Raw genomic sequence first — 58,824 nt, forward strand, 5'->3', positions numbered from 1 at the left:
ATGTGTACATGATGACCAAGTTGCCATTAATGAGAATCTGATGTTAGGGATACATCTGTCACCTCTTTATTTATCGTGGAACTATCTCCTTTTTTTTTTTTTTTTCGTCATCAGTCTACTGACTGGTTTGACGCGGCCCGCCACGAATTCCTTTCCTGTGCTAACCTCTTCATCTCAGAGTAGTACTTGCAACCTACTTCCTCAATTATTTGCTTGACGTATTCCAATCTCTGTCTTCCTCTACAGTTTTTGCCCTCTACAGCTCCCTCTAGTACCATGGAAGTCATTCCCTCATGTCTTAGCAGATGTCCTATCATCCTGTCCCTTCTCGTTATCAGTGTTTTCCACATATTCCTTTCCTCTCCGATTCTGCGTAGAACCTCCTCATTCCTTACCTTATCAGTCCACCTAATTTTCAACATTCGTCTATAGCGCCACATCTCAAATGCTTCGATTCTCTTCTGTTCCGGTTTTTCCACAGTCCATGTTTCACTACGATGCAATGCTGTACTCCAGACGTACATCCTCAGAAATTTCTTCCTCAAATTAAGACCGGTATTTGATATTAGTAGACTTCTCTTGGCCAGAAATGCCTTTTTTGCCATAGCGAGTCTGCTTTTGATGTCCTCCTTGCTCCGTCCGTCATTGGTTATTTTACTGCCTAGGTAGCAGAATTCTTTAACTTCATTGACTTCGTGACCATCGATCCTGATGTTAAGTTTCTCGCTGTTCTCATTTCTACTACTTCTCATTACCTTCGTCTTTCTCCGATTTACTCTCAAACCATACTGTGTACTCATTAGACTGTTCATTCCGTTCAGTAGATCATTAATTCTTCTTCACTTTCACTCAGGATAGCAATGTCATCAGCGAATCGTATCATTGATATCCTTTCACCTTGTATTTTAATTCCACTCCTGAACCTTTCTTTTATTTCCATCATTGCTTCCTCGATGTACAGATTGAAGAGTAGGGGCGAAAGGTTACAGCCTTGTCTTACACCCTTCTTAATACGAGCACTTCGTTCTTGATCGTCCACTCTTATTATTCCCTCTTGGTTGTTGTACATATTGTATATGACCCGTCTCTCCCTATAGCTTATCCCTACTTTTTTCAGAATCTCGACCAGCTTGCACCATTTTATACTGTCGAACGCTTTTTCCAGGTCGACAGATCCTATGAACGTGTCTTGATTTTTCTTTAGCCTTGCTTCCATTATTAGCCGTAACGTCAGAATTGCCTCTCTCGTCCCTTTACTTTTCCTAAAGCCAAACAGATCGTCACCTAGCGCATTCTCAATTTTCTTTTCCATTCTTCTGTATATTATTCTTGTAAGCAGCTTCGATGCATGAGCTGTTAAGCTGATTGAGCGATAATTCTCGCACTTGTCAGCTCTTTCCGTCTTCGGAATTGTGTGGATGATGCTTTTCCGAAAGTCAGATCGTATGTCGCCAGACTCATATATTCTACACACCAACGTGAATAGTCGTTTTGTTGCCACTTCCCCCAATGATTTTAGAAATTATGATGGAATGTTATCTATCTCTTCTGCCTTATTTGACCGTAAGTCCTCCAAAGCTCTTTTAAATTCTGATTCTAATACTGGATCCCCTATCTCTTATAAATCGACTCCTGTTTCTTCTTCTATCACATCAGACAAATCTTCACCCTCATAGAGGCTTTCAATGTATTCTTTCCACCTATCTGCTCTCTCCTCTGCATTTGACAGTGGAATTCCCGTTGCACTCTTAATGTTACCACCGTTGCTTTTAATGTCTCCAAAGGTTGTTTTGACTTTCCTGTATGCTGAGTCTGTCCTTCCGACAATCATATCTTTTCGATGTCTACACATTTTTCCTGCAGCCATTTCGTATTAGCTTCCCTGCACTTCCTATTTATTTCATTCCTCAGCGACTTATATTTCTGTATTTGTGAGTTTCCCGGAACATGTTTGTACTTCCTCCTTTCATCAATCAACTGAAGTATTTCTTCTGTTACCCATGGTTTCTTCGCAGCTACCTTCTTTGTACCTATGTTTTCCTTCCCAACTTCTGTGATGGCCCTTTTTGGAGATGTCCATTCCTCTTCAACTGTACTGCCTACTGCGCTATTCCTTATTGCTGTATCTATAGCGTTAGAGAACTTCAAACGTATATCGTCAGTCCTTAGTACTTCCGTATCCCACTTCTTTGCGTATTGATTCTTCCTGACTAATGTCTTGAACTTCAGCCTACTCTTCATCACTACCATATTGTGATCTGAGTCTACATCTGCTCCTGCGTACGCCTTACAATCCAGTATCTGATTTCGGAATCTCTGTCTGACCATGATGTAATCTAATTGAAATCTTCCCGTATCTCCCGGTCTTTTCCAAGTATACCTCCTCCTCTTATGATTCTTGAATAGGGTATTCGCTATTACTAGCTGAAACTTGTTACAGAACTCAATTAGTCTTTCTCCTCTTTCATTCCTTGTCCCAAGCCCATACTCTCCGGTAACCTTTTCTTCTACTCCTTCCCCTACAACTGCATTCCAGTCGCCCATGACTATTAGATTTTCGTCCCCCTTTACATACTGCATTACCCTTTCAATATCCTCATACACTTTCTCGATCTGTTCATCTTCAGCTTGCGACGTCGGCATGTATACCTGAACTATCATTGTCGGTGTTGGTCTGCTGTCGATTCTGATTAGAACAACCCGGTCACTGAACTGTTCACACCCTCTGCCCTACCTTCCTATTCATAACGAATCCTACACCTGTTATACCATTTTCTGCTGCTGTTGATATTACCCGATACTCATCTGACCAGAAACCCTTGTCTTCCTTCCACTTCACTTCACTGATCCCTACTATATCTAGATTGAGCCTTTGCATTTCCCTTTTCAGATTTTCTAGTTTCCCTACCATCTTCAAGCTTCTGACATTCCACGCCCCTACTCGTAGAACGTTATCCTTTCGTTGATTATTCAATCTTTTTCTCATGGTAACCTCCCCCTTGGCAGTTCCCTCCCGGAGATCGGAATGGGGGACTATTCCGGAACCTTTTGCCAATGGAGAGATCATCATGACACTTCTTCAATTACAGGCCACATGTCCTGTGGATACACGTTACGTGTCTTTAATGCAGTGATTTCCATTGCCTTCTGCATCCTCATATCGTTGATCATTGCTGATTCTTCCGCTTTTAGCGGCAATTTCCCACCCCTAGGACAAAAGAGTGCCCTGAACCTCTATCCGCTCCTCCGCCCTCTTTGACAAGGCCGTGGCAGAATGAGGCTGACTTCTTATGCCGGAAGTCTTCGGCCGCCAATGCCGTCTATTTATCGAAATTTAGGCAGTGGCGGGGATCGAACCCGGCACCGAAGACGTTTTGATTATGAATCAAAGACGCTACCCCTAGACCCCGGTTACCATGTTTTAAATGCAATAATTCATTTCTCTTCGAGCGTTTTTCACCATTGTTTACAGCCAGAGTCTTCATAAGTTGGAATACGCCCTGGTTGGAGACTGAATTAGATACCAAGTCCAGACTCCATATTTCAATACGCAGTCAGACCAACTGTAACCTGGATCTAGATCATGGGTAGTAAAGAGGAAGAAAACCAGAGCGATATGGGATACTTGCAACATGGAACCGAAAGAGACGATGTAAAAATCCTATGAACAGTTTTCACTATGTTGTCGAGGCAGCTCAGAAATAAGTATCAGACGACCAGTCTGGAGCGTTACTTTTCAACCAGCTGACCATCTACGTACACAGTACAAGATTTATTAGACGATGAGCACGTTTGTTTGAGAAAAGAAGCCAGAAATTTAGATACGACACGTTCCTTTGGTAACGGAATGTCGAACAAACAAAGCTCCCAAGATCAAATCATCTTTATAATAATTTCGATAGAAATGTCTGACATAAAGGAGAAGGGTTTTAAATGCAGAATAAATCTGTTTCTCCTAAACATTTACTGTGTTATAGAGTAATTCCTAAAAAAAAAAAAATATGTGGCCAGTTGCAGACCTGTTAATGCCCGGTATGCAGTCATATAAATACTTTTTTATTTTCTGAGATATTGTTTGTTCGAATGACACGTTTCGTGCCATAACGTTTATCCTGGATATGATTTATGGAACTAAATAAAATCAAAAGTAAACATAAAAACCTTCTAGATTTTTAAATCGATTATAGTGTTGACATTTAACGCTTGCATACTTGCATCCATCATTCCGCCAGTTACACGTGTTATTAATGTACCAGCATTTCACATTTGAAATGGCTTTTCTCTCTCTGAATTCCAGATATTTCATTCCTCCAAGTTAATAATTGTTTTCCGTCAATGTGGTACTTATCAGCAGATCACGACGTCCTGTGTTCACGATGCTTGTCGTTTGATGAAAATTGTTGTCTAAATTGAGATGCTGGGTGACGATGGTGGACGCTTTCGCTAATCTTTATTCCTGAGATGATCCAGTCTGGTTGCAATTTGCAGTGTATGGTAAATGAAGAAAACTTCACAAGCCAAAATCTCCCCAAAAGCATTCCATTAGATGATCAGTTTCGACAGAGCTATGCTATCATCATGGAACCTCATGCTTTTGAATTTTTACAATATATCACAAAATCCGATGCTGACAGCATAGCTCTGTCGAAACCGGTCATCCAATAAGGTGCTTCTTTAGCAATTTCGGCTTGAGAATCATTCTTCAGTTACCAGCTTTACTTATTCTATAGCGTGCTATAATCATATCGAGAGCTATATGTCGTCGCAACTTCAGCAACATGTACGTATCGAAATGATTTATGGCATTTTTGGCTGGAATACCCCATATAGGGTATTCAACCGGCTGGTGCAATTCCTTCTGTCTGACACCAGTTCGACGACTTTGCGTCTGTGATGAAGATGCTATGAACTGATTAGGACAACACAAAGACTGAGCCACCAAGCGAAGAAAATCTCCATCCCGCAACCCGGCTGGGAATCGAACCCATGTCTCGGCTATTCAGATGCAGCGACACTAACAGTTGTACCACGAACTGTGGACATGAATGTGTTGATGCACTCAAAAAGAGCAAAAAACGCATACCTGTAAGAAGTAAATGTTATAGACAAATCTACAAAGACGCAGAGGACTACAAAGTCTACAAATGAATTTTATTTGGTATATGGTTACTGTGAAATACGGATTATTGAGAGCATTTATTGATTGTAATAGGGGTTCCAATGAAAAAAAAATGGCTCTGAGCACCATGGGACTTAACATCTGAGGTCATCAGTCCCCTAGAACTGAGAACTACTTATACCTAACCAACCTAAGGACATCATACACATCCATGCCCGAGGCAGGATTCGAGCCAGCGACCGTAGCGGTCTCGCGGTTCCAAACTGAAGCGCCTAGAACCGCTTGGCCACAACGGCCGTCTGTTCCAATGAACCCAGTGATGATTTAATATTTACGTGTTACAGTATGTGTTATTTCTGTTAATACAGAAAGGGGTTGGTCCATCACTTCGTAGAGTTCTTCGGTAAGTTCAGTAAACACAACAGATACACATAATGGAGACTTTATTTATGAGCAATAAATTCTTCTTCGTTATTTACAGCAGCCTCTAATGCTCGAGTAATTTTTAGATTCCTCGACTATAGAAAACACGTGGTTTTGGGGCGCGAAGATTTTGTCTCGACATGCTCTCTACCGAATAACCTTGAACGAATAGAGAGCAGAAAAGCTGATAATAAGGGGGCGCAAGATCACATGAATAAAGTGGGTGCGGCATGACTTACCAACCGAGCTCCTACACAGTGTTTTTTGTCAGTCTAGCAGGATAGGGGGGAAGTTATCGTTAATCAACATCGCTTCACGCAAACTGTCTGGTCATTATTCTTGGATTACGTGTGCAGGACGTTGACAGTAAATGTCAGTAGAGATGGTTACACCGTCAGGAAGCAATTCGATGTACATCACATCGTCGCTGTTCCACGAGATGCGTAATTGTGGATCTTCCATTCTTCGAACGGGAAGTTTCACTTTGTTTGGATTGAACCATTCTTTCCCTTTGTTAGCATAAGGACACCATTTCTCGTCGTCAGTATCAATACGGGATTGGAATGGTAATTGTTGTCCACAGGCCAATTGATGACTAGCAAGCAGAGATGCATACATGGCCACACGGCGATTTTTATGCTGTTGACTCTGAGCATGCAGTAACCATGCGCCCAGTTTTTGTGTCTTCCCCATTGCATGTAAATGTCGCACGATGGTGCAATGAACACCGTTCATCACATCTGCCAGTTCTCGAGAACACTTCCGTGGGTCGTTGTGGATTGATGCATTTAAACTATCATAATGAAACCCCGTAGCTCTTCCTGAACGTGGAGAGCCATTAACGTCAAAATGATCGTGCTTAAATCGATGAAGCTGTTTTCTGTCCGTGCTCACAGAAGAATGTATTGGAAATGTTCTGATATCTCCACATGGCACTCCATTCTCTACCGTCCACTCCACTCGCTACCTCCAAATGACAAAATGACAGTAATTAAAGGCAAACAGCAAGAGTGAACTACACGTGAAATATGACAATCGAAAAATAAACCCATAGCAACAGTAATACCAAATTGCAAAACAAAACCGCTATGAGCTTACTCCTTTCATGTACGGGACGAACGACTCTCATCACAGTTACGTAACCACGTTGTTACTGTTTACGCCATGTAAATTATTAACTGAAATTTGGATCTGGGTACCAGCTACGATGCGTACATTTGGTTCTGTGACTACGGAGATATGGGAAAACTTACATCCACCTCACTTTTACTGTAAAATATGTTGGAATTGTAAACGTGAGTAGCTGCTTCTTATTCATGTTAGCAGTTCTACATGTTGGCTTAATAATACTACGATTCACTAGTACTACAAAGGTTGATTTCTTCAAGAAATATATTTTAATTTTTCTACACTCCTGGAAATTGAAATAAGAACACCGTGAATTCATTGTCCCAGGAAGGGGAAACTTTATTGACACATTCCTGGGGTCAGATACATCACATGATCACACTGACAGAACCACAGGCACATAGACACAGGCAACAGAGCATGCACAATGTCGGCACTAGTACAGTGTATATCCACCTTTCGCAGCAATGCAGGCTGCTATTCTCCCATGGAGACAATCGTAGAGATGCTGGATGTAGTCCTGTGGAACGGCTTGCCATGCCATTTCCACCTGGCGCCTCAGTTGGACCAGCGTTCGTGCTGGACGTGCAGACCGCGTGAGACGACGCTTCATCCAGTCCCAAACATGCTCAATGGGGGACAGATCCGGAGATCTTGCTGGCCAGGGTAGTTGACTTACTCCTTCTAGAGCACGTTGGGTGGCACGGGATACATGCGGACGTGCATTGTCCTGTTGGAACAGCAAGTTCCCTTGCCGGTCTAGGAATGGTAGAACGATGGGTTCGATGACGGTTTGGATGTACCGTACACTATTCAGTGTCCCCTCGACGATCACCAGTGGTGTACGGCCAGTGTAGGAGATCGCTCCCCACACCATGATGCCGGGTGTTGGCCCTGTGTGCCTCGGTCGTATGCAGTCCTGATTGTGGCGCTCACCTGCACGGCGCCAAACACGCATACGACCATCATTGGCACCAAGGCAGAAGCGACTCTCATCGCTGAAGACGACCCGTCTCCATTCGTCCCTCCATTCACGCCTGTCGCGACACCACTGGAGGCGGGCTGCACGATGTTGGGGCGTGAGCGGAAGACGGCCTAACGGTGTGCGGGACCGTAGCCCAGCTTCATGGAGACGGTTGCGAATGGTCCTCGCCGATACCCCAGGAGCAACAGTGTCCCTAATTTGCTGGGAAGTGGCGGTGCGGTCCCCTACGGCATTGCGTAGGATCCTACGGTCTTGGCGTGCATCCGTGCGTCGCTGCGGTCCGGTCCCAGGTCGACGGGCACGTGCACCTTCCGCCGACCACTGGCAACAACATCGATGTACTGTGGAGACCTCACGCCCCACGTGTTGAGCAATTCGGCGGTACGTCCACCCGGCCTCCCGCATGCCCACTATACGCCCTCGCTCAAAGTCCGTCAACTGCACATACGGTTCACGTCCACGCTGTCGCGGCATGCTACCAGTGTTAAAGACTGCGATGGAGCTCCGTATGCCACGGCAAACTGGCTGACACTGACGGCGGCGGTGCACAAATGCTGCGCAGCTAGCGCCATTTGACGGCCAACACCGCGGTTCCTGGTGTGTCCGCTGTGCCGTGCGTGTGATCATTGCTTGTACAGCCCTCTCGCAGTGTCCGGAGCAAGTATGGTGGGTCTGACACACCGGTGTCAATGTGTTCTTTTTTCCATTTCCAGGAGTGTATTCGAGTAGAATGTGATGGTATTCATAGTGTGCTTGTGCTGAAGTGAGGATTACTCGTATTGTGTGAGTGCAAACCAGATTTGCGTGCAGAAAAAATTTGATTAATAATGTTGAATTCTGAAGTTCTGCGCTGTTCCTCAGCGATTGTGATAAGTGAATTTTCTTGACGACGGGTTTTCAACATAATTACCTACAATCGGCATCTTTGCTTTAATTATCCGAAGATTTTTATCGTTTCCTATGAGTTTAAACGCCTCACATGCACCCTGACAGAATTATGTCGACAACAGAGAAGAAGACGAAGCAACACCTCAGAGCATTTCCAAGGGACCAGGTTTACGTGCGTTCTTACGAAACCACATTCATGATAAACTGACATTAAGAAAAATCAGTTTAGACATTCGTTATAAAGAGGCTCTGCTAAAGCGTGGCAATAAATAAGTTACTACCACATAATAACAGCCCTCGACGAATGAATGTGGATGTTCCATTGGCCATCTCCTTGTTAAACTTCCTGGTAGACCAAAACTGCATGCCGGGCTGAGAGTCGAACGTTGGAACTTTGCCTTTCGTGAGCAAGTGTTCCATCACTGAGCTAACCAAGCGCGGCTCACGACTGCCCCCTCACAGCTTCAATTCTGCCACTACCTCACCCCACAGAAGCTCTTCTGCACATTTCCTTAGGCTCTTGCAGAATGTGTACAGAGATCTGGTGAGTAAAAAAAAAGCACGGTGAGTCGTTGTGCGAAGCGTCTGGCATGGTCGCAACAAGGTCGCGCGAAGCTGTCCGATCTCCCAAGTGCCGGCCGGCTGCACATAGTCAGGACTCTTCCATTGTTGGAACGTGCGGATACGCTCATTCGACGTAATCGACGGATCGCAATCAGGAACTTCGCTGCACAACGGACGTCTCTGTTACTAATAATGACACACTCGTCCACCAGTTGTCGTACTCAACTCATTAAACTGTGTTCATAAAGAGCAACGAAGGACCATCTGTGCAGAATTACTAACGCATTACGATGCTGATAGTGAAAAATTTTGTCAAATATCGTCACAAGCGATGATACATGGGTTCATCACTTCGAAACGGAAACAAACCTGCAGTCCATGGAGAGGCGCACGCCACTTCTCCTCCGAATAAAAAGCTCAAACCGCACATTCAGCCAGTAAAGTCATGGCGACGGACTTGAGGGACACTGAAGGGGTTGCTCTGTTTGATATCCTCCCTCATGGTGCAACTATCAGCTCGCCAGTGTTTTGTGCTGCCTTCAAGAAACTGAAGAAACAACGTCAGCGTGAACTTCGTCGAAATGCAAATGAACTCGTTCTCCTTGACATATAACACCTCACACGAGGCTGAATACCCGAGAGGGGCCCACAAAACTTCAGTGAACAGTTCTTTTTCATCCACCCCCTGTATCTCGGATCTTCCGACTACAATCTGTTTGGCCTAACGAAGGATGCACTCCGTGAAAAACAGTGCGTGGACGATGGAGAGGCCATTACAGGTGCAAGGAGTTGCATCCGACGCCGACTTGTAGACCGGTACCGTGCGGGTTTAGAGACCCATCCAGTGAGATGGCATAAGATCGTCGCACTAAAGGGAGATAATACTCAAAAATAGTTTTGGAGCTAGAAGAGTGGAGAATAATATGGTGTATTGGAATGCCTAATGAAACCGAACTACTTTCAGAAAAAGAATGTGTTGCACTACTTACAGAACGTCCCTCGTATATCTGAATTTCATCCACTTCAACTGTCTGGTCCATGTACTACCACGTACCAACAGAGAAGTGTGCGGCGGCTGCGCAGAGGTAAGTAAAATAATTTCACACACGAACAGCGGCTGCGCAGAGGTAAGTAAAATAATTTCACACACGAACAGCGTTTCTCAAAACCTCGAAGCGTTTCTCGCTCTACGGGAAACTGTTCCCGAATGTAGCAGTGGGGGGGGGAGGGGGGGATACCCGGGGTGAAGCTATAGTTTTTATTATGAACAGTTCCACGCAATGAAACCTACGGTGGATTCATTTGCGAACGAATCTTCACGTCGGTACGAGATCACAAAATGGGTTTACTCAGCATAAATTCAAAAACGCTGTGGCTTGCATTCCTAGCAACTTCAGCTTCCTTGCAAGCAGCATTAAATAGTCAGAATCTATCGGGTTGGCTCTGCAGAAACAGGTATTGTTGACAACTACAAATGGAAGGTGACGGGCTTTGGAGGCGACACTGGGCAGGAGATAGTGAACGCGTTTGACGCTATACTGGTAAGAAATCCTGGCTATTTGTCTTTTGCTGTAAAATTCACTAGACACCTTCCTAAGACCCAATCTGCATTTCTTCCAAACTGTGTAGGCGTAGACCAGATGTCGATTGAAATCTAGGAACTAGTATCCAAACCAATTGCGAGGTGTATACAATTAAAGTACAGCTACTCACAAAGCTCCAGTGTGGACCGTAATTATGCTCTGGCAGTCAAACTTGGTAGCCATTCTAATGCGTTAATTCTGAACCGAATTATGCTGGAAAAATTTATTTAGTTTCATTTTTGGCTACCAGGTGTCAATCTGGCGCTGTGAATGCAGCACGGCTTCTTCATGGACAGTTCTCCATGCAAGATATTACACACTCGCTGAGGAGAGATGCCTTCAGCCTCCGCAATCCCACGAAATTGTATTCGGCTGCCTTGTGTTATCATGTCGTGGAATTTGCCAATTGTTTCCTTTGTGGCAGATTCAATTGAACGTCTGTTACGTGCTTCGCCTTCTGGACTTGTCCGACCACGTTTAAATTCATTGACTAAAAGTAATGGCACAGAGTCTGTGTGACCTTCATCCAATTCTGTTTTGGTTTGTGTGGCAGTTCACCCCTTCAAAAGAAAATGTTTAATAACGGTATGAAAATCAGTTTCCTCTATTGCCAGTCGGAGTCGACACGCTAATCAATTCAGACAGCTCTCAACAATGAACTGACGCTGTACATTGTTAAAATTCTTTATAAGATCCTCAGAATAACCAAGCTTGCCTAATATGAGGACGCAACAAAAGCGTTCCATTCTTTCGTGGAAATACAACAACCTTATCAAATCACCCTGGTATGAGCAACATAGATTTCGGCAAGATGCTGTACAGCACTAGCGCCACACCACCTAGTGACCAAAATAGGAACTAACTTCTTCCCCGTTTAAATTGGTTCCGCATTAAGGCATCAGCATAACGACCAAGTTTCGCTGCCATACCACAGTTAAAGCCCACACTGAACTCAGTAAATAGCTGCACTTCAATTACAAATATCCAGTACTAAATAAATTAATAAGCACGGAACTGATACCCCATTGCACGGAAAACAGATGAAGCAACTAAAATGGCTTTCAAAATTTAAATGAAAAGGGTGTCATTAATATACGCGACTTGGGGTGGCTATCATTTAACAAAGGCACTTTTCGTTGCGGCGAGATGATAATATAGTATTTTCTTGATGCTTACCTACGTAGGGAGTAATGAGTAACGAAACAAACTGAGAGAAATCATAGCTCGTACGGGAAGATATATGTGTTCGTTTTCTGCATACGCTGTTCGAGAGTGGAACGGCAGTGAAATAATGTGAAAGTGGTTGGATGGACACACTGCCAGTCACTTACTCTACAAACCAACCAACTTCAGTGTGAATTTTGGAGTAGTGATGCAGTTTACTGTGCGTTCTTTATTTGCTGCAAGGAAACAAGGAGTACGAGTCTGATTACCAGAAAGTCATGCTGGAGGTTTTGTTTACTTTACCTGTCCAAAGGTAGCTCTGTTGTATCATATATACATTGTCCCATGACAGAATGTGCTACGAATCAACGACAGAAAAAAAAAAATGGTTCAAATGGCTCTGAGCAGTATGGGACTTAACATCTGAGGTCATCAGTCCCCTAGAACTTAGAACTACTGAAACCTAACTAACCTAAGGACATCACAGACATCCATGTCCGAGGCAGGATTCGCACCTGCGACCGTAGCATTCGCGCGGTTCCGGACTCAAGCGCCTAGAACTGCTCGGCCACCGCGGCAGGCAGTCAACGACAGACCCATTCATTACTCAGTGCTATTCAGGGGGCATAAACCACAATACGATGGCGCAGTAGTGTTAAATAATTTCCTGGTGGCTGGATTGGAAGGGGATGTCCTATTCCATAGCCTGCATACTTCAGCTGAGTACTCCGACACCATGTCCATTCCTAAAGTTATTCACTGGAGCATCTCCTATGTCCAGTTAAATTTTTGCACGCTCTAACGGAGCGAGAGGAGAAGGAAAATACGGTGAAGGGAACATCTCTACAGAAATATTTCACCTACTGTAATTTGCGCAGTCAACGTCCTGCTATACGTGGAAAGATGATTCTCCTGCTGAAAAAAAAATACGTTATTTCTCACCGGTGAAAATTGGAATAGGTACATCGTTGTTCACTGTGCTTCGAAAGGAAATGAAGGATAAGGCAATTTAGTAATGTCAGTGGGGATGGACACTTGTGTAAGTGAATGTGGCCGGAAGTAATTTTACTATATTAGCACAATACAAATAATAAAAACAAAGTAATGTGAACCTTTTTAATGTACTTGTGTTTCTGATATGTTTAAGTGCATATTAATAGAATGTAGAAGGCTATCGTGTAATTCAGAATTTTATTTCAACAAAAATAACTTTTATGTCAAATATTTCATAAAACATTTTCATCGTATTACATTTTTCTTACAAATTTCACTCATTTTCATATCATAAATATGTACATTATTTGTTTGTTTGGATTACGTAAAAGTTTGGGCTCTACCTACGAATACACTGTTAGAGAACACGCGAAGTAGCAGTGTTGTAGAATGGCCAGAGTGGCTTGTACGGGAAGCTGTGTGATGGGATCTGCAGTAACGTGGCGAGCTTGGAGTCGGGAATGTTTACTCCGACTGTAGCTAGCGGGCAGCGAGTGACGTACGCTGAGTCAGAGGAATGCTGTTGACAGCGTTATAGCGGCTGGTTCGACGGCGCCCTTGGTGACGGATACCACGTTTCACCTCAGCAGTTCAGTTGGTGGCAGGGCTAGTGCGAATTCCACATGGCCCTTGGAGGCTGGCAGGAACTGCTGGCGCCACGCCTGAACCCGGGAGCATCGTAGAGTGGCTGGGGTGCAAGGAGATGGTTACCAGCGTGTGGCCTCGCCTTGGCGGATACAGTTCGAAGCTCGATTGCACCAGGTCTGGCTGACGGCTCGTAGATCAGCGGCTGCCTGGCTGCTGACGCAGCTCGTTGAGTCAGCAGTGACGTAGCTGCACATTCGACCGATGTCCGTCGCGAGGACTCTACCGGTCGAATGCACGGCGTTGTAGGAATGTTGCTCAATCCGGCATGGTGTCGCCAGGAGGAAACGCTGCACTGTGTTGCAGCATGTAGCGAACTAGTTGACTGCAGAGGGCACCATGTTGCATACTGGACTGATGCGACGCCACCGGAACTGCAGCAACTATTTGCAGAATTACGTGGATGGCTGCCCCTCATTCTCCTTAACCGGTTGTGAAAGTCCGCCTGAAACTTAATGGGTGGTAAAAATCATACACGAAAGCATGCATGTTAATAGCCTTTTCTTAGTATGTAATAAAACTATAATAAAGTCACGACATACTGTAGGTAAAATTAGTCCTAAAAGTTATTTCATGGTATTGATCAGTTAATAAAAACAGAAAAAAGATTAGGCACTGTGCAAAACAAGCACATGTTGGGATTCAGTTCTACAAAATTCATGTCAGGAGTGCGGAAATAAAAACTTGAGTCTCAGTTTACATATATTGTATTGCTTGACAGTTAGTAAGGAACAGAGACAGTGCCGATCAGGATTAATCGCGGTAGTGATAGACGATATGACACGCTGTACATACGTAATACAGTTGCAGTGATGTATTTATAACGAAAAACGGATCAATTAGACCATGTGGAGTAGCAGAATGGAAGACATAAATAGCATTCGTTTCTGATACAGGTCATACTGCCAACATAAAGGTCAATGTCTGACTGTCAATAGGGACATTTCCTCCTTCGAGCCGGCCGGGGTGGCCTAGCGGTTCTAGGCGCTACAGTCCGGAACCGCGGGACCGCTACGGTCGCAGGTTCGAATCATGCCTCGGCCATGGATGTGTGTGATGTCCTTAGGTTAGTTAGGTTTAAGTAGTTCTAAGTTCTAGGGGACTGATGACCTTAGAAGTTAAGTCCCATAGTGCTCAGAGCCATTTGAACCTCCTTCGACACTAAATCACATTTTACCTCTGTTAATCATGCTGGCTACCAAACTGTAGAGGAGTCCTTGGGGGATACTGCTCCACTCCTCGCTCAAGACGGTGTTCAGTTGTTGCACGGCTCTGGGCGAGTGTGTTCATTGAGAAACACGTCTGCCAAGAACATCTCAGGCATGGCCTACAGGGTAAGTACACAGGACACTCCACACGTTCAGTATCTTCACCTCCTGGTGCGTCCGACACCTCAGTGATCCTGTGTAAACGGTCATTGTTGTCCATAAACAGAAATCCGGCACCTACTGCATCCATAAACAGAAGGACGTGATCCATAATAATCTCCCTGCAATTCCGCTGTCCTGAAACAGTACTTCGCGCAACGATGTGCAGCGATGTTCGGTCATTGTGTATAATGCCTGTCTACACCATAGCAACTGGCTCATTACCGATGACTTAACAATCTGTGTTGTGCAAAGTGTTCCCTCGTCGCTCCACACTAACTGGTGGCCTGAATCACTAGCCATGGTGAAGCGGGATTCTTTGTAGAATATCTCTCTGGTCCCCGACCGACATGCTCCTTACATCAACGAAATCTTTCTCGACGATGACGAGGATCGAATGGGATGCATTTAACAGGCTTTTGTGCATGCAAACCAGCCTTATGTAAGCGCCAAGAAATGGTTCTGGCAGAGACACGTGCACCGTTAACGGTTGCAAGCTCTGTAGTGATCTGCCTTGGATTGAAATGTCTGTTCCAAAAAAATGGCTCTGAGCACTATGGGACATAAGATCTGATTTCGTCAGTCCCCTAGAACTCAGAACTACTTAAACCTAACTAACCTAAGGACATCACACACATCCATGCCCGAGGCCGGATTCAAACCCACGACCGTAGCGGTCGCGTGGTTCCAGACTGTCTGTTTCATTTCGCCATTAGGACTACGTATCGATCCTGTTGTGGTGTGGTGGTTCGTCCGTTTACGACAACCAGCATGTTTTGGCACAGCATTTCCACCTTCAGCGGCCTTATTTAATCTCGAGATGACACACCCATTACTGTGGCCACTGAAGTAACACTTTGACCGGCTTCGACGGCCCTACTCCTCGTCTACGATCGTAAGCATTCAAATGATGCCTTCCAGACATGTTGCCGTACCAAACTGCATGTCGCACTAATCGCTTCCACAACAACTTTCGTCAAATACCGTACTGCATGAACTGTCGAATGTGTACGTGCTCAGGGTTCTGTGCAGTTAACACGTCCCGACCCCTGTATTTCCTTAGCAAGTGTCATTTGTTCCTTAGCAATTGTTAAGCAGTGTGAAAGTGAAATGGACACATATCCAAAATTTTGTATCTATGATTCAAGTCGTCGTGGCAGATTTAATCACTGGCTAATAATGGATGAACCAGTTACTCACAGATACTTTAAGATAAGCTGCCCAACAATTTTGACAAGAGTATGGACAACACACAATAAGTTACAATCTTTCCACACTCATGTCTGTTATGGTTTTCCATAAGAGTACCTACCAGATCTATGTGTATGACTGTCTCTTAATTCCGAAGGAAAACCAGCCTAGATGGCGGACCTGTTATGACAATGGAGTCATATTCGACAAATATCTGCCCCATTCTTCTATAGTGAGCCCGTGTGTCGTTTTTGAAGGACTCGCCTTCGAGTGAACATCAAGCCGTAGTCTTCCTTCCTCTCTTGCATATTGGTGGAAGCACCGGTCTGGATCCGGTGGGATCATAGGTGAGGGGCAGCAGACTGCTTTGAGGTGAGGGTGGCACGAATCACTCGAAACTGGTTTGATTCATAATGTCATAACAGATGATTTATTTTCTGGATATTGTTCTCTTGCTTTAACTGACCTGCTTCGTCGGTAAGAATTTTCGTCGCGGAGAATGAACACGCTTCTCTCACCTCCACTAGAAAAAACGGTGACTAATGGCGAGTTTTAGTCATAGTGAACATCTAACAGTCCTTATAACATAATTTGCTAGCGTAGCTTCAGGTATTATAGTGAAACAAGTGAAAAATATGTCACAAAAACAGAGTACTGTTCCGAGCTGTACTTGTCTGGCAAATTTTGTCCTACTCGACCTCTCCTACTGTGTCCTTATTATCAAGTTTTATTTTTGCACCGTGTGTTCTGCAGGGTAAACAAACAATGTAAGCTGTTATTCTCTCTCAATTACGGAAAAACGAAATTTCAGTATAGGCTCATCTTGTTCATGCTAGTGAAACTACAGGATATAGGGCCTAGAGTTTTAAGAATGGTTGTTTTGAAGATACAGTAAGGCAGAAGGAATAGATAACATCAATACGGAATATCTAAAGTCGAAGGTTCTAGTAACAACGAAACGATTATTCAAATTATTTTTTACAACGTATGAAGATATATAACTTTCCGAAGAATATAATTCCCAAAATGGCGAAGGTAGCAAGGGTCCATTAATGTGAGAGCTGTTGCAGAATCAGCTTCACAGCTCATGCTTCTAAGTTGATGGCAAAAATTACATAAAAAACAATTCCAACAAGCCTAAAACAGGATGCTGGATTTGAATGCCACACCTCACGAAATATATATATGACAAGTAAGTCTGGGATCATACTTGTGTACCAGCGTTCCATCTTCAGAAGTAAACAGTATGTTCCAAATAACATTTGCTGCTCGTTGCACGTCTTTTACTTATCTTTTCGTTAATATCTATACATTTGCATCTAAGTAGGAAACCATGCGAACCATGCGAACCATGCGAACAAACTGAAAACAGAATTTCTGACAGACATACGACAAGCACTGGGAAATTCTGAGTCTTTAAATAAGGCTTATTGTTGATAACTGTTGGCTCATGTCGCATGAGAAACAGCGTAAACATTCTTGTATTAAGCACCAGCAACGGTTAAGTCATAACGTCTCATTTGCGCACCGTCAACGAAACGTGTGTGGTGTAAAACATCATATGTGGTCATATTATGTATGCTACACAATGTTATCAAGAATATCACCAATGTGATGAAAAACCTGAACAACGTATCACCACATCATAATTAGGTTGCATGGTATGAATTACCCAGTCATATTGGGTCAGTTATAGGCTGATATTCAGAAAAAAACAAAACACCTTGAACGACTTCATATAGGATGTTCATATTCACACGGCGTTCAAATTAATACATTCTGCAGAAATGATTAGCATTTGAACCATGTTGGCCCCGGATTCAAGGTCAACGTCGATATCGAGGCACAACACCACCTACCAGTATAATGTGCCTGCGGCTCTCGTTGTCACTATAGATCAAAGGTAATGGATGAGAGTAATTTCAGCAGACGTACAGCATGCCTGGTGGGCGTATTCGCGAACCGTACCATCAGATCAATAAGTTTGGGAGAGGGCGCATTATTACCATGACAGAATGTAATGCATCCACCAAGAAAGTTGCTGCTCGTGTGGGACGAATGTTTCGGAAGTGCAACGGGTGTGTTCGGAATGGTTTACGGAAGACCGTACGACACGACGATGCGGGTCAAGTCACACCCCCTAGACCACACCCCGAGAAGATCGACATTACATCCGAATTGCATTCCAGCTCAGACCTGTGTCCTGCTCAGCTCTGGCCCAACAGTGAAATATTGGAACACATCGTACACTATGAGGGGTGACTGTCCGTCGCCGTTTATTACGGCATCGGTTACGTGCGCGTCGTCTACTTCTCCGCCTAACTTTGACGAATGTGCAGAAAGAATGGTGTTTGGAACGACGTGACTGGGGCCACGAATGGCATTAACTAGTATTTTCAGACCAATCCAGGTCGCGTTTATTTGAAAATGATGGCCGAATTTTGGTTCGCCGCAGTCAGAGAAACGTCATCACATTGATTGCATTCGCACGAGATACAGGACTATTACAAATGATTGAAGCGATTTCATAAATTCACTGTAGCTCCATTCATTGACATATGGTCACGACACACTACAGATACGTAGAAAAACTCATAAAGTTTTGTTCGGCTGAAGCCGCACTTCAGGTTTCTGCCGACAGAGCGCTCGAGAGCGCAGTGAGACAAAATGGCGACAGGAGCCGAGAAAGCGTATGTCGTGCTTGAAATGCACTCACATCAGTCAGTCATAACAGTGCAACGACACTTCAGGACGAAGTTCAACAAAGATCCACCAACTGCTAAATCCATTCGGCGATGGTATGCGCAGTTTAAAGCTTCTGGATGCCTCACGGTTTAAAGTTTACGGCCCCTTTTTCTTCTGCGAATAAAAAGTTACAGGACACGTGTATCTGGACATGCTGGAAAATTGGCGCATGCCACAACTGGAGACCGACAGCGCCGACTTCATCTTTCAACAGGATGGTGCTCCACCGCACTTCCATCATGATGTTCGCCATTTCTTAAACAGGAGATTGGAAAACCGATGGATCGGTCGTGGTGGAGATCATGATCAGCAATTCATGTCATGGCCTCCACGCTCTCCCGACTTAACCCCTTGCGATTTCTTTCTGTGGGGTTATGTGATAGATTCAGTGTTTAAACCTCCTCTACCAAGAAACGTGCCAGAACTGCGAGCTCGCATCAACGATGCTATCGAACTCATTGATGGGGACATGCTGCGCCGAGTGTGGGAGGAACTTGATTATCGGCTTGATGTCTGCCGAATCACTAAAGGGGCACATATCGAACATTTGTGAATGCCTAAAAAAACTTTTTGAGTTTTTGTATGTGTGTGCAAAGCATTGTGAAAATATCTCAAATAATAAAGTTATTGTAGAGCTGTGAAATCGCTTCAATCATTTGTAATAACCCTGTATACAGCGTCAACTCAAGGCCTTATGGCGTGGGGTACTATTGGGTACAACCACAAGTCACAACTGTCGCGTGTCCAGAGCACTGTGACTGGTGTGACGTACGTGAATGACATCCAGCGACCTCCAGACACAATCTTTCTGCACAACAACACAGTCGCCATTTTTAAGCAAGACCACGCACGACGACATGTTGCTGCACGAAGATGTTCCTTCTAGTTCTCACAGTATGTCAGTGTTTCGCCCTGGCCCTCAGATCACCAGACTCGTCGCCAGTCGAAAATGTGTGGGATATGGTGAAACGATGGGCGTGACCCAGTGCCAACCACTACAGATGAACTCTGGAACCAGATGAGTGCAATACGGATGGCTATACCATAGGGCGCCATTCGTGCCTTATATGCGTCGATGCCGTTGCTCATGGAATAAGTTATCAGGGTCCATGGTGGACCTTGTGCCTTCTAGGCACATACAGAACCACAGTGACTGCAATTCTAATCATTTCTGCATAAAAAAGTGATATACATGTCATGTGAAAGTGAACGTCCCATCTCTAGTCATTCAAGGTACTGTATTTTTTCTGAACATGAGCGTATTTGAAACTTCCTGGCAGATTAAAACTGTGTGCCCGACCGAGACTCGATCTCGGGAACTTTGCCTTTCGCGGGCAAGTGCTCTACCATCTGAGCTACCGAAGCACGACTCACGCCCGGTACTCACAGCTTTACTTCTGCCAGTATCTCGTCTCCTGCCATCCAAACTTTACAGAAGCTCTCCTGCGAATCTTGCAGAACTAGCACTCCTGAAAGAAAGGATACTGCGGAGACATGGCTTGGCCACAGCCTGGGGGATGTTTCCAGAATGAGGTTTTCACTCTGCAGCGGAGTGTGCGCTGATATGAAACTTCCTGGCAGATTAAAACTGTGTGCCCGACCGAGACTCGAACTCTGGATCTTTGCCTTTCGCGGGCAAGTGCTCTGCCATCTGAGCTACCGAAGCACGACTCACGCCCGGTACTCACAGCTTTACTTCTGCCAGTATCTCGTCTCCTGCCTTCCAAACTTTACAGAAGCTCTCCTGCGAACCTTGCAGAGCTAGCACTCCTGAAAGAAAGGATACTGCGGAGACATGGCTTGGCCACAGCCTGGGGGATGTTTCCAGAATGAGATTTTCACTCTGCAGCGGAGTGTGCGTTGGTATGAATATTTCTCTCCCTCTTAATGAAGGTTAAGGTACAGGCAACTACTGTTATCTGTAAAACAGATTTCTAGCTACAACTGATGAAGGTTCAAGAAATCCCCTTAAAGAAACTGCGTACATTACTTCTGTCCGTATTATTGCACGTAATGCACTGAAGAGCCAAACTAGTACACCTGCCTAATATTATGTAAGGCGCCTGCGAGGACGCATAAGTGCCGCAACACGAAGTAGCATGGACTTGACTAATGTCTGAAGTAGTGCGGCGGGGAGGGGGGGAGCACTGAAAACATAAATCCTGCGGGACCGTTCATAAATCCGTAAGAGTGCGAAAGAATGGAGACCTCTTCTGATCAGCATGTTGCAAGGCATCCCAGATATGTTCAATAATGTTCATATCTGGGGAGTCTGGTGGCCAGCGGAACTGTTTAAACTCAGAAGAGTGCTCCTGGTTCCACTCTGTAGCAATTCTGGACGTGTGGGGTGTCGCATTGTCCTGCTGGAATTTCCCACGTCCCTCGGAATGCACAATGGACATTAATGGATGCAGGTGATAAGACAGAATACACGTCCAACTGCTCGATTCAATTTGAACCAGACTCGTCCGAACAGGCAACAGGTTTCCAGTCATCAACAGTTCAACGTTGGTGCTGACGGGCCGAGGCAAGGCGTAAAGCGTTGTGTCGTGCAGTCATCAAGGGTACATGAGAGGGCTTTCGGCTCGGAATGCCCATATCGATGATATTTCATTGAATGGTTTACACGCTTACACTTGTTGATGACCCAGCACTGAAATCTGCAGCAATTTTCGGAAGGGTTGCACTTTTGTGACGTTGAATGATTCTCTTCAATCGTCGTTGGCCCCGTTCTTGGAGGGTCTTTTTCCGGCCGCAGCAATGTCGGAGATTTGATGTTTACCGGATTCCTGATTTTCACGCTGCACTCGTGAAAAACCCATACGGGAAAATCCTCACTTCATCGCCACTTCGAAGATGGTGTCTCCCATCGCTCGTGCGCCGACTATAATGCCACGTTCAAACTCACTTAAATCTTGATAACCTACTATTGTAGCTTCAATAACCAATCTAACAACTGCGCCAGATACTTGTCTTGTACAGGCGTTGCCGACAGCAGCGCTGTATTCTGCCTGTTTACATATCTCTGCATTTAAATACGCATACCTATACCAGTTTCTTTGTCGCTACAGTATTCCTTACAAAATGGTATTGATAGAGAAAATCGAATAAGTTCAAAAATGGGTGATATGTTTTGTGTTATAATGAAATAGAAGAGGAACTGGCATAAATATTATGGCCAAGTTGCCATAGCAGTGATTAAAATCATTATTACTTCCTGGGAATTATTTTCACGAAATTTCAGTCAGCAACATTCTCCTCCAAATAACAATATACGTACGAGCTCTGATGTATCCAGACACTTAATAGTGGTCATTGTTATAGGTTGCGCCCACCCTTCACCTTTATGACGACTTGAGATCTGCCGGGGACACTTTCAGTGCTGTGTCCGAGTGTCTGTGGAATAACGAGAGCCCATTATTCCATAAGAGCCGAAACCAAAGAAGGCAGTGATGTTGGACGCTGAAATCTGGACCGAAGCACGACTTTCTGATTCATCCGGAAGGTGTTCCAATGACTCCTGACTCGGGGCTGGCCAGTCCATTTCTGAAAACTTGTGCGCAAACCATTTTTCATATTGCTTCTTTATAATATGCAGCATTTTTTTGCTGGTAAAAACAACTGTTACGTCCTCGAACCGTCCCTCTAATGCACGCAATACTAAACGCGAGTGCAATGTGTTCATATTCTTCCGCAACCAGCGTTTTCGTATGCGTAAAACTCCAACAACGATAAACGTAACACTACCTCCCTCGCAATTCCCTGTGGCAGTGCAAACGACGACATGTAACGTCCCCCAGGCTTCGCAAAACGCAAACACTTCCATCGGATTGCTACTGGCTAGAGCGCTCCAAATCACTCGTTTCTAGTCAAACTGCCCCGTGGCGTCGCTATTTACACCAGCTGAAGAGTCCGTTGGTACTGATTACAGAACTGTCCATTTTAAGCAGAGCTGCTCTACCACTGAAGTCAGTTACTTGTAACTCTCAACTCACACCTTCCTAGCTCGACTGCTGAAACAACTTAGGAATTGAAAAGCGTTTTCTTCTGTTAATTCAATGCGACTCTTACAGCAGACTTCCTCAGTGCTCGACGGTCCCTGTCCGCCAACACGTGAGGTCAGCCTGATCCCGTATTACCTGCAAATTGTTCACAATCACACTACCAACAGTCCACTTAGGCAGCTTTAGAGGGGTTGAAATGTCCCTGACGGATTTGTAACTCAGATCACATCCAGCCACTAGTCCACAATCTAAGTAATCGAGCTCTCCTCATTGACCCATTCTGCAGTTACTGTTTATGTACTGAGAATACGATACTGCACTCCTTTTGTAATGGCGGGCCTGCCTCCCACGACACTTACTGCGCAACCGCGCATTATATAGCAGTGTTCCGCTAGTTTTCATCAGGTAGTGTATTTTTTTGCCTTTGACTTTATATTGTGGAGTGACCACTGTGTCAAAATTAGAGAAATAGTGTCTTAAACACAAGTATACAAGTTTCCATTACTTCCATGAATTATTACAGTCTCAAACAATATACATATAGTTTGGAAGTGAACTTTGCTCCCTCAGTCAAGCACTTATTGATCAGTCATGTACACTACTGGCCATTAAAATTGCTACACCAATAAGAAATTTAGATAATAAACGGGTATTCATTGGACAAATATATTATACTAGAACTGACATGAGATTGCATTTTCACGCAATTTGGGTGCATAGATCCTGAGAAATCAGTGCTCAGAACAACCACCTCTGGCCGTCATAACAACCTTGATACGCCTGGGCAAACAGAACTTGGATGGCGTGTACTGGTACAGCTGTGCATGCGGCTTCAACGCGATACCACAGTCCATCGAGAGCAGTGACTGGCGTATTGTGACAAGCCAGTTGCTCGGCCACCATTAACCAGACGTTTTCAGTTGGTGAGGGATCTGGAGAATGTGCTGGCCAGGGCAGCAGTCGAACATTTTCTGTATCCAGAAAGGCCCGTACAGGAACTGCAACATGCTGTCGTGCAATATCCTGCTGAAATGTAGGGTTTCGCAGGGATCGAATGAAGGATAGAGCCACGGGTCGTAACACATCTGAAATGTAACGTCTGCTGTTCAAAGTGCCGTCAATGCCAACAAGAGGTGACCGAGACGTGTAACCAATGGCACCCCATCCCATCATGCCGGGTGATACGCCAGTATGGCGATGACGAATACGCGCTTCCAATGTGCATTCACCGGGATGTCGCCAACCCCCGGATGCGACCATCATGATGCTGTAAACAGAACCTGGATTCATCCGAACAAATGACGATTTGCCATTCGTGCACCCAGGTTCGTCGTTGAGTACACCATCGCAGGCGCTCCTGTCTGTGATGCAGCGTCAAGGGTAACCGCAGCCATGGTCTCCGAGCTGATAGTCCATGCTGCTGCAAACGTCGTCGAACTGTTCGTGCAGATGGCTGTTGTCTTGCAAACGTCCCCTTCTGTTGGCTCAGGTTTCGAGACGGGGCTGCACGATCCGTTACAGCCATGCGGATACGATGCCTGTCATCTCGACTGCTAGTGATACGAGGCCACTAGGATCCAGCACGACGTTCCGTATTACCCTCCTGAACCCACCGATTCCATATTCTGCTAACAGTCATTGGATCTCGACCAACGCGAGCAGCAATGTCGCGATACGATAAACCGCAATCGCGATAGGCTACAATCCGACCTTTATCAAAGTCAGAAACGAGGCGTCACAACGACGTTTCACCAGGCAACGCCGGTCACCTGCTGTTTGTGTATGGGAAATCGGTTGGAAACTTTCCTCATGTCAGCACGTTGTGGGTGTCGCCACCGGCGCCAACTTTGTGTGAATGCTCTGAAAATCTTATCATTTGCAAATCACAATATCTTCTTCCTGTCGGTTAAATTTCGCGTCTGTAGCACGTCATCTTCGTGGTGTTGGAATTTTAATGGCCAGTAGTGCAGTAACAGACTTTCTGGCAATCATTAGTTTACTCTGGCTGATAATAAATGACGCAACATGATGTACTGTTGAAGTAATTACCGTTCTAAATTTTCCCATCTACTTATAATCTACAATCTCATTAGAAAGGTAAGAGCTTTAGGTGTCTATTTCTTTCAGAAATAGTTGTTGTAATTACCCATTCATGTAACCAAAGACACTCAGTTGCACTGAGAATCTCCATACGAGCGTGTTTTGTTCGCCAGTAGATCGTAGAGCGGAGTCCGGAGTGTGAAGACCACAAGTACAATCAAACACAACCTGTAAAGAGACAAATTATTGACACTGTTAACTGACAACATATTAGTCTTGCTTCCTTATACCACACTGAAGGATAGCAATACTATAAACATCACTATCATCTAGTTGCGAGGAATAAAAATTACACTTTAAGACAAAAAAAGACGACTCACCACAAAGGAATTATTCAAATGCGATGGATGTCGATAGATATGATGTACATATACAGACAAGTAAATAGGGAAATGATTCCAGTTTCAGAAGAATTGGATGATCTATTCAAGAGAGAGATCTTGACACTTTGAGAGAGTTAATTAAGTCATTTGCACGTTGGTCCACCTCTGGCCCTTACCCAAGCAGCTATTTGGCTCAGCTTTGCTTGATATAGTTGGCTGTACGGCCCTTCCCATAATGCTCCAAACATTCTCAATTGGGGAGAAATCCGGTGACCTTATTGCTCGAGATGGGGGTTTGTCAAGCACGAAGATAAGCAGTAGACACACTCGCTGTGTGTGGGCGGGCTCTGTTGTGCCGAAACGTAAGCCCAGGACGACTTTCCATGAAAAACAAGGAAACAGGGCGTAGAATACTGTCGTCGTATCGCTGTGCTGTCAGGGAGCCGCGGATGACAACCAAAGGGGTCCAGCTACGAAACGAAATGGGACTCCATCATTCCTGGTTGTCGGGTCGTTTAACGGGCGAGTTAGGTTGGTATCCCACAGCTGTCCAGGGTGACTCCAACCAAGTTTTCGCTGATCACGTGTCTGAGATCCCATTAGCTGAAATAGAATTGTCTTCAGTAATGAGTCCCTCTTCGAACTGAAGCCTGATGACTAGCGAAGTGCCTGGAGACGCTCAGGGAGAGGTGAGATACCAACCTGATTGTCGCCCGCCCTAGGGCCAGATAACCTGGAGTGATGGTTTGGAGTGGCATTTCATTACATGGCGTGAACCCTTTGGTTATCAACCAGTGTACCCGGAGCCTCGACCATACGCTGTGCCCCGTTTTGTTGCCCTTCATAGCAAACCACCCTCGGTCTGCATTTCAGTAAGACAATGCCGGCCCACACACGGAGAGAGTTTCTACTGCTGGTCTTCGCGCTTGCGAAACCCTGCCTCGGCCAGAAAGTTCGCCGCATCTCTCCCCAGTTGAGAGCATTTGGAGCATTATGGACAGGGCCGTCAAACCAGCTCGAGTGTTCGACTGTCTAACCCCCCCAAGTGGACAAAATTTGGTACGCTAATTCTCAGGACGACATCCAACAATTCTGTCGATCAGTGCCAAGTCGAATAACTGCTTACACAAAGGCCACAAGTGGAGCTCTCTCTTGAAATAATCATTCAACTTTTCTGAAACGTTTATCAGTTGTATGTCTGTACATGTATACCACGTCTATCGATTTCAGAGCCATTCGGAGAATTCTTTTGTGGTACATCGTGATCTTTCTTTTGCGTGTGTGTGTGTGTGTGTGTGTGTGTGTGTGTGTGTGTGTGTGTGTGTGTGTCGGAACGAGACACGAACCCAGGCGTCTGCTCCTCTCGGACACTGCACTATTAATATAGCTATTCGTACACTAAACTCCTCAGTTTCAAACTCTTCCGTCCACAGTTTTCATGTTCCGCAGGAGAGTGCACAATTGCTAACCCACTGACCCTAAAAGGTGTGCTTCCTGGACTCGATTTCGATTCGACGTATAATTAAAGCTAATTAAAAATATTTATAGCAGCAGACACTACCTTAAAGAGTAGAAAAATGTCGTCTCATTACTTACGTACTTAATACTCAGGTGATCGCGACGAATCGTCCACCGTCCATCGATGTCTCGGAGTCCTCAGCAGCGAGCACCCTTTGTGCTGTTTCCACTGCCTGTAGCGTTCAGAATCTTCATTTTTCATTTTCTTCTGGAGTGATGTGTTGGCTCCCTCTGTGTTGATTGCCTGTCTGTACCTTTAAAAACCCTCAATATTTACCATCTTCTGTTGTTGAATAATAAAGTTTGTACATTTAAAACATCGGTAGCCACAGCAAAGTGAACAGCTTTTTTATTCATTGGAGCGATATAGACGTCCTCTTCATGTAAATGGCTGCGGCGAAGAAATTCATCCTTTATACCTAATGAGGAAAAGGGACACACTTTTCGTCGAAAGGTTACGTTAACAGCAGTCTTTGGATTCCACCCAGAGCTTTTCTTTTCCTCAAAACTGGCAGTTTCTTGCCGAAGAATGCTGAGACCATTACTTAGATATGTAAGGTAAATCCTTTCTAGGCATCTTTTCAGGTCTGCAGCTTGTGGGTGTGTCTGTAACTGTGGTCATGCTATGCTTGTGATACTGCTTGATGATTCAATTATACGCTTCACTTGTCAAAACAATTCTAGCCGCACTACAAGATAACGCTTTCAGAGGCTTCTGTTCATATTCTTAAGTGAGCAAATATACCGTGGTAGTCTAAACCTCTTACGTGAAAGCTGCCCTTCCGTACCGTATAATTAACTCTGTTCGTACACCTAACATCTGTAGTGTATCTTTACATCCTGATTAAGCCGATACAGAAGCAGATATCCTCAATTAATTTTTGAGAATGTACATCGAGAGGACAACACTGAATGCAAGTAATCATACACTTTACGAGAACCCGAAAAGAAGATAATCGAAGAGTTTAAAATGTAATGTTCTAGATGCAGGTTGAAACTTAAGGGAATTGGTAAGAGAAGAACATGGAGGTTATCTACAGAGTTGGCGAGGAAAGGAATATTACTGTGGAAAACCCTGTGCACAAGACGGGACAGGTAGACAGACATATGTTAAGGTAGAACTAACTTGCTAAGCACCAGAGGGAGCCGAAAAGTGCCGAAATCTAGGAGGAATCATCAGAATATGCGCAACAAGTAATCGAGGACAGTGGGTGTTAAATTCTACTGCGAGTTGAAGAGAAGAGATTTCTATCGTTCTGCAATCCCCTAACGTATCTGGAACGTGTGCAAACGGAGGCAACAAGATGTAATTGTAAATACTTAGTCGTAACAGATAAGTTATTTCAATGCTTCCACTATACATCAGTACGAACTTACAACAAAATCACATAGTTGGGAACGTCTGTTTAGTATCAGCCCTAATGTTGGCATCCGTATCCCACACGTAATACCCAGGCTGCGTTACGATATTTAAGACTTTATTACAAAGAGGAAGCAAATCTTCGCAACTGACAAGGAACCCAGCGACAAGTTGCTAGAGAGAAATATTGCTGTCGAGAAGAGGGGATAAACATAGAATGTTTATCAGCGACAAATTTAAATTCAGTACAACTGATTCGAAAAGTTCAGATCAATTATCAAGGATCCAATTCATCAACAAGTACAGAATTACGACTTACCTTTGACATGCTGTTTCCAGTTGCGAACCACATCACTTGTCAGTACAGGAGCCATTGCACTGTATCAGATAAATAGATATGAATATATTTAAGCCTTTACCCGTGTAAAGTGTCGTACAAAATGGAGTTGTTTCTTCTGGGCCGACGGGCTTCAGTTTTCTATATCGTCCGAAGAAGAAAGGTACTATAGCTGATCATAGAGAAAGAAGTGACTATGAAGTCTTTAGTTGAAGAAATTCTCGTAGGACTCAGTTCTTTTACAGAAAGAAGCAATTTAAACTCGTTCAGGGCAAAGGACCTTAGCAAGCAGAGGCAAGCTCCGTTATAAACAAGTATTACTTCAAGCAACTACCCAACATATTTCCACCATTAACGATCAATGAACACAAGAGACAAATCGATGCATCATTATACGCTATGACAACCCGAGGCCGTGAGGTGAAACATTACCAGAATCTGATTCACTGACGTCTCGTGAGTTTCTATATGCTGTGCTATTTAAGGAACACTCTTCGGAGTATTGGCGATCGTTCCTTGTGTTGGTCGGCAACAGCATCCTGCCGTTATTGTATAAGAGTTTGCCGGTGATTTTCGAAGAAGATGACAGTTTCGTGGCCACTAGAGTTTTGCTTAACGCTACCATATTTTCTGCTTCGGGAGACGTACGAGATAACCTACCCTGAACCTCTCAGCTTACACTTCACTAGCTTTCGTAATGACGCACGAGATTCCAGAAAGAAACCAATAAAAACGTTGCCCTACCATTTCTGATAAAGGCGGTAATGTGAAAGAACTATGTCCACATGTTTGACATGCAAAGACCAGCGATAAAGAAAGGAACTGGTAGCCGGTTTAACACGTATTCAATGAAATAGCTCACTCTACGGCACCAAAGCAGGCAAAGTTGATTAATTACGAGGGTCGCGTTCAATTTGCTCTGACATTATACAAGAAGGTAATTATACGATCTGGCATAGCAGACTACGCGAAGAGGCAGCCTGCTGCGTCATCCTATGCCAGGTTACGTCATTTCCATGTGGTACTGGGGGACATGGGTTCAGCACACGGCTGTCCCACCCGTTGTGAGACTTGCAGGGATTGCAGCCGCTACTCTTCACTGAAGAACCTCCTCAGTTGGATTGAGGAGAGAGCATGCTCAGACCCTCGCAATGAGCAACATATAGGTCAAAGCTGGCCGTTCAATTACCGACACTGAAGTCACAATATAGAGGACGAATTAGGAAGAAGAGGTTTGATGTAAGCAACGCTACACTTCTCAAATTAAAATTTAATGTTTTCTGGAGTCAGAGAACCTACACGATTCATAGAATACTTTATTCACGACAGCTCACGTTATTATTGAATTACTGTGCTGCAACAAAATGACGCATGGAAAATCCACTTTACACGTGTCTTTGAGGAGCTGTGTCTTTAATACGTAATTCAAAGACCTAGTTTCCTCTGAACGAGGTGTACAAAACTGGACAGGAGACGTGCGATGATCGGCTCATCTGTTACAAGCAGCGTAAGATTACATAGTACAAGGGTAACCAAGCTATCAGGAATTATCTCCACGGTGGAGGGCCTAGGAAACTAAATCTGCAGACCAGAGTCCCAGGTGTACTTTTAATGCTTCACGTCGCTACTTCTCGCCACTGTGTCATGAACACCGGAGAGGTATGAACCACCCCAGCACGGCACAACAGACCACGTTAACGAAGGTAGATCTTGAAGTGTTTATGGTAGACTATATACTCAACACAGACAAAACACGTCGCAGCCAGAGAGGAGATATTTTGGCCAAGATTTGGTGACTGCAAAAAACACTGCAGTTAGTACCTATTATAGGCTTCCATCAAAGATGCTCACCTATCCTCAAATTACGACGTCAATGGCAGGCTAGAGCCTTTACAGCTTTACTGCTTTCAGTGCTCGTGAATCGTGTATCAGAAGTTAACTCCGCCTTCAGCTCAAAATATGCCACCGTTCACTCAGAGTCCGCCGCTTCGGCACTATTGGTGCTAATCTTTGAGGACCGAACGTTGGTACACACTGCAGACGCCGCCAAATACGACGAACTTCCGACAGCTATAGTGTGCAATCTTCGCAACTGCCAAGGAACCCAGTGACAAGTTGCTAGAGATATCGAGAATTTTGTCGAGCAGAGGGAATAAACATACAACGTTTAACTCCGACAAATGAAAGATGAATACAAATGATTAGTACTTCACTATTCTTTTTCCTTCATAACACAATTTACAGTTCCATTCAATGAGCAAGAGCTGAGTTCACCAACAGCCACTCATTTATCGCTTCATCGGACATACTGTGTCCTGTGAACGAGCGTCAAGCGCATCACTAGTTATTACAAGAATGACTGTGCCGTACCAAGTAGACATGAATAGATTTAAGCCTGGCACCGAGTCCAGTGTGGGACAAAACGCATTTTTTTTTTCCTCTGGGCCGAAGCGTGTCACGTTTCTGTATCGTCGGTAGATGAAATCGAGTATTACCAACCGTCTACTGAAATGGGCCTACCAAGTCATTAATTGTAGCAGTTCATTATAGGACCAGCCATTTCTACGAAGAGAAGCAATTTTAATTCATTTAGAAGACAACGCCTTAGTAGACAGACGAAAGTTCCATAATAAACAAACGATTTATCACGCAAATGTAGGTAACGATCAGTGATTATAAGTGACAAAGGCGAAAAGGAAGTAAATATAAATCACACACCACTAAATGGTCTGACATGACAAGGCCATGGGTGAGACAACACCAGAACCGGACGCCGTGAGCTATTATGAGTTTTTATGTGTCGTGATGTTAATTTTATTCGGACTACTGGTAACCGTAACCTAATGTGGGACAGCAACTACAAGTACTGCCGTTATAATGTAAGGATTTATTGGTGGGCTTTGGAGAGTATAACATTTTCACGGCCGTTACAATTAAGATTAGCGCTACCATATTTTCTGCCCCTATTGATATCCAAAATAACGTAACTTGGGCCTTTCAGACGGCATTCCTCCAGCTCTAAGAATGTCGTACGAGATTCCAGAGCCGGCCGGTGTGGCCGTGCGGTTCTAGGCGCTTCAGTCTGGAACCCTGACCGCTACGGTCGCAGGTTCGAATCCTGCCTCGGGCGTGGATGTGTGTGATGTCCTTAGGTTAGTTAGGTTTAAGTAGTTCTAAGTTCTAGGGGACTGATGACCACAGATGTTAAGCCCCATAGTGCTCAGAGCCATTTGAACCTTTTTTTTTTTTTTTGAGATTCCAGAATGAACTCACCAACAAAACAGTCTCACTAATCCTGACAGAGCTAATACTATGAAAAAGGAAATATCCTGCTGTTCGACACTCAAAATCCACCAACCTAGAAAGACTTTGGTTGCTCACTAAGCATGTATCTAAAAAAGCAGCACCATCTGCGGCGCACAAGCTAGTGGAGCTGCTTTTAATTTGCATTGATATTATACAAGAAAAGTAACTATGCGATTTGGCGTAGGGCACTACGCAATGAGAATAGGCCGACCTGCCATTCTCTGGCATAAGACGTCATTTCTATGTGGTATGGAGGGACATGAATCAGGACACCGCTGCCCCGGCCGATGTCAGATTCCCAAAAGTTTGAGCTACCGGGTCCTCAGTCAAATAGCTCCTCAGCTGGCTTCAGGGATTGCACGTGGCCCGTTCTAGTCTTCTCACAGACACAAAATCACTGATAGTACAACGAACCGAGCCCAGGGCCTCCTGAGGCAGGTCATGCAGTCACAAGCTGGCCATTAAGATCGGACGCTTACAACAAAGAAGGCTAAACAGGTACAAAATATGCACTGTAAGCAACGCCATACTTCTCACACTAGCATTTAGTGTCTCCATTCTAGATTCAGACAATCTGTATGATTTTGTACCTTGATGGAATCCTTCGGCTACCAAAGGGCGCCTCAGCGCTGATTTAATGTACTGTACCAAGACGGCGAACGACAAACCACCAAGTAGGTTTCACGGTCGAGCAGGGTATCAAACACATAATTCAAAAGCACGCAATGATTAAAAAATGGACTTTCTCACTCAGTTATTGCAGGCGCTGTAGGATGGTTTAACACAAGAGTAACCCAGCATTCAGAAAATGTCTCCACGGAGGTACTAGGAAACAAAATTTGCGGACGCCAGTACTATGTACACATTTAGCGTTTCGCGTCGCTGCTGCCCTCCCCGATTCACGAACGCCAAAAGCGAAGCGTTTTTCCCATAATGGCACAACAGAACAACTTAACGATGGTGGATCTCGAAGTATTAACGGGGGACTATGTACTGAAGATATGCACACGTTGTAGACGAAAAAGAGAAGAAATGCTGCAAGCGGAGAACTAGGTAACACCGGAAGCACCACGAGGCTCTTCGCAGATGATTGTGTTGTACACACAGAACTCGTGAAGCTATAAAATGTGAGGAGACCTTCAGATGACTGACGCTTTAGTGGCAATTGACTCTCACCATAAACAAATGTAACTTATTGCAAATTCATGGACATGAAGATCGTTGTTATATGATTTCACGTTTGTAGAACAATCACTGGAAGTACTTGCTTTCATAAAATATCTAGACGTAGATCTGAAGTGGAATGATGACATAAAATTAATCGTGGGCAAGGCAGATGCAAGGCCGAGATTCATTAGAAGGCTCCTCGGGAAATGTAGTTCATCAACAAAGTAAGTAGCTTACAGAACTCTGGTTTGACCTACACTTGAATATTACTCGTCATTATGGGATCCATACCATAGAGGACTGATAGAGAATTAGAGAAGATCCAAAGAAGAGCAGCACTCTTCGTTACAGGTTCATTTAGCAAGCGCGAAAGCGTCACAGAGATATCAGCGATCTCCGGGGGCAGAAGCTGTAACGAAGGCGTTCTGTGTCACACTATGGTTTATTGTTTAGATTTCAAGAGTGTGCGTTGCTGGAAGTCTGAAAATAAATTGCTTCCTCCTACGTATATCTTGCGACAAGACCATGAGGAAAAATTTAAAGAGATTCGAGCTCACACTGTGTCTTATCGGCATCGTTCTTCCTACGAAATAATCGCGGCTGGAACAGGAAACGGGGCAAGTGACAGTGGTACAGAAAGTATCCCTCGCCACACACCGCAAGGCGGCTTGCGGAGTATAGACGCAGATGCAGAAGGTTTTGTGAGCACAGAAATGTCCAAAGGCTGCAGCTACTACCTATTACAAGCTGCCATCAAGATTATTCATTTGCGCCAGAGCTGTTGATTTCGGTGCCTTTTGTGTCTTCAGAGCTCATGAAGCAAATAGCATAGCTCATTTCACCTGCAATTTAGAGTCTTGTCCTTCAGAGTTTACAAATGCTACAAATGGCTCTAAGCACTAAGGGACTTAACATTTGAGGTCATCAGTCCCCTAGACTTAGAACTACTTAAACCTAACTAACCTAAGGACGTCGCACACATCCATGCCCGAGGCAGGATTGGATCTTGCGACCGTAACAGCCGCGTGGTTCCGGACTGAAGCGCCTAGAACCGCTCGACGTCAACGGCCAGCTTCAGAGTTTACAACTTCTGCACAAATGGTGCTGGTATTCGAGGACTTAATTTGCATAGAAATGCTGCAAAAGACTGAAAACACATGGGCCTGTAGTATGTGTGATATTCGCCTAGATTAAGGACTTACAAAGAAACGTTACGACTCCAAGAAACAACTGACATACATATGTCGTTTGTGTCTCACGTTGGTATATTACCATCACCATGGATAACACTGATCTCTGTAAAACAGAATATAATTTAGTCGTCTAGATAAATGACAGTGTTGCGCCACGTTTAGTAGCAAATCCCCATTCCCAATGACACCACCTACAGATCCATGTTGTTCCAATATCTGTTCCTCTTATACATTGGTACTAGGAGCATCCTTCGACAGAGCAGAGAACTGAATAGGTCAGGGACTGACTGGCGCAAGAATAGCCCCTCGACTCACAAAGAGGAGAAAGGAATTAAGATTGGACTTTAACTCTCTGTCCACGACCACGTGATTAAAGGCAGAGCGCAAGATTCAGAGTGTGTTCTAAGTTCCCCCTCACCGACATGGTACTTGGAGATGGAACATGAAACTCAGATTGGACAAGAATGGGTAAGAAATAGGTCGTGTCCATTGTAAGCAACCTTCAAGAGATTCCCCTCAATTTATTTGGGGATATAATGGAAAAAGTAAATCTCGAAGGTCAAATGAAATTTGAGCCCCTCCTTTGCCAAAATGAAAGTGCTGTTCCTTATACATTGCTTCCCCTCATTCCAGAGATTTTTAGTAATTTACCCAACGCGCTGATGACAAAAACAAATGTATCATAATGTGATGATACTTCTTGAATGAAGACCCATATCAGCTTCTTACGTCAAGCAGAGATATTCTCATAGCTACAAGCAGGGAAATTACTCGTCTCGCAAACGAAGACTATAGCCAAGTACAGCACCATTCTTCACTGTTACGTCACTTTCTAATCATAAATAACCATCACCCATCAACAAAAGATACTGCAGCACCGAAACGGGCTCACTTTGAAGAAGAAAATGAATCTGCTTTTCCCAACTGTGTATTGCAACATATTCGATGGGTAATTATTTAATAACACCTGACTCCCGACTATCATCTAATTGCTCCGTAAAGGAAATATCCAGAACCGATTATGTGAGAACTATCTTCAGTAGTATTCTCGACTGGAAAACATTTCAACGCCGTTGAAACAGTAATTCATGTTCCTCTGAAAATCAGTGCTTCTCATCGATTTCTAGTATTTCATTGATTGCTTCTATAAGTCTATACACATTGCTCTATCATAGCACATGATTTTATTTGCAATGCTCCTCGATAAAAAGTACCCCTGTATCGATTTACTGGTCGAATAGCCCAATGAAGTAATCAGACATTTCTCTCTTCTCACTGTCGAAAGTAAGCAACTAAAGTACTTCGCTTACTTCATATTGTATCTACCTACATAGTACGAAAGTAAAGTAACAAAAGCACGAACGACTCGAAACGATCTGTTTTCAATAGAAAACAACAATTAGAAATTTCCAATTGTTCATCCTGCGTAAACTCATCTCAGTGATCATTTCACAGCAACACAAACTAATATGACTGTATTCTTTCAATAAAAGTCCTGCAGAACTACACACACATATATCTGTATACAAAATTTGAGTTTCCCAACGACTAATACGTGCGAGCATAAACAAGCATTTTTTACGCTACATCCTGTACGTATTAGCCGGACGTACTGCATATGTCTTTAGTGGTAGCAGAGTCTATCTTTATAGTTTGGCAGAGGCAGTTCACCAAAATAACACATTCTGTTTGGGTTCAGTTTATGCTGTTCACATCTTTCCCATTATCGATTTCAAACACGATCTTGATTTCGAAGATAGCCTTAGTCAATCCAAAATAAGTTTTCCTTCCGTAACTGAAGGAGTTTCGCAAAACGTACTGTGTGTCACAGGCACTGTTGACTTATTCTGTCATTTTAAACAGGGTGTGTTGACGTTTTTACAAATATCATAAAACTGAATTTTGTGAATGAACTCATCAGTTTTTCATATTTTCCTTCGGCTACTCTATGACGGTCGAACATTATACACAACTGAAAATCGATTCTGACAAACTACTGTGCATTTTTACATGGCTACTCTATCACGTAGATTTTACAATGTACGGGGATCATTGTTCCTATAATGGTGCGCAAAACATTTACATTCGTGGTAATACTCGTACCAGTTCATTGGATGGGGAAACTGTGACATTTTCCTAATAAATAGAGTCTGAAGTCATCATGTTAACCCTGTAATTCGTTTATATTAAACTTCGAAATCACTAAAATACGTAATGAAACGGGCAGCATTCACAATCATCAGTGTTACTTAACCCTACGTCTACACCTACACAGTACAGAAGCTCAACCACAAATACTACTGTTCAAATCTAAAAATGTGACAGAAAATGAGCCACAAGTATCTTCTCTAATGGATGTTGTGTATGGCGACTAGAAATGTAAAGCACTTTGACGGAAATTGAAATGCAGGAAGTCTCACATATCACAATCATGAGATCTATCTCATCTAATACATTGACACACCAGTTGACAGACACGCCATATTCTGTCAGATTAAATGCCACGTTCCACTGCGCTGCACAGCAGACCTCTTTATGTTTCATCGTATCGTAGTAAGTCATACCCAAATCTGTTCAAATCACGTAATGATTGGGCGAAGTTGCTGTTTGATTGTGTCTTCACGTACGGGACAGTTGTTAATGAATCACTTCATTTGACAAATATACAGCTAGCCCCTATGGGCTTTCTGAAACTGCGTCAAAGACATATTTCATCATAATTACTAGTTCTTTTGTTATGTATTTCACAGATGCAATTACAACACATGAAACGAATGTGATCGACAACTGCTCTTGTTACAGTTATGAACGATTCCCCTGTGATGAGCTCACACGTTTATTAAGGCTTCGCCATCATCACCATCATATCAGTATCAATTACTTAATCAGTCAGTACCATCCTGTAATGAATAAAAGTCTTCTCCAGACTTGTGTACTCTTTCAAATGTTCAGCTTTCTCCACAGCCGTATTTTCTGTACGTTTCCTGACAAAATAGGAAATTAAGTTTTGAATTGGCCGTTTAGCTATCAAAATGATTACCGTGCCATCACTGACCTCCTGTTTATTTATTTCTGAATCCAACGACTCATCTTTCCAATTATACATCGTTTTTGGCTCGCTATTAATTACTGCCATACACGCAAACGCAACAGTTTATACGAAAATCGGTAGTCATACCGACAACGTCCGTTGATACGTACTCTTCCAGTTTAATTCAAAAAAATAATATTGTGTTTTAGACGATGTTTTCCAGGTCATAATATCAGCTTGCCTCGTTCCTTTTTCACTTATGTGTATTTCTGTCCACGTAATGTAATGTAACTGAAGGTTTAGCCATATAGTTTCGTAGTAAGTTAACACATATTTGTTCCATGGCCTATTCGTCCAGTGCAGATTGTACAAAAATTGAATGAACTGCTTTGTGAGCCTTAAAAAATTCTGAAGCCGGTGACGAGTAACTACTTACGGTTATCATTTCCGTGTTACGCTCCTGTACTCTGCCTGCGAGCCACTCAACTCTACCTGCGACGACTGATGTTCCTCTTTTATGTGGGGATGCTTGCTCGCAGTATTCACGTGCTGGCGGCACCCACGCACACATCTAAAGAACAAAAGAACAGCGTTTCCGGCTGGTACCATATGTGCACGTGCCGTATTTGATGTAGTGGTGCCAATATCCTGGACGACACCGAGGTCATGCAACTAAGGAAATATTTGAACAGGCGCTTACTTAATTTGTCGCATTTTCTGTCTCTGACTCTCTCTGCCTCTCTCTGAATCCATTTGCACTAATATAGATGTATTCTCTGTACATCGATTTGACATCTTGCACAGCGTAACACGCTGAGAATTAGACTTCAGTGCAGGAGTATGAGGGATACCCGGCCCAGTCCACATTACGAAGCAGCGAACGACCTTCTCACGAACTCCCGATCTCGTAAAGCTGTCCATCACATTCCTAACTATATTACAGTAGCAAGACAAAATGCATCACATCCATAGTGATCTCAAACCATCGTTAGCTGCGAATCTTTAGAGGACGAAAAAAGCTACTCTCATATTTTATCTCCACTTTTAACTTCTGAGTTTAGTCATTTAGTATTTCATATGAACAAGACATAATGGCTCCATTAGTTTAATCAGTGCGTATTATTTATTTTTCGTCAAAACTCGTCAGATAATTGAAAAAAAAGTTTCAAATAAACAAATGATTCGCTTATAAATATTGAATGAATAGCGTCTCAGTCGAACAAGCATTCTACTTCCTCTACAACTTCCAAACACCTATTTGGCTGTACGACATGTGTTCTATGATGTCTGCGTACCGAGCGAGTGATTTCGCAAAACGCGTGGTCCTTTAATATACTACAAGTTCTAGGTCTGTTAGCTACAGCATATCTCACGCAACAACATCGCATCGCCAAAGTTATCTGATTCCATGTGATTTATTTATTACAAAATATTTTCGAGGAATCTGCTGACGCCTAAGGAAAAAGTTCTGCTCTGTTCCTGGGCTGCGATACTTGGGAAACTGCTGTGTATTTGCTGTAGCTCATCTCTCTGTTTTGTTATTTTGTTTCATCGTTATGGTAACAAGGAGGTATTATTGTTGTTTCTCATTACAGTGCGTTTGCCTGTTGATGAAGAACGTCAGATGAATAAATTTCAGGTGTAACACCGTGTTCTGGAAACCGACCCGAAGGTTATGGGGGAATATAAGAAACTTAAAATTTACCGTTGTTCTGATGACGCCACACAAATTGAATCAATTTTTTCATTCGGAAAGCTGTTCAAAGCGCTGTACCATAGCACTACATTCAAAGTAACATATGTTTGTTTATTCAGTTACTTATTTAGCCTTGTGATCATATGCAATGGAATGTAAAAGATAATATTGTACGTGACTTAAATCTAGTAGTTACAAAGGAAAGTAACCATACTGGAGCCTACATATCACAAATTACTAACTACGTAATTGTAGTTCATCTATTCACTTACAAAAAAGAAGTCATGGTACTGTAAATATATCTTTCAAATGTAGTTGTATAAATTTAAATCATCTGGAAACTTGTTGAAAAGTTTTATTCTCATGCAGCATGGAATAATGTTAAAGTTTCTCTTTTGGATTCTGTAGGTCCCCGGAACTTTTGGGGAAGTTACCCAGAATACGAGGCCATGTTTCAGACATGCATTAAGAAACGTCTGCCAGAGTAAATATTCCTTAGCGACTGCTCGTTTGCGCACCCTTTTTAGAAGCCTTCAAAGATAACACCCAAATCTATACAGTCAACCAAAAATAAGTTCTGAAGTCACTTATTAAATACGTTTATCCCATTTTAGATGTGTTCGTATCGAAATACCAAGAAATTTTGTTGCCTCATTATTCACAAAGAGTTGAATGTTGTTGGCGATATCAGGTAATGCAGAATGTTATTCTGGCAGTTATGTAAATTTTTTAATACTGGTTACCAATTGTTTCTTACGAACTGATTTGCTGTTGACATTTTACTGATCTGATTTGTAGTACAGTATAGTACATTTTGGATACTTTCAATTTTCGTTGTTCTACAAATAAATTTTTGTCGTCAGCCAATGTAAACCAACGTGCACTTCTGTCGTGAAACAGAGGAGAGAGTGTCGCAGATATGATACACAAGTGGACGGCCAATCACTAAAATAAAGGTTTTTATCGTTGCGGCGAGATCTTTTCAAGAAATATCAATCTCCAAGTTTCTACTCCGAATGCTTGAATACTTTGTTGACACCCATCGGTAGAGGGAAAAGTGATCATTGTAATACATTGAGAGAAATCAGACTTCACGCAGGAACATTCTCGTGCCCGTTTTCGCAGTGCTCTGTTATAGAGAGGAACAGGAGGGAAATACAGTGAAGGTGGTTGGATGAACCCCTTGATAGGCACTTAAGCGTGGATTGCAGAGTATTCATGCTCATGGAGATGTAGGCATCGGCCTTTATAGTTCTGGAAGAAAAGAGTTCTACGATGAGAGGAGACCAGAATATATACATTTGCATATTGCATGTGTATGTACATGTTTTGCTCATTTTCAACGGTTATTGCATATTTTAACTAAAAACTAGTGACGATGCATATTTTCGCTGTATGTTTACAACATTTTAAAAAGTAGCCGGGCGAGCTCTAGCTCAATTTCGTTTTGATGTCTTACAGAGTAACCGCGACCTACAAGAGCGTACGATCGCTAACCGAGAGAGTACTTGCAAGCGAAAACCGATTACTGAACAGGACCAGGCAGACAGAGTCAATGCGTCCCTGCTTAATCTCTTCCCCTGTCACACCGCACGCGTCGGTAACAAATTATGCACGTTGTTAGTTGCATGTCTATTGTTTCAGTTTAGGTTTCTATTTGCTTGTACAAAGTTGAACGTGTTTACGTTTAGTGTGTAACGTGTTACGTACCATGTTGCCAGAAAAAAATTAATGTCGTTTCGTCTAACTGACCATACTAGAACATTTACATATGACTGAAATGTTTTATAGTGTGGAGTTTGCCAGAAAAACGTTTGGAGTAAAAAATAGTTTCAAACATACCAGTATGTCAAGACAAGTCTTCATACAGCAGGAATACAAAAGAAAGGCCCACGACAACTTTTGACGGCGGCAAGTAGTAGAAATTTAATTCCCAGATGTAACCAAACACATCGCTCTAACATGGTGAGTTGCAAATAATATCCCTTTCCACAAACTTACAAACCCTACCCTCAAAGGCTTCCTGTTCAAATAGTGTTTAAAACAAAATAGGCATATACCAGGTGAATCAAGATTGAATAACAACTACATACCGACAATTTTCCTAGATGTTCTGAAAGAATTACGCAGTCAACTTCAAGAACAACATTATTTTGATTTTAGTTGACGAAACTACCGACACCTGTGGCCGTTACATGGCAAATGTAATAGTTGCTACGTTAAAACAAGAGCCTTCTTCTTCATATTTAGTGGCCTGCAAAGAACTTCAAAAGACGTATCATTCTACGATCGTCAGATTCTTGAATAAGGGTATTAGAAAAATACATCCAGAATGTTCTGCAGATGAAAAAGTGTTGTGTTTCTCTCAGATGCTACTCCTGTATCAGAAACGCAGCAAAAGCCCTCCAAGTACGGGGTGTTCAAAAAGTCTCTACGCAGTGCCGTATGATTGTTAGCCATGCGTGCTGTATTATTGTTCGCTTGCCTGGGTTGCTTCCCTTCAAATCAACTCTCCCAACATTCCATTGTTTTGTTTATCTCAGCCAGCGTCCGTAGTATCGTTTTTGTGTGCCTTACGTGTTGACGTCAACGTTTAAGTTCAGTTCCTTTGTTCGTTCGTTTCGTTTATGCCACTGTTAAAATGCTAACCATTGAAAAACGTGTGTTTTTCCTCGAACAAGTGTTCAAAGCTGGCGGTAAATACGCAGTTTCAGTTCGTCAAACATTTAATTCAGTTTTCCCGAAGACAAAACTCCCACATCGCGATACTGTGTGAGGCATGCTTAACAAATTTAGAAGTACGGGTTCAGTGACAGATGCACCGAGAAGTGGTCGTCCTAGCGTTTTGTCTGAAGATAAACTGCTCGATATTCCCGGTATAATTTCCATGAGTCCGAACAAGTCAGTAAGAAAACACGCCCAGGATATCAATGTTAGTGCCGGAACTGCTCACACAGCCGTTAGGAAAAAATTAGAACTTTTCCCATACGTAGTGACAGTCGTGCCAGAACTGAAAAATACTGATCATGACAAGAGACTGCAATATTGTCAATACTTCAAAAATTTCATTCAACAAAATGGAAGCGATATTTTTAATGAAACATTTTTCACTAATGAGGCGTGGTTTCATTTATCCGGGTACATGTACTTGCAAAATTCTCGTATGTGGAGTACTGCAAATCCGTTGTGCATTCACGAGGAACCACTTCATTCTGTGAAAGTAGTAGTTTGGATTCCAGTTTCCAGACGTCGGATTGTGGGTCCCATATTTTTCAACGAAACAATAAACGTACAACAATACTGCAGTGATATTCTGCACCCATTCATAGGAGAACTTGTGTTAGGTGAAATACTGAACGGTTATTTTCAACAAGATGGTGCAACCGCGCATACAGCTCGCGTTTCAATGTCACTGCTTGCTGATGCTTTGGTGATCGCATAATTTCACAGGGACTTCGGCCACCACGATCGCCTGACCTAACACAACCTGACTTTTTCTTCTGGGGAGCAGTGAAAGCAACTGTCTATAAAAACCGTCCAAAATCCATCGATGAATTGAAAACTGCAATATCCAGTTTCACTGCTTCTGATACAGAAGAAATATTACAGCTTGTGTTTGGAACTGAATTGTGTATTCAACAACAGTTTGAAAACTTTCAACATTTAATGTGAAAATTTGTAAGTAAAAATGAATATTCAATAAATTAATAACTTGTATTTCATTGCGTTTCATTTCTGTATATTCACTGCGGCATATGGCACACGCGGTTAAAAATCATACGGCACTGTGGAGAGACTTTTTGAACACCCCGTATTTTTCCCCAGTTTGATTAATGTGACGTGGTTTACTCACGGAGTATATCGTCTTACTGAAGTTGTTTTGGACCGTAAATAAACAGATTTCATCCACAAAGAAAGTGTTTCTTAAGGCACCTGTTCGTATCAAGACCTACAAAGGAAACTACCAAATGTGTTCTCACCTCCCAGACCAGTGGTTGCTCGTATGGGGTACAAGGGTCGAAACTTTGTTTTTCTACAATGAACATTTCGAGGCCATCAGAGACATTATGAACGACGTCGATGGTGCAGAGCCTTTGGCAGTTTACAAATGCGAGGAGGCATTTAATGATTCCAGTATAAAAAAAAAACATTGCTATGATTAGCACTTATTTTTCCCATATGGCTGGGGGTACTAAAAAGCTTGAAACTCAAGGTTTGGCTTTGATTGAATCCATTCAGTTAATGAATAAAATTAGTGTGGTCAAATCCTCATTGCCAGAGGAATTTCCGAGAAACTTAAATGAAAAGCTTGAAAACATATTGAACAATAGCCAATGCTTTGAACCCTTGTCCCAAATGGGTTTACTAATGGGACGGGTGAACTACTGCCAGGAACAGGACGTGGCGAAGTAGCACCAAATTCATATACCTCCCAGATACCTCAGCTAATGTAGAACTGTATTTTCTGCTTATAAAAATGTTTTCAGTGATCAAAGACACAGTCTTACAGCAGAACATTTGGAACAGTATCTGATCGTTTATGTTTACAATAGTAGCCAAGTCTAAAGTAATTGGTAAACTATACTTTAGTGCGATAATATTAATTTAAAGTTTTTTTTGTTGTGGTCTTCAGTCCTGAGACTGGTTTGATGCAGCTCTCCATGCTACTCTATACTGTGCAAGCTTCTTCATCTCCCAGTACCTACTGCAGCCTACAGCCTTCTGAATCTGCTTAGTGTATTCATCTCTTAGTCTCCCCCTATGATTTTTACCCTCTACGCTGCCCTACGGTGATCCCTTGATGCCTCAGAACATGTCCTACCAACCGATCCCTTCTTCTAGTCAAGTTGTGCGACAAGCTCCTCTTCTCCCCAATTCTATTCAATACCTCCTCATTAGTTATGTGATCTACCCATCTAATCTTCAGCATTCTTCTGTAGCACCACATTTCGAAAGCTTCTATTCTCTTCTTGTCCGAATTATTTATCGTCCACGTTTCACTTCCATACGTGGCTACACTCCACGCGAATACTCTCAGAAACGACTTCCTGATACTTAAATCTATACTCGATGTTAACAAATTTCTCTTCTTTAGAAACGCTTTCCTTGCCATTGCTAGTCTACATTTTGCTGTGACCAACTCGCATCGCATTCACTTGTTACAATGCAATGAAGGGCCAATGTTTGAAAAATGGTGTCCGTCTTCTTTTAGCAATTTTGTAACAACTAATCTGATAAAGGATCCTGCATGACCTCTACCACAAAGTATACAGAACATGAGGTGAGCATTCTAAATGTCATGATTTCTGTCGAGACCGGTTCTGTTCCTAGCAGTCGATATTCACAGGTACTGTTTCGAGATATATAACTTGCAGTAACTACCACGTTTTATTATTTGGTCTTGCATGTTTCATGCATATTTGCATGCATATTTTGAGCTTTCTTATGTTGTATATAATCCGGTCTTTAATGATGACCCATCGTCTTCATTATGGATTCATGTCTGATTCATAACCAGAACTTTATGTTCTTGAAAGCAAGAGCACGGAGTAATTTACAAATCATCGATGTCTAAAAAGAAACTGAGATCTGTTATATGTACATTTAAGTTACCAACACCAAATTTGTTATGTGGTTTCATTTATAGGTCATATAAATGGTCTCAGTATCATAAAGTGTTCTTTGAGTTTTTTGTGCCGATTAACTGGCACTTTGAATTACATCAAGTAGAGAGCTTAAAATTTCTTTATAGACTTTGATGTTTCTGGATGTTTTAATAACACCACCAGCTCACTATTTCAGTTTTACCTCGTCATCTTTTCTTGCAATCAGAAAATTTCACGAATTTTCGCTCATGCTTGTTTAAATTGGGGTTACATTTGTGTTTAATAGGTGTTAAGTACTTACAGTGACTACACGTAAAAAGTGTAGTCTCAATTGTGTTTTCACATGAGAGACAATTGCGCCCTTTTTAAACGAATAAGACATTTCTTCTCTTCATTTTCAATCAAAAAAAAAAAAAAAAAGGAAAACAGTGTGATACTCCAGGAAGCCTACTGAAGACACATTGCTAAAATGTGTAATCCATCAGAATGTGTTGCAGTCTACGTGCACTGCGGTAACAGTGACGATTATTCCGAATTTCATCTGTACCGATGTGCAGACTGCATGGAACGGTTTGGCAGATAGCTGCATAAGATAGCAGAGCGCATAGAAAGTACTTCGTACAAAAAAAAGAAAAAATTGATTATGACTTCCAAAGAAGAAGGACTGTCACAATTTAGCGACATTTGTAGGAAATGCTGCAAGCAAACAGATGTGAAACATAAATATCCTGTCATTTAACGTGCAGTTTTACATGGCAGATGTAATTTCAGTTGTAGTCCTGGTTTATTGTGCATGGTATGTTGCACAGTCTGATGAATTACAATTCATTTTATAATCAGGAACCTATGTGAACATGTGGAAGAAATGATTAAAATAAATTCAGACCATGTTTCTGTGATTGCAGCAAACTTGAAAAAAATTTACACCATTCACTAAATCTATGGAAGTGGGCTGTTTTAGGTACATAAAATTTAGGTTTATAGATTCGATTAAGTTTCTGGCGCCCTCTCTAGAAAAAAGTGTTTCTCAAAAACCTTGTACAAGTTAGCCCAAGTGGTGTATCGGTTACTGCTTTGAGGATACATATTTAAAACATCTTATGTAACATTCACTTTAAGGACACAGGAAGAGATCTTGGGCTTCTCGGAACGTGCACCACTGTTTGTTTATCTGACAGCTTCTACAATGGAATGTGATAGGTTATCTGTTATTGTTTTGCTGTAATGTGGCGGGCAGTTTTGTTCAGTTTTCTGTAACGAGGGCTGCAATTCAGCCAATGACATGCCGTCACTTGGGCATAAAAGGGGGACCCTCGCGAGTTTCACTACTGCGAGAATAGTCTCTGAGGATGATGGTGATGTAGGTAGTCATCAAAAGATAGCGATTTTATCTGAATTAGACAGGGCAAGTTTACTGAGAACTTTTTCTCCAAGGACTCCAGTATGAAAGGCCTCATAGACAATTTGCTACAGCTTCAGTATAACATGGATGACGATTTTTTGTGTTTTTACTGTAAAATGGGCAATTTGTTACAGTTTCACTGTAACATGGATGGTCATTTATTGCAGTTTTGCTGTGTAAGGTAGGCTCTTTGTTAAACTGTAGCTGTCACATGGGTGGTTTGTTTGTAATTTGCTGCAACATTGGCGACTGATACAAATTTTCTGTTACACGGAGGGCTCTTTATTGCAGTTTTGCTGTAAGATAGCCAATTTGTAGCAGCTATACTACAACAGAGTGGGCAAATTGGTTCAATTGGTTTATTGAAATTTATTCTAACATGGGTTGATTTGTGACAGTTGTGGTGCATCGTTATGGACGACAATTTGTTACAATTTTTGCCATAACGCGAAGGGCACTATCTGACTGAACATATCATGACGTCCCTATGTAACGCAATATAGACGACTGAATGTCACTAGAGGTGGACCTGCCAGTATGAAAAGTAGAACCGAGAATTGGGTCGTCAGCAGGGAAGCAGTAAAATCACAACAGGTTGGTCAGAATAGCACAGAGACTTCGAATGGTGACTGGTCATTGGATGACATCTCAATAACAAATCCATCGGGGACATTTATGCCTTCTAAAACTGCACAAGTCGATTGTTGGTAGTGAAGTGGAAATGTGGAGGAACAACTGCAGCTAACCCAGAATCGAGCGGACCTCTTGCGCTGACAGAAAGGGACCATCGAGAATTGCGGTGAGTGGTTGTAAGGAATCGCATGAAATCAGTTGGTTGAATTACTCATGAGTACCAAAGTGCCACCAACAATCCAGCTAGGGCAATGGCTTTGCTTAGGGAATTAAAAGAATGGAGTACGGTTGTCGGCCAGCTGTTTATATGGCACACATACTGCATTAGTAGTCAATGTCAAGCGACCGTTGAGGTGGTGCTAAGGGTGATGCACGTGGATACTGAATAACTGAAAATGAGTTATTTGGAGAGCCGAAACATGCTATACCATGTGGCATTCTGGCTCAACGATGTTGGTTTGGTGAATGCCTGGAGAACATAACCTGCAGCCACGAGTAGTGCGAGCAGTGAAGTATAAAGTGGGCGGTGTTACTAAATGGGAGTGTGTTTCATGTGGAAAATTATCACGCTCTAGAAAATGCTGGATGCAGAAGGATATGATCACTATTTGTACTGCTGTGTACAGGTGAGGAACAGTCGGGAACGATGAAAACGCCATAAAGCAGCATCTGTGAGGCAATCGTTTGTGGACAATAACATTCCTGAGATATATTTGCCTGGCCAGACTCCTGACCTGAACCCAATGGAACACCTCTGGGACAACTGATAACGTCGACTTCTCTTCAGACCCCAGTTTCCAAAATCGCTACGTTCAGAGATATGGGCTCTTTATGAATAATGGTTTGCCATTCTTCCAGAGACATTCAGACACATCATTGTCCCCAGCACAGTTTGAGTCATCATAAATGTGAAGTGTGGTCACTCCATATTAATATCAAGTATTGCAATGCTACTAAATTATGGAGAGCAAATTTGTAAAAATTTTGAGGCTACAAGGAGAGGACTTTGTTACAATTTTCGATATCATGGGCCTATTTGTTATAATTTAATTCTAATAATGGCTACAGAGGATGCATTTTGTTATAAATTCATTTGATGCTTATCTACCCTAAAATAAAATGATGACATACGAGCAACTGGTTATGATGTAACAGTGTACTAATGTCATGTACAGTTACTTATGTATTTCCTTATGAAGAGAAAATGGGAAGACAAACAGAGACGCAACAACAAAAGAAACATATAGCAAAGGGCAAAAGAAGTAGGAACAAGTTATTCATTGACGAGGGCCACTAATATGCCTGTATATTGTATAAATTTCATATCATTTGCTAGTAGTAACTTTCATAGATGAAGCATCCAATTATCTACGGAAGATCGCAGATCGAGTGACGCCTTCACAAATACACCATCAGTATTCTTATGAAAACGACATTTCCTTAGCAAACTGAATTGATTTGGCTATTTTCAGAGTGATATTCACTGATTTATATCGATTCTGCCTTTTTGGTCAAACGACAGAGTGTAACATAAACATCATTACCTATAAATAACATGACGAGTTCTTGTACGAAGTTTCATAGGCAAACGAAGAGTGGGCACTGAACAAATGGCGTATAAAATAAGCGAGAGCGAGGTGAAGTTTTGCAAAAAAAATTTGATTGCTTGAAAGAAGCAGAGTAATTAAGAGAAACCTTAATTAGTGACTTGAAGGAAAATGAAAAAATTGCTGAACAGCTGCTGCTACCTGGGTAAATGAAGTGTCAAAATTTTCATCCCCTGAAGGCCTAGCCATTTTGCACACGAAAAGTTGCATTTGTGTTATAAATAACTGTCAAAGAGGTTTCCTTCGACTCAAGTACTAAATTCGAAACGTTAAGAGAACAGAAGACGCTACAAAAGCGATTTGGTACGCGTCTCTATGGTAACTCCGCAGATGACTATTGCGTCTACCACAGCCGTTAGTGCTTCACATTTCACATTCAAAGTCGGTAACAGCACTGCTGTGAAACAGGGAAGTAGGGTTCAGCCGGTGGTACCAGAAGTACTCTAACATTCTGCGTGGTGTCTGTTTGTCCTAAGTCGTGTCTCCCTACCACTTTCGCGCAACGACGCTCTGAACGTGTTTTTTAGGGAATTGACTAGTTTGAACCTGGGACCTGTTGCTGGTAAGGAGACGCCTGACCACACATCACATGTAGAGTTCAGAAGAGTTCAGTGAGACTAGCGATGATATAATCAAATACTTAATGATTTCAGCGTCAGCTCCACTGCACTCCCTGTAAAAGAATCTTAATACTAACTAAATTTAGTGGAAGGGATTCAAGGCTTTCCTATTTATAGTTAGCTGGTAAAACAATGTCGAAAACGCAGTTAAGTTTACCATTGTAATTTTTATTCTACTCACAAAACATTGTTTATAAATTGCACTATTGATAAAAGGAAATATTTTAATGTTGTTGTTGTGGTCTTCAGTCCTGAGACTGGTTTGATGCAGCTCTCCATGCTACTCTATCCTGTGCAAGCTTCTTCATCTCCCAGTACCTACTGCAGCCTACATCCTTCTGAATCCGCTTAGTGTATTCATCTCTTGGTCTCCCTCTACGATTTTTACCCTCCACGGTGCCCTCCAATGCTAAATTTGTGATCCCTTGATGCCTCAAAACATGTCCTACCAACCGATCCCTTCTTCTAGTCAAGTTGTGCCACAAACTTCTCTTCTCCCCAATCCTATTCAATACCTCCTCATTAGTTACGTGATCTACCCACCTTATCTTCAGCATTCTTCTGTAGCACCACATTTCGAAAGCTTCTATTCTCTTCTTGTCTAAACTATTCATCGTCCATGTTTCACTTCCATACATGGCTACACTCCATACAAATACTTTCATAAACGACTTCCTGACACTTAAATCTATACTCGATGTTAACAAATTTCTCTTCTTGAGAAACGCTTTCCTTGCCATTGCCAGTGTACATTTTATAACCTCTCTACTTCGACCATCATCAGTTATTTTACTTCCTAAATAGCAAAACTCCTTTACTACTTTAAGTGTCTCATTTCCTAATCTAATTCCCTCAGTATCACCCGACTTAATTTGACTACATTCCATTATCCTCGTTTTGCTTTTGTTGATGTTCATCTTATATTTTAATACAGGATGATAAAAACCAACTACGTTCAACAAAAATGTGAACGAATATTGCCTGAATGGGTTTCCAAGTTCTACAATGGATCAAAGGATGACCTATCCCATATCACATCTATAATCTAGGTTTAAGTTAAGTTTCATAAAAGAGAAAACTATCAAAATGGTCTACAGTGACCCTCAATTATCTTTAATTACTTATTTAACTTGTCAAAAATACAGTGGCTGATGTGGCTTCTCAATAACTATATAACAGAAAAATCGTCGCCTTTCAGATTTTTACTTCAAGTGGGAAATGTGAACACCATGAGCTTTAATTGACGATCGACACTAGTACTATGCAAAAAGGGGGTGTAACAGATGAGACTTCTGCAGTTCTGAGTGAAGCTTTATGCGCTTTTATGTGGCATCGCGTGCGTTCATTACCTTGTCGGTTTTCGTCAGGGGGCGGCGGGCAGCACAGCTCCGCTCACCTCGCCGTCTCGGAAGCAACTCTCTCCTAACTTCTCCGTATTACAATTTACCGAAGTTGGTTTAAAAATAACTATCTGGCTGTGTTTTCAACTGACCAGTCAGGGTCTCAATGTTAACCTTAAGCTCCGCCTACAAAATTTCTGTCTATCCAATGAGAAACGTTATACTTTTCGTGGTGGGGCATTGTTTTCAACGTTTGCAACGTTATAGAGACACGTATAGTCTCACGCTAAAACCTGCAGCTGGTGTGGCCCTTTCAGTGTTATCTTAAGATCTATACTGTTCTTCTGGAGGGCTCTATCTTTTAACATTGGCTGGGGGGTGGTCTTGGCGGTCGGCTGGCGACGTGGGTGTCCGTCCCTCATCGAAGAGCCTTCTAGTTTACACGATTCTGCTCTCGTTTCTCCTCTCGGAACTACGTCTGTTTCACGGTGGGAAGGTATGACATGCATTTAGGCGTTCTTGTGTTAATCTTTGGTATTCCATTTGCTCACTCGTTGATCGTATTACTTTGGTTAGTTTAATGTCAGGATTTATTCGGAGCTATGTGACATACTGCCGGATTTGCTATCATGTCAGGGTTTTCATGGAAGGTGTTGGATATGCCTGACACCTTGCAGTACCTTCAGCTACACATCGTCAAGTGACTTGCGGATTATTGATGTACATGGTGAAGCTGCAGAGTTAGCAACAATCACAGAAATGGTTTCGTCTGTGATTTTTATTGCTTTCGGCGTTTTATTATCACTTTTGTGTTGTTTGCTATCTAGTACATTTGCGGTGATTTATTTGGGTCGTAAAATAATGTACGTAGTGTATTCCACACAATTTTCCGGCGTTTCACATTGACTGATTTGCCTGGAAGTGTAGGAACAAAGCTTCTCCTTGATGGGAATTATACAACTTTTCCAGTTAAAGGATGACGCCTTTTGCTGTTTACAATCCATTTTTTTGTTCTTGAAGGGAAACGACATTTTTGCGTAAACACCTGTACGCTAGCAGAGAATGGTAAATAATCTATCCCGTCCGTCTCATACCTCCCAAGTTCCTTAGGAATCTCTTTTTTTTAATTATTGTCAATTTTCAATGCATTATATACACTACCTCTTGTGAAATTACGTTAATATAAACGATAGTATTCGTACTCATCCGATATCGTATTCAAAAGTGCTGGTGACTGTCCGCTTGGAGCGCTGTTGTGGCGGTGTATATTAAGACTGAACAGGGGTGTGTTCAGTATAAGTGTAACACCAGTGGGCGTCAAGCTATTTCGGTCAAGGGCCAGTGTTGGCGTTAGGTGGCGTGATACCTTGCACCCTAGGCCGTAGAAACATAAGGAGTTGGGGCCGGGGGGGGGGGGGGGGAGGGGGGGGAGAGGGGGGTGGCTGTTAAGTGGCTACTCAAAGCGAAATTCCATTTTCAGCGAAGCATGGGTACCTTTAATGTCTCTTGCAGTGGTCTCTCCGCGTTATTTTCAGAATTTTTTTATAAATTACGTAACTCAGTACATATCTCGAAATATTTCTTCTTATCTTACCGATTCCTAAACTTTAATATACGATGATTATCAATGCAAAGTAGTTTCAAGCCCTATTATTCCTTGGAGGGTGCATTTACTCCATGGAATAGCTTCTCTGCTATCTATGAAGGATTGAGATCTTGCGGATTAGCCGTGAAAGAATGAAGATGTATAGGTATGTATTGTTAAGCTAGTCGCCATCTTGATGAGATTCTGTATCAGAAGGAATTTAATTCATGAACTAAACTAAAGTAAGTGTGTTCGCGTATTATTTAACTGATTATTATTGACAGTGTCTGCTTACTACGCTGTGTTGCACGGGATCAGTGGGGAACGTCTGATTTACACTGGACGAACCTGCCGCTTTGTATGCTCAAGATATCCAGTTTATTACTTCCAATACATAGGCTAACACGGTCTTACCAGCAAATCTCCGGTCTTCCCCATGTGATCACCGAAAGTTAATAATTATTACAAATGATTTCAGGAGATCGAGTGACAATTTTCGTCGAACCGAGACTTCGAAATTGCTTCACTGCCCTATGGAATTTAAGTTAAGCTTAGGATAGAACAGTATTGAACTTTGTGAATGTGATAAGCCTGCTTTGTGAATGAAAATTCCCTTAATATACGCATGTTTTTTACTATCCTGATCAGTGAAGCTAAATCAGGCCGCTGTGAGAGAGGTTTTTTAGATTTTAGATCCCACAAAAAATATTAAATATCGATAAAAGCTTACGACTGCCATATTTCTAATCTACGTTTTATTAGGTATCACACCAAGCAGTTTAAGTCAAAAATAAAACGGTATACAGAAACTGCATACATATTTTGAAGGCTCACATTGTGTCCAGTTTTTTGTAACCAAGCGGATAATGTGGCACGTGCCATCGCAACACGATCCGATGATTATCTTTTTGATATCCAGGAATTGTTTCCCTGCATCTTCGGGCCCTATTAACTGACAAAATACCAGTCGGCTGCAGCAGACCGTTTACAGTCGGAATTTTGCACTAGATAATATGGAGCAGAACAGAGGCAGTTTTAAATAGTATGAAATAATTAATTCGAAATAGTTACAGACGGATAGAATCTCGGATGACAGCTTTGTATACAAAAGGTTTTGAAAGTTATTTATATCTGTTGTGTAATGCCTAGTTTTTCGACGTAAGTATTATTTGGGCAAGGAACTTGGCCGCTTTTCTAGAGGAGTAGGTTGGTCTCTTTTCCCGACCGGGTGCCATGGCGGCATTAGTGATCCACAGATGACTTGAAAAAAAAAAAACACTAAGGAACCACATTTGTAGGCGAGAAGACGTTGCTTAAACATCAATATTGTAAAATATTATTAATCTCCATACAAGTGAGATAACAAGAAAAATATAAAAGTCATACCTAACATCAGATGACTCAAACACAAAGAAAGTTTTACTAAGTAATAGCGGAACAAGCTCCCTCTTTCAGTCTCACTATCAACAACGGCAGTGTTTGTTAGAACTATTCTGACCACTTTTCGGCAAGAAGTAGTACTGTTCAGGGCCAAAAACATGCACCTGCCGCCTTTGCCGGCCTTACTACTTTATCATACCTTTCCCTACCGATCTTACCACTCATTGGTAACCTACATAAATTAGTATGTTATATTAGCTAATGACTGTGATTGTAATATGAGACGCGATCACAAATGTTTACTAAATGTTTTGAATGTCATTTCATTTTACTCATCACATTGTATTATAACAGCCTTAATTTTAGTTCATATTACGTGGTTCAAAGATGCACCGCATTTGAAGATGACCGTCTTCGTAAGGTACATTCACGATCCCATGTCTTTTGTCATACCGTAGTAGCTGATAGTTGCTATCTGCACACGCTCGTGAGTGTCAGCATTTTAAGACGAACAATAACATATTCCCCCTATAACGTCTATTAACCCTTCAGTGGCCACGCTACATGGGCCTACCAATCTGCCCCCGACAAAGGGCTGCAAATTTTACACTACTGGCCATTAAAACAGCTACACCAAAAAGAAATGCAGATGACAAACGGGTATTCATTGGACAAATATATTATACTAGAACTGATTATATTTTGACGCAATTTGGGTGCATAGATCCTGAGAAATCGGTACCCAGAACAACCACCTCTGTCCGTAATAACGGCCTTGGTACGCCTGGGCATTGAGTCAAACAGAGCTTGGATGGTGTGTACAGCCCATGCAGCTTTAACAAGATACCACAGTTCATCGAGAGTAGTGACTGGCGTATTGTGACGAGCCAGTTGCTTGGCCACAATTGACCAGACGTTTTCAATTGGTGAGAGATCTGGAGAACGTGCTGGCCAGGACAGCAGTCGAACATTTTCTGTATCCAAAAAGGCCCGTACAGGACCTGCAACATGCGGTCGTGCATTATACTGCTGAAATGTAGGGTTTCGCAGGGATCGAATTAAGGGTAGACCCACAGGTCGTAACACATCTGAAATGTAACGTCCACTGTTCAAAGTGCCGTCAATGCGAACAGGAAGTGACCGAGACGTGTAACCAATGACACCCCATACCATCATGCCGGGTGGTACGCCAGTATGGCGATGACGAATACACTCTGCACTTTGCGTTCACCGAGATGTCGCCAAACACGGATGCGACCATCATGATTCTGTAAACAGAACCTGGATTCATCAGAAAAAATGACGTTTTGCCATTCGTGTACCCAGGTTCGTCGTTGAGTACACCATCGCAGGTGCTGCTATCTGTGATGCAGCGTCAAGGGTAACCGCAGCCATGGTCTCCGAGCTGATAGTCCATGCTGCTGCAAACGTCGTCGAACTGTTCTTGCAGATGGCTGTTGTCTTGCAAACGTCCCCTTCCGTTGACTCAGGGATCGAGACGGGGCTGCACGATCCATGCGGATAAGATGCCTGTCATCTCGATTGGTAGTGATACGAGGCCGTTGGGATCCAGCACGGTGTTCCGTATTACCCTCCTGAACCCGCCGATTCCATATTCTGCTAACAGTCATTGGATCTCGACCAACGTGAGCAGCAATGTCGAGATACGATAAACCGCAATCGCGATAGGCTACAATCCGACCTTTATCGAAGTCGGAAACGTGATGGTACGAATTTCTCCTACTTACACGAGGCATCACAACAATGTTTCACCAGGCAACGCCGGTCAACTGCTGTTTGTATATGAGAAATCGGTTGGAAACTTTCCTCATGTCAGCACGTTGTAGGTGTCGCCACCGGCGCCAACCTTGTGGGAATGCTCTGAAAAGCTAATAATTTGCATATCACAGCTTCGTCTTCCTGTCGGTTAAATTTCGCGTCTGTAGCACATCATCTTCGTGGTGTAGCAATTTTAATGGCCAGTAGTGTACTTAACTCACGGCCGATATAGCTAAAGTTAATTAAAATTAAGCAAATTTTAACATGTTACTGTCTCTAGAAGTACATTTGTTTGCTATTGAGGAAGAAGAAAACATTAGTGAAATTCTGTTAGCGTAGTTTGCAGTTTTTGGAATCTGCCGTTAGTTGCGAGAAGGATTTTATTGTAAAATATGTTTGAGAGTCGCGGGCTGCAATAATAGTCGACTTGGGTTGCTTGAGGCCTGCAGACTGCATTTTGACGACCGCTGTGTTAGACTGTAGTTCAGGTGCAACAGTGTTAACGTTTTCCCCTGTTGTCGCCTTGTGCGAGGGGAGGCCTCGGCTCGTCGCAGGTGTATGTGTCACTCAGAGCTACGCAGCTGCAGGAAATGCCGCTACATACAGCAGTCGCTTATGCAAGTCTGTCTGCTGCACAAAGTATCAAGGACGTGCAGGGAGTTGCAGCTTTCACAGCCGTCTGTGTTTGCTCAGTTGCTGTTGCCCTAATGATATTTAGACAGAACACGTGAGATGTGCGTCACAATATGGAAAAATGACAAATAGTATTGAAGCACAATTTGAGGAGATGTGAGTGCCGGAGTAGGTATAAAGCTGTACAAGTCACATAACAGACAGATCTGCGAAGACAGTGTGACGATAATAGGTAAAGTTTCCTTCTAATTTCTTCTTCTGTACTTGAGATTTCATCCAAAATCTATCTACTCACCTCTCCTCCTTACAGCGACCTACATAACTCCCAAAACACGTATTTCTGATACTTTTGCTTTTTAAGCTACAAATTGGGAAGAAAATACATATCACTGAACACTTTGCGTCCTATGACAGACCTTTTACTGTCAAACAAGGAGTTACTAAGCATAGTGAAACAAGGGAATGGAACCTACAGATTTTAGGGATTTAGAGACGTTTTAGCCACAAACTCAGCGAAAAGTCAGTCTCGATAAACCTTAACAAATCCAGAAAAGGTATCTTTAGCACGGCAAATCGGACTCCAAACTTGCTACACTCTTCCAGCTTCTTCAGTTTAACAGCAAATTTGGCGTTTATAGCTTAGGGAAGAAAGTAAGATATCTGTTGCCTGGGAAGAAGTCTATGGCTATAATTGACAGGCTACACAAAGACCTTCATTATAGTCACAGTCAAACATATAGTTACTTTATAAAGAAATTGACTGCGAGCGTACGATAGTAGAGGGGAATATGATAGAACTGAAAAACACTCTGCTCGTGGAGGAGATCAAAATATTGATTTCGTGTACACTGAAATCTGATTGGAATCAAATACATTAAATCACTGAACAGCAGTCTCAAAACAATCAAATTATTAAAAAAACAGCGCATTGATGGCATGTTAGTAGGTGTTTGGTACAAACAGAGAACTTTAGCAGCTGGGTGTGTGGAAGTATCGTTCGCGTGTCGTACAGTCACTGCACGGTTATAATCCCCTGTACACACAATTACGGGCACTTTCTGATACTTCGGGTACCGTCTTCTAGCTACAGTGTACTCTTGCAGTCGGGCGTATAGAAGATGACAGAAATTTAGAATGCTTTCTTGATAGATGCTACGTTCCGATTATACCCGCTTGAACTGATTAGCGGAGGGTACTTTTTATTGGACTTCACGAACTCATTAGCGGAGGTTACTTTTTATTGGACTTTACAACAACGTTTATTCCGTCCAAGCTATTATGTATATCATTTTATCTTTTGTCCATTCTTAATGGCAGTTCTGGGCCTCTGGAGGTGCTGTAGGGAGAGGGGGCCCCAGGTGGTTGGCTGCCACACTGTGCAACACGTCATCCAGTGTGCTGCAGTATGTACACACATCTAAATCACATAAAACACCGTTATTCCACCTTTAACCGTGTCAATTGCAATTATGTAGAAGTATGAAATCACCATAAATATTTCAAGTCCACATCTTTCGCTGTTTTGGAAACATAGAAATTTACTTAAGACACAAAATATTTAGCAGTAAAATACAATTACGATTGGCATGTTCAGTGAGTGGGAAGACTACGTCGAAACTGAATCTTGAATTTGTGAGGGACTGAGAATGTCACAGCCTGTGAAGAAATATTGTGCGGTAGTGACGCCAGTAACAATACCAATTGAATGAATATATGTGAGTACTCCAGTTACAAACATGACAAACTCCATTTCTTAAAATTTTTCAGGAGTGGCAAAAAACTGTTTTGCTCATTTACTACCCGCCTTCCGAGTTGGTTATTATTGTTCAGTTTCTTAGCATCGTTAGAATCGCATTTACATCAATATTTTCATATGATCTAGCACAGCTAAGTAGGAAATGATAGTTGAAATATGGAGTTGGCCATGTCTGTAACTAAGGAATGAGGTTGGCCGTGTATGTAATGAACTTTAACTGAACTCTGCAAACTGCACTGTTCTAACACCGTAAAATCATCAGTACTGTTAAAATTTATTGTAGGTACTGTGGGGCGGCAGGTGGAATAATAGAACAAATGTTTTGTATTTATGCTGTTTGCCGTTCTCAACACTGGCTCTCTGACTACAATATTGGCAACCAGAAAGTGATTAACAAAACGTGAAGCCTGTAATTAGAATTCCTAGTGCCCACTTCATCTGAGAAATACATTTATAGCTACAGCTTATAGCTCTGAGGAATTAGGAGATTGTCTGGGATTCATAATCAAAAACCATTTTCTCTAAAATGTTCACTATATTCTGAAAGTCACAGACCAAAAAGAATCCACACAATCCAACTACCAGAGCAGTTCAGAGTCTAATGCGCTGATGTCCTATAACTGTTCAAATTAAATGGTTAAGTGAATGCTCGCCATAATTTGATGATAATGTTCATCAAACACCACACTAATAATGGTAGAATGTCTGTCCTGTGGCGGCACGTGAAAATACGACATATGCAAACTAAAGATAGATCATTAACGTCATCCCAAAATTAACACTCCACTCGAAAACGATTTCATGGTTACACGTATCCCGAGTAACTTATTACCGCATCCGAGGCTGTTTATATCAACGATACCGACGCGACGCGACTCCCGGCACAGGTGGTGCGCTAATCAGCGTCTGGGGAGAACTGGGGCCTTCTTCTCTCGCGCAGCGTTCTTACATATAAAGCCGCGGTGCGGACGGCTAAGGGAACGCCTGATCAAATCTGCTCTCCCAACTAGCCGCTGGGCTAGTAATGCACCACTTTAAGTAATCGAATAAATCATTGCTTCCTTCGCTGATGGCCGATGAAGCTTTCAATTTAATTGTGCAATCAGCACACAGGTAAGTAATCATAATAAAAGTTTGACGTGACAAAGTCAAATATTTTGGGCTAGAGAATTAATTTAATTACACTACACGCAGTAGACGAGCTCTGAACTTGCTCTTTGGAGATACACTATAGCTATAGTTTTATAGTTATTTTGATGAAACATCTCACATTTTTATGATTATAGCGGATCTCCGTTCTACTTAAATTTAAACATCCTAGCTTTATTTATTCGCCCACTTCGTCTATCTTGCTTCCTTAATTTCTAAGACAAAAACCAGAAAATCATGAATTTCAACTAAAATTTTAATTTGTGATATCCAGAATACTGTTTCTACTAAATTATTATGCAAAAGGAATCAAAATATAAATTTTTAAGTTTCTAGCTCTTTTCTGTTGCGCCAATGATTTTTACAGAAAAATATCCAAATTTCCAAAATGCTTGAAGTTATTGAACTTATATCCAACACATATTGATTTTGTATTACTCCTGACATGCTAGAAACGTTTCAGGTTATTTACTTGATTTGTAAAGTATTGCACAACATTTATGA

The 58,824-nt window shown here is 42.5% G+C and overlaps 1 long non-coding RNA gene across 2 annotated transcripts; it reads right to left on the reverse strand.

The window, feature by feature from the left end:
• Positions 1–13,026: 13,026 nt before the first annotated feature.
• On the reverse strand, positions 13,027–30,781 carry LOC126412263 (uncharacterized). Of its 2 annotated transcripts, none has more exons than XR_007575266.1 (3): positions 26,823–30,781; positions 24,946–25,067; positions 13,027–13,943 (listed from the first exon to the last, which is right to left on the reverse strand). It is a non-coding gene; the product is annotated as an uncharacterized LOC126412263 (long non-coding RNA). The 2 variants fall into 2 exon arrangements; XR_007575265.1 differs by having other exon boundaries at positions 26,819–30,615.
• Positions 30,782–58,824: the final 28,043 nt, after the last annotated feature.

The sequence above is a fragment of the Schistocerca serialis genome, chromosome 7, assembly GCF_023864345.2.
Source record: "Schistocerca serialis cubense isolate TAMUIC-IGC-003099 chromosome 7, iqSchSeri2.2, whole genome shotgun sequence".
Taxonomy (NCBI): domain Eukaryota; kingdom Metazoa; phylum Arthropoda; class Insecta; order Orthoptera; family Acrididae; genus Schistocerca; species Schistocerca serialis.